The 71,026-nt window shown below is 43.0% G+C and overlaps 3 protein-coding genes and 1 pseudogene across 3 annotated transcripts; all 4 read right to left on the bottom strand.

Annotated features, from left to right (window-relative positions):
- Positions 1–4,074: 4,074 nt before the first annotated feature.
- On the bottom strand, positions 4,075–6,724 carry LOC128107940 (granzyme B(G,H)-like). Its single transcript, XM_052734272.1, has 5 exons — positions 6,664–6,724; positions 5,792–5,939; positions 5,239–5,374; positions 4,833–5,093; positions 4,075–4,218 (listed from the first exon to the last, which is right to left on the bottom strand). Exons 1-5 carry the CDS (start codon positions 6,716–6,718, stop codon positions 4,075–4,077), a joined length of 744 nt encoding a protein of 247 aa, XP_052590232.1. The 5' UTR covers positions 6,719–6,724.
- A 26,938-nt stretch (positions 6,725–33,662) lies between these two features.
- On the bottom strand, positions 33,663–43,672 carry LOC128107939 (granzyme C-like). The gene is made up of 5 exons (XM_052734271.1): positions 43,618–43,672; positions 42,445–42,595; positions 34,819–34,954; positions 34,428–34,688; positions 33,663–33,806 (listed from the first exon to the last, which is right to left on the bottom strand). Exons 1-5 carry the CDS (start codon positions 43,670–43,672, stop codon positions 33,663–33,665), a joined length of 747 nt encoding a protein of 248 aa, XP_052590231.1.
- A 12,760-nt stretch (positions 43,673–56,432) lies between these two features.
- LOC128107938 (granzyme C-like) lies at positions 56,433–59,801 on the bottom strand. The gene is made up of 5 exons (XM_052734270.1): positions 59,747–59,801; positions 58,603–58,753; positions 57,566–57,701; positions 57,184–57,438; positions 56,433–56,576 (listed from the first exon to the last, which is right to left on the bottom strand). Exons 1-5 carry the CDS (start codon positions 59,799–59,801, stop codon positions 56,433–56,435), a joined length of 741 nt encoding a protein of 246 aa, XP_052590230.1.
- A 3,887-nt stretch (positions 59,802–63,688) lies between these two features.
- Positions 63,689–67,748, bottom strand: LOC128106466 (granzyme B-like; annotated as a pseudogene).
- Positions 67,749–71,026: the final 3,278 nt, after the last annotated feature.

Genomic DNA, 71,026 nt, shown 5'->3' with positions numbered 1-71,026 from the left:
TCCACAAAAAGCGGTGCTGGGAGACTTAGAAAGTTGGACAGGACAATGGAGGTATACCGGCATGTGTTGCCCAGAACAAACCAAGAAGACCTTGTGTTCCTGTGTCTGGTCTGTGTCCTTCAGGGGTGTCTTACAGCTCTCCATGGTTTTCTGGACTGCAATGGCCTGGAGAGGCAGAGAAGTTGGGTCTTGATGAGTTGAAACATTTCTTTCCCTATGTACAGAAAATCAGTACAGAGATTTTAGAAGAGGAGTGTAAGCTCTTTTGAAATGGGAACAACTCAGAGATACTTCCATAGAGCAGAGAAATCTAAAGCAGTGTGTTTAAGGCATTTATCTGCCTCTGAATCCACTCCAATGTGTGCTCAATGGAGCAAAGCAAGGTGGCTTTAAACACCTTCACTGTTGCTTGGATCCTAAGGGCTTCCTTTGGGGAGGGGGTAAGAAAGCATGTCGTCAATGATACAGACAGCCAGAGTCATTTGAAGGCAAACAACAAACTTGTTTATTCAATAACAGGGAAGGCCTTACATACCCTCCTCCCAGCACCCAAGCTGTGTCCCAATATGGTGGCATTGTGTGGTCATCTATCATTGGCGGGGCATGATCAGAAACTCTGACAGCTCCTCTTGCGAGGCCCTCAGGCAGACTCCAGGTTGGCTCATATGGAAGTACGTTATGTGCATGCCTTGGCAACTGGTTTGAGGCAATTTCCCCGACCCTATGGGCCTGTCCTACTACACTGCACCATGCAGCTGTGGGAGGAGCCCAGGGGCTTCTCTCCACGGGAGGTCTGAGCATGGGCTCATCTTCTGTGTGGGATGCCAGCAAGTTACTGACCACAAATTAGATGACATTGAGATTACTTGTGCCTTGGTGGCCAGGGAATCCTAGGCTCAGTTCAGGCTCTGTCCTAACATGGTTGATGCTGTTTGGTGTATAAGTTACTACCTTTTTTGTAGAAATTTACTTTATTTCCTCTCTAAAGGATACACCATAATGGTTTTCAAAGTTACTTAAGGCATAGAACCATCTTCTCAAAGTAAATATAACACCTAAGCTGAATACATCTGTGACTGTATGATTTTTGACATGCATTTTTCCCTTGATTCTGCACTCTTCTTTGTTTTTGTTGTCTCCAATAGCTAGGTCCTTTTATGTCTCCAGGGCAGGTTTGTTTTCCAGTTCCCTAACAGAAACTGTGTGTCAACTACATCACTTCCATTATAAAAGCATGTTTTTGAAAGTTACCTGACCCAAAGGGGAATTTTACTTCATCTCCCAGAAGAATGTTATGCTCTGTCTATTTGGAATAGGAAGGCATTAAGCTGTATTTGTCATCTAATAAGAGTCTGACAGGACAGGATCCTGAAGCAATGGTTGCTTGGAGTTTTAAGTTTATTCAAGTTAATTTAAGCATTTTTTTGTAGTTTGTTTGTTTTGAGACAGAGTCTTTCTCTACAGGCTTGGCTGGCCTTGCACTCAGAGATCTGTCACACTCTGCCTCCCAATCATGGATTTAGGTGTGAGAAACCATGGCTAGAAGCTTGGATTTACTTTGCAATGTGAGTCCAACTAGGGAGACTTTTATTTAACAAAATGCCACACATTGTGCCTACAGTCTCAGGTCAAGAACTTCCTAACAATGAGAAGCCCAGGAATTCTTAGGAACTATGGATGCAGTAGTAATCAGGAATGTCTAAATATTAGGGGTATTTCTTCACACCATTTTTTAAATTTTTCCATATTTTCCAGCCTTCTTGATTTATGTTTAATTCTGTTTCTGAATTATGCATCTGAGTATATGCATCTCTTATGACTTAAATCTCCATAATGGCTCTGTATCTGTTATCTTTAAAATAAATACAACAGTCTGTCTTGGTTGCTTAAAAACATGTGTATTATTTACATTTATAAAACACCATGACCAAGGCAACTTCTAGGAGAAAGACTAGGGAATGTGGTTCTAGGCATAGCATCAAGGTATGGCCGCAGGAGCAGAGAGCTGAGGTCTCATATGATTTCCTGTAATTACACACACACACACACACACACACACACCAGGACATAGCAGAGAGAGAGAGAGAGAGAGAGAGAGAGAGAGAGAGAGAGAGAGAGAGAGAGAGAGAGAGAGAGAGAATTGGGAATGGTGTGAGTCTTTGAATCCTCAAAGCCTGCCCCAGGAATGGACTTCCTCCACCAAGACCATATTTCCTCACATCCCCAACAGCATCACCTACTTGGAAACAGATGTTCAAATACAGGAGCCTAGGAAACATCCTCACTAAAAACCACCATGGACAGAATGGTGGCAAAGGACACAAATAGAGAACAGAATCTCTATATTCTCTAAGTCCATGGAAAGTGGTGCTGGGAGACTTAGGAAGCTGGACAGGACAATGGAGGTATACCAGCATGTGTTCCCGACCACAAACCACAGGACATGAGAAGCCCAGGTAATCTTAAGAACTATAGATGCAGCAGTAACCATAAATGTGTAAACATTAGAGGTATTTCTTTTTTTTGGTTTTTCAAGACAGGGTTTCTCTGTGTAGTTTGCGCCTTTCCTGGAACTCACTTGGTAGCCCAGGCTGGCCTCGAACTCACAGAGATCTGCCTGCCTCTGCCTCCCGAGTGCTGGGATTAAAGGCGCACACCACCACCGCCCGGCTAGAGGTATTTCTTAACACCATTTTTTCTATCCTTTTCCATTTTCCTGGATTCCTGTTTAATTCTTTTTGGAATTATGCTTCTGAATATGTACATGTCTTATGATTTAAATCTGCATAATGATTCTGTATCTGTTATCTTATATTTTTGGTTGTGAGCCTAGCCTTTAACGGCTGAGCCATCTCTCCAGCCCATCTGTTATCTTTAAAATAAATACAAGGCTGTCTTGGTTGTGTTATTCGTTACCTACAACCCTCTCCCCTAGGTAAAAATTATGCTTTTATGAAGAGTTTCCCAGTAGAAGCTAACATGCTATTGTCATTTCCAAACCTGATACACTTCAGTGCACACTGATGAAAAAGTAGAGATTTCTAGTTCTTTCGTCCTTGTGGATGTCAAAGACAGACATAGGCCATGTGACCATCATGGCGTCCTATCCTAGAGTCCAGCAGGGACTGAGATGGACATGCTCAGAGGGGCTCCTGTTGCTGAGAGACCCTGCTGCTGTGGATGCTGAGCACATTGGAGGAACTGAGCTGACTGGGAAGAGCTTCCCTAGGCCTGAGCATGTGGGAGTGGAGTACAGGGTTCTAGAAAGAGACGCTGAGAGCCCTGGCTTCCATGGTCCCTGTGTGATGCAATTTCTGGCCTGGACCTTTGAGAGTTACCTCTCTGCCAGGGCCTAAGGTGGGCTGGCACCACAGGGCTGAGGCCCTAATGGGAGGAACCACACATGGCTTGGGTTAGAGGAGGTTGTAAGAGGTAGGAATGTGCTCAAATCTGCATGGTTGTAAAGCACAGAAGGTGTTAGACTCATCTGAGCAGTCATGATGGAGAAGGGCATAGAGCTAGGAGGGTCGAGGAAGGTTGGCCCTGGTTCCAGAAGAGGATAGGGAAACTAATTCCAGATGTGGAACAGCCCTTACTGAAATTGCTGTCACCTTAATGGTGAAGCTGTGGGACAGAGATACTCTGCCCAGGAAGGCCCATCTAAGTGACCTGGGCTCTGTCTCCCATGTCTCCAGGACCAATGGTGCTTTCCCACTCCTTTCTTCCATATGACACAGAGGAGGAAAAAAGTTTACCCTGAGTCCCAGGACAGGAGAGCCCCAAGCTCAGCTTTAGACTTGACAGAAGGGCAAACACTACAGAGTGGGACAAGTAAAAATGAGCTGGCAATGGCCTTGCCTGGGCTTTGGGTTTAGGGTGTATGTTGTTGGCATGAGCAGAGAGCAGAAGTGTGCCATTGGCCTGCCTAGCACAGAGTTGGTCCCTGTGATAGGAAACCAGACTTCTGATTGAGCAAAGAGAACTTTATTGAGTTGTGGCTTCTGTCCCCAAACAATCTTGGATTAAGCTGTAGGGGAGATGCTGAGTCAGAGAGGGGTCTGGTTTGCTCTGGAGTTAGCTGTGTTCCATCATTTTCTTTATCCAGGATAGGAAACTTGACACTCTGGTGAAGGCTCTTGGTGCTGAACCATCCTTATGTCCATAGGAGATGATGCCTGCAACCACTTTGTTACACAAGAGAGGTCCTCCAGAATCCCCCTGTGAATGGAGAGGGGCCACAAGGGTCTGAGCTGTTGTTCATTCTAGTCCCAATATCCCTCTCATTTCAAGGCTCCTCTCAGAGAAGCATGAAGTGTTTGCTCTTCTTGTGGGAGATGAGAGAGCAGGCCTGGGTGTCCCTGGGCTTCCTGCTCTGATTGTGGACAGGGTTACTGCTTCACCTCCCTCCTGAGCCCAGCCTCTGCCCTTTCTCCAGGTCTGTGATCTATTCTCTATTAGGGTGTGTGGCACCCTCATCTCCAGGCCATTGTTTAAGGGGCAGGTGAGTGGGCCTGATGTGAGCATGGAGGACGAGACCCTGGACAAAAGTGGGAGTCTGCTCTGTGGAGACACCTGCTTGTGTTAATGACACAGGCAGGAACACAGCTTTCTAAAGCCTGGGCCTGAATGGGAGGAAAACTGTGCAAACCCTGCTTTATACCAGCTGCCTTCACAGAGGCTCCCTGTGAACTTGAGGGGGCCTAGTTAGATAATGGTTACTGCTGCTCCCAGGAAGGAAGGTCACAGCCAGTGGGCAAAGGAGTCCCTTGATGTTTGATCTCTAAGTCCTAGATAGCTTTTTCCCTCCCATGGAGGATGAAAATCCAACTTACCTTATAGGAAGCTCTCTTGATCTTTGGATCCCCTGCACAAATCTCATTGGTTTTGTTGTAGTAATCTTCTAAGTGGGACTCACACTCCTGATCCTTCTGTATTTCCAGCTCCACCTCTTGTAGTGTGTTTGAGAATTTTCCCCCAGGGGCTATCCTTCCCCAACCAGCCACAGAGCACACATCCCCTGGCTTCACATAGACCTTGCGCCTGGGCAGGTTGAGGGGCCTCACAGCTTTAGTTATCTTGGCCTTCTTCTCCAGCTGTTGGGGAAGAGGCGGGAGAGACCAGCTCAGACAGGAGCCTGCCAGCCTGGGATACCTTGAAAGCCAGGATGGCAGGGAGGAAAGAAATGGGATGAGAACATGAGGGTAATCCCTGGACCATGATAAGAGTAGCAGGTCTTACCTTTAAGAGCATGATGTCATTGAGGTGTTTCTGTTTATTATAGGCAGGATGTGGGATGATTCTTGCCACAGGGATGATCTGCTGGGTCTCCTCCTGTTCTTTGATGTTGTGGGCCCCCAAGGTGACAATTATTTTGCTGTGCAGAGAGCAGAGTGTAGATAAGAGATGGGGAATCAGAGAGGATCCAGCCCAGGAGGTATGAAGGGCAGGGTGTGCTGGCCATGGTGGAACCCTAGCTGAGGAAAACTGAAGGGACAAGAGTGACTGTGCCTTCTGCTTCTTAGCCATAAAAAGGATAGACTTCTGGAGCAGCAGTACCATCACCACACTGCCCAGAGTCCTTGTGCTAGGAAAGCACATGTTATTGTTTGGTTTGTGTTGCAATGCTAACTCTGGTCTAAACGTGCTTGATTCCTTAGCTGTTACTCTGGTGCCAGCCTGGTTCTCACTCATGAGAATTACTGGGCCCTCTCTCATCCCAAGCTCCTTAGGAAGAAGGCAGGGTCTCCATGGAATGTTCCCAGGAGGGTATGGACTGTTTCTTGCTCCTCACCTCCCTTTACAGTGAGCAGCAGTCAGCACAAAATCCTCTCGTATGAGGCAGCCACCACACATCTGAGTAATATCTCCATCCTTGCTCTTAAGATAAGCCATGTAGGGTCGAGAGTGGGGCTTGGCCTCATGTCCCCCGATGATCTCCCCTGCAGAAAAAGACAATCTTTTTGTATGCACCTGCTAGTCTGCTGGAGGGGCTTTGTGTAATGGCTCCAGACTTGCTAGGCATTTGGGAGCCAGGGAGGCCTAGATTTAGGAGCAGACTGAGAGGAGATCCCTCAAGTTCTTTTGGGACAGTGCTGCTTTCTAGGGGCAAGGCTTCAGTTTACACTTTGTGGCATCCTATTTCTTCAGGCCTGGCATATACTAGGTGCTCAGTAAAGGTCACTGGCTTCATGAGTGATGACTCCCCATTCATTCCTAGATGCAGCTGCTGGCATTCTAGAAAGCAGAGAAATTAGGGCTTGCCCAGTGGTTCATCTTTGAACACTGTGGAACCACCGGAAGCCTGGGAAGCAGAGTTGGAGGAAAGGACCTAGTGGCTTGGGATCAGCAAAAGCACTTATTCTAAGGACAACGTTTCCACCTATTCTGGGATCCAGGTTTCTTGGATGAGTACTTGGTGAGGGGGTTGACTGTATCATCATAGATGCAGAAGCCAGGCCCATTCTGCCTGCTCCAGGAGAACATAGTGTTCTCTGCTTTGCAGGTTTCCCTTTACCATGGATTTCTAAGAAAACCTATTTTCAAGATGACAAGTATGGCTCAGGGAGGGGCTGGCACTTGATGGCTCTTCCTGAGAAAGGCCTCTGCCCTCCCACTGCTGGTGACAGAAGGGTTAGGCCACCAAGGGAGGTGTGGCTCACTCACCTGCCTTTGTCCTGGGGGGCAGAGAGAAGGCCAGTAGGAACAGGAGGAGCCTCATCTTCTCTGGAAGGCCGAGTAGGTCCCAGCACCTGGGGCTTTGCCCTTGCTCTCTTGTAACCTCTAGGAGACGAAGGAGGTGGAGTGAGCTCGGCGACCTTGTGCCCCCTCTCTTTTTATATGAAAGCTCCCACCCCCATTGCCTCTGCCTGGTGACGTCTTCTGAGTGCTTGTGTGAGAATCATGAAGTAACCACAGCAGAACCCACAGGTAATGACTCAGAGAGCCACCAGTTCCAGCCCATGGTGGGAACACAAGGGTTCAGGGTGGGATTTGAGGGGTATGGTGGCAAAATCCCAGAAACCCAAGTTCCCAGTGTTGGGAGATCAGTGATCTCAATGCCACAGTGCTCAGTCCAAAAGGAGAGATTGAGGCTCATCTCTTGTACAAGAACCAAGTGTGAGCTGACCACCTAGTTGGGGTAAACCAGGGGCATCCATGACCAGAGTACAGTTTGGGGAGGGCAGTGGTAGAGTGATGGACAAGGCCGTAACAGACAGGCCTAGCAAACACTATTCAACCTATTTAGCAGCAGAGCTTCAAAAGGTCCATGTGACAAAGCCCTTTCTTATGAAACACCTCCATGTGACATTTATTGACATGAAATAAGAGATTGCTCCAGGCTTAGAGCTGAACCCCTCACTGAACGAAGCCTTGGTCATTGCTGCCTCTTCAGAAAATCTGACAGTTGTCCCACGCAAACCTATGAACTAAGGTTAGGAAAGGTCTATTTTCCTAAAGGACAGTCAGGTCACTAAACTACTGATATAGTGCAACGTAAGAAAGCAAACCAGACTGCTAAAACTCAACAATTGTTCTCTCTCTCTCTCTCTCTCTCTCTCTCTCTCTCTCTCTCTCTCTCTCTCTCTCTCTCTCTCTCTCTGTGTGTGTGTGTACATGGATGCAGTGTCCACTGAGGACAGAAAAGGGTATTGGATCCCCTGCAGCTGGAGTTAGGGGCAGTTGTGAGTCACATTATATGGATGCTGGGAAATGAATTCAAGTCCTCTGCAGAGGAGCAAACATTCTTAACTGCTGAGCCACGACTCCAGCATGAACTTCACTGATTTCTCCCTCTTTTGCTGTTGAATCCCTTAAGTGAAGCCTCCGTCTTAGTTATGGTCCTTTTTCAGTGTTAAAACTTTGTCGTGTTTATGAATAGTTTCTACTTTTTCATTTGTTGTTACTGGTTCCCTTTAGTTCCTTCTCAAAGTTTCCCTCAGCTCTGAATACTTATAAGAAACTAAAAACCTTTGTGAACGTCTAAGAGCCCTGAAAATATCTCATGTCAGTCGTCTCCTATGTGATGGGCCATTTGTTACTCTTTCTTTGTCTCATTTGTAATTTTGTGTTGAAAACGGGAGATATGGATATTGCCCACCAGGGCCACTTCCACTCCTAAAAGGGGTCTGTTTTTACAAATTGGAAGGTGGAATCACATCTTAACCTTCTAGAGTGACAAACTGTGCTCCTCATCGCTCTCAGGGTCTCCTGTGTGAACCTTCTGACCACATCTTCTTAGGATGTGGCGAATAGTTGGGTTTGAGGCAGGTCAGACATATGCAGCAGAGTCACTTACCAGAAGCTTGGGTTTATAAATGCAAACCGTGTGGCTTTCTCTTTATCGTTCCAACTCATGCCTAATAATTCTTGTGTCATATCATCTATCATTCAGTCTCATTGTGACTGCTCGGTTGTAAGGAATTCTGGTTATTTAGTTTTTCTGTTTCTGACCGAATAACTCACAAAAGACCCATGAATACACATATAGTAGGGAAACTGGGCCAGGTCTCCTCTATGAGAAACTCCATACTGCAGGGATGGTCTCTGAGAAACGCGTGTGAATAGCACAGTGGAATTGCTTTTCCTTGCCACCAATGACACATGGGAATTTGTGACAACATTGTTCTGACCACATTTATATTTGTGAATCACTTATCAGAACCCCAATATGTCCAGAAACTCTAGACACTTTTAATGTTTTTTTGTTTTAAGTTTCTAAGTCAGGAAGAGTGAGGATCAGTTGATAGGCACTGACTAGTTCCTAAGGGCTCAAAGAAGTCATACACTTACCTCCCTTTGGTATCACATACTAAAGCTTTGACTCTTTAGCTGGGAATATAATAAGCATCTGCACAAGTTACTCAATAACTCTTGAGGACATGGTGGGGCAGGACATAATGGGGTTAGTGTTAGCGCATGTCTTTAGCTTAGCTCTTTCCTATCTACAAATGTCACCTTTGATCCAGTCTTCACAGGAGGAAGGAGGATAGACATTTTAATTTTCCCCATTGATGTTAAACGAGTAAAGAATGGGATAAAAAAAAAAGCCTTCTGCCAAGAAGATGCTCTTCCTGGTATCTGCTGGTGTCTCAGAAAAGGGTCTTGAATGTTATCAATTCCCAGATGACTTGTGTACAGAAAAGATGAGTTGGGGCAGCAGCACATCATAGATATCTGAAACAATTTGTGTGTGCTTGAATGTGTGAGTGTGTGTGTGTGTGTGTGTGTGTGTGTGTGTGTGTGTGTGTGTGCAGGCATATTGCTGCTAAAGTGCACTGTTTGTACCCTTTCATTACTGTCTTTCCAAGCACTATCTTGGTACATGCTTTCTCAGGAGTATTTTCAGTACTAAAACAAAGATAGGAAGTCAGCTGCTCTCCCTCACTATGAAGGTAGGTCTGTTCATTGAGACAGTCTTGTGTAAAGGTCTTTATGGGCAACAAAACATGGGGGTTGCAGGAACCTGAAGGAAGGAATTTCTCCCATGTGAAGATAAGTTTTGTATGGACTGTGTGTGTGTGTGTGTGTGTGTGTGTGTGTGTGTGTGTGTGTGAGAGAGAGAGAGAGAGAGAGTCAGTATTGAGTGTGTGTGTGTGTGTGTGTGTGTGAAAGAGAATGTGTGAGAGTGTGTGAATGTGTGAAAGAGAAGGTGTGTGTGAGACAGTGTGTGTGTGAGAGAGAGAGTGTGTGAATGTGTGAAAGAGAGTGTGTGTGTGAGGGAGAGAGAGAGAGTGTGTGTGTGTGTGAGAGAGAGAGAGAGAGAGTGTGTGAATGTGTGAAAGAGAGTGTGTGTGTGTGTGAGGGAGAGAGAGAGAGTGTGTGTGTGTGTGTGAGAGAGAGAGAGAGAGAGTGTGTGTGTGTGTGTGAGAGAGAGAGAAAGAGAGAGAGTATGTGAGTGTGTGTGTGTGTGTATATGGGGGGGCATTCACTTACAACTAGGACTAAACTTAACTCCAAAGCAGTGACCCAGATTGGCATCAAGTCTTCTGGAGAATGACTGCTGGTCATGTCTTGCTAGAATTTCCAGGATACAGTGGGGCCTGGTAGCAATGAAGTGTCTCACTCCATAGCTTGGGTTCCAAGGGTCTCTCTGGGCTTACAAACTAACCGCTTGGGTTGTTTTCCTTTTTTATCTGGTAATCATGAATCCCCTCAAATCTGGTGTTATTTAAGGAAGATAAGTACATACGGTATTTATTCCATATTATAGTTTGTAGTGACCTGTGTACCCTGTGGGGCATCCTAGAAATGCCTCTGCTGGTTGGATTTGTCCCCCAAGGATAACTGCCTTAGATTTATTGTTCTCCCAGATTTACCCCCTCACCCAGTGGCAAGGTTCTGTCGAGTATAGAATTGGAAACCTTTAGACCAGAAAGTTTCCATGTTATTTCCAACCCCATACACTGCTGTTCTGGGCTCAAACATGATAATACATGAAAACTGTAGGTTATGAGACAAATGCTATTATTCTCAAGCAAGATGGTTTCATCTGCATGGGTTTCCTACTTGGGAACATTCTGATGACAATACTCATGACTGTTTCATAAGGGCATTGACAGCATCCATCATCCTTGCTTTAAATGTCCTGTACCTGGCACTTAATAGATGCTCAGTATCTATTTCTTTGGTTATTAATCACAAAAGTAGTCCTTTCTAGTCCTGCTGTGTCAAGCAGCAGCTAGATCCAGGGAGGAGAGTGAACCACATTGCAATTGGTGATTAAAACTGGTAAAGAGGCTGCTATTGCTGAGTATCCTGTCTAATGACCTTTGATCTCACACGGGACATTGGCTTGACCTGATGGCCTCAGTTGTGTAGATGTGACATGGGGCTGAATGTTTTTGGGGAAGATTTGCCTGGCTACTCTCTATGACTGTCTTCTGGAGCCAGCAGGTGCTGGTCCCTCAGAGCCTGTCAGGCAAGGCATGAGACAGATGGGCATCCTGCTAGTCCATTAAAAAAGTCCTGATAGAAAAACATGGGCTCAGAAGAAACGGGGGCACTGGCTCAGATCAAGGTCAACCAGATGGGCAGGAAGTAGGGCTGGGAGCCAGTGAGGTGTTCCTTTCAGTGTCAAAAAGAACTGAAAAAGAAACTCTGAGCTGGCCTGGGATCAGAAAGGTGCCCAGAGGGTAGGACTGAGCAGCCCCTCTACATCCCAGCTCTCCAACAGCCCTGGCTGTGTTCACCAGGTGAATCATGCCCACCCTGCTTGGGCTTCTACCTTTCCCCAGTGTAGAGAAGATAGAAAAATAAAAAGGATTATATTTACACAAAAGATTTTGTAACTTGATTTTTAATCATGTATGATTCAAGAAATGTTCATCTATGTCAAGTTTTGTTTTATTTTTGATATTTTGAGACATGATCTAATATAAACATGCTAGCTCTGGAACTCAGAATGTAGCCATGGATGGCCTTGGATGCCTGATTTTCTGAGTTCTGGGGGTTGAGATGTGCACTAGCACACCCTGGTTACTTATTGCTGGAAATGAGCTCAACGCTTCATGTATGCTAGGCAAACATTCTACCAGGGTCATCCTGGTGGGATTTGCTGAAGGACGCAGAGGCAGGAGGATCACGAGTTCGCGGCTAGCCTGAGCTACATAATAAATCCCATGCCAGCCAAGTCTCCAAAGTGAGGCCTTGTCTCAATAAACCAAACAAAGCACATCAAAATAGCAACAACGGTGACAGAGCTGTTTTTGTTCCTGAAGTGATAAGGTGTAGCCCCATGAAGAGATGCCTGATACTTCTGAGTCCTCGTATACAGAGAAAAAGGAGACAGAGATGGGAGAGCCTTGTCCTCCTCTGTACATTAGTCTGTCTGGGGAAAGTGTGTTCCCCGTCTTTCAGATGGCAGCTCTCAACAGACAAGTTGGTTTGTGTTTTTTGTTGTTCTTGTTAACGAAATGCCTTCCTTTTAAAAAATATTAATTCTCTGAGAATAACATATAGTGAATTTTGATCATATCATCCCTCTTCCCCAACTCATCCAGATCATCCCCTACCTCTCTAACCACACAACTCAACTTTGCTCTTTCTCTCACTCTCTTGCGCTCTCCCTCAATGAGTCCTGTTTGTGTTGAGCATGAGGCTCGCCCTCGAGTATAATCAATATATCTGGTGCCATACCATTAAGGAAAGCTGATTCTCTTTCTCCCAGCGGCAATCAGATATCAAAAGCTCCTCAGGCAGGGATTAGACGTCATGCCCACCTCCATTCTTCCATGCCAGGGTTTTGTCTGGCTTGAATTTTTGCAGGTCTTCTGCATGTTATCACAATCATTAGGAGTTCCTTGCCTCATTCCTGATTTTAGTGGAATCACTTTGAGTTTCTCTCCATTTAATTTGATGTTGGCTGTTGGCTTGCTGTAAGTTTCCTTTATTATGTTTAAGTATGTTCCCTGTATTCCTGATCACTCCAAGACCTTTATCATGAAGGGGTGTTGGATTTTGTCAAATGCCTTTTCTACATTTAATGAAATGATCATGTGGTTTTCTTCTTTGAGTTTGTTTATATGGTGTATTACATTGACTGACTTTCGTATGTTGAACCACCCTTGCATCCCTGGGATGAAGCCTACTTGATCATGGTGGATAATTGTTTTGATGTGTTCTTGGAGTCTGTTTTCCAGTATTTTATTGAGTATTTTTGCATCAATGTTCATGAGGGAGATCGGTCTGTAGTTCTCTTTCTTTGTTGTATCCTTGTTTGGTTTAGGAATCAGGGTAATTGTAGCCTCATAGAAGGAGTTTGGTAATGTTCCTTCTGTTTCTATTGTGTGGAACAATGTAAAGAGTATTGGTATTAACTCTTCTTTGAAGATCTGCTAGAAAATATCATCTTGAGTGAGGTAACCCAGACTCAGAAGGACAAATATAGTATGTATTCACTCATAAGTGGATACTAAATGGGAGGGAAGGGTTGGCCAGACTGCAACCCACAACTCCAGAGAGGCTAGCTAACAAGAAAAGACCCTAGGAGGGACACATGGATGATCCTGTGAAGGAGAAGTGGATGAGATCTACATGAGTGGACTGGGTTGGGGGGTGGCAGAGGGAGAGGAGTGGGGGATGAGAACATAGGGAAATGGGAGGGTCAAGCTAGAACAGGGGCAGAGTGGGAGGGCAGGGAGGAAGATACCATGATAGATGAGGACATCATGGGAATAGGAAGAGGCAGGGTGCTGGGGAAGCTCTCAGGAATCCACAAGGTTAACCCTACTTTGGTCTGCTGGCAGTGGTCTAGAGGGTGCCTGGACCGGTCTACTCTGGTGACCAGACTAGCAAATAACCTAGCTGTCATCATAGAGCCTTTGTCCAGTGACAGATACAGAGATCCACGGCCAGTCACCAGGCTGAGCTCCAGGAATCCAATTGATGAGAGGGAGGAGAGATACTGTAGGTGAGGGACATCGAGATCATGATGGGAGGATGTGCAGAGATGACTGGCCACACTAGTGGAAGCCCATGAACTGTAGACTGGTGGCTGTGGAACCCCCATGGGACTGGACTAGGCCGTCTGGATATGGAAGACGGTTGTTTGGCTTGAACTGTTTGGGGGGCACCCAGGCAGGGAGATCGGGATCTGTCCCTGGTAAATGGGCAGGCTTCTGGAATCCGGTGCCTGTGGTGTGACACCTTGCATAGCCTTGGTGCAGTGGGAAGGGGCTTGGACCTGCCTAGGCTCAGTGTGCTGGGCTCTGCTGACTCCCCATAGGAGACCTCAGTTTGGGGGATGTGGGGATGCGGGATGGCTTGAGAAAGAGGACTAGGGGGTGGGAGGATGGAGGAGGGGGGTCTGTGGATAGCATGTGGAGTGAGTAGAAAATTTCTTAATAAAGAAAAATGAAAAAAAAAGAAAAAGTACAGAGACAACTAGTCAAACTAGTGGAAACGCATGAACTATGGACCAATAGCTGAGGAGCCCCCATGGTACTGGACTAGGCCCTCTGGATAAGTGAGACAGTTGTTTAGCTTGAACTGTTTGGGGGGCCCCCAGGCGGTGGGACTAGGACCTTTCCCTAGTGCATGAGCCAGGTTTTTGGAACCTAGTACCTATGGTGAGACACTTTGTGCAGCCTTGGTGCAGGGAGGAGGGGCTTGGACCTGCCTCGACTGAGTGTGCCAGACACTGCTGACTCCCATGGGAGAACTTGCCTTGGAGGAGGTGGGAATGGGAGGTAGGTTGGCGGGAGGGCTGGGGGTGGGAGGAGAAAAGACAGGAGAATCTGTGGTTGACAAGTAGAATGAATGGAAAAATCTCTTAATAAAAACATAAATAAATAAAAGAAAAAAGTGGCACTAATAAAGTGTTTATAAAGGATACGTTGAAGTACTGTAGAATATAGTTTAGGGACCATACAGGACTCTCTTTAGAGATTTTTAATGTTATTCATTATTTGATAGAGAAAAATTGTTAATTATGTCCAAGAAAGACAAGGTGTTATGGGTATAGATAACACATGGGTCAATAAAGAATAAATATGAATTTAAAAAAAAGCTAGTTAACAAGGTTGGGCAGCTGACTCAGTGGATAAGAGCACTCATTACTCTTGCAGAGGACCCACGTTCAGTTTTTGGCACCCATACGGTGGCTCACAACCATCCCTAACTCCAGTTGCAGGGATCCAATACCCTCTTATGATCTCCATAGACTATCTGCACCAGGCCTGTGGTGTACAATGCACATAAAATAATAAAATAAATAAACCTCAAAATGTTTTTAGAAGCTAGTTAATAACTTTCAATTTCCTACAGATAGAAGAAAGTAAAACCTAAACTTCTTTAAATGTCAAAAGTGTATGTATGGATGGGTAACTCAGTGGGCTGAGCCCGGGCCTGTCATCAGCTCCCCATTTAGTCTTAGAGCAATACAGGGCTACTTGAGGTCACCAGGAAATGCTACCTTTCTTCTCTCGAAGCTGCAGTAGTGGGCTGTGTGGTCACTCGGTGTGCCTGGAACCCGTTATCTCTTTTTGGTTGAGATTTAATGCAGATTCTCCCACCTCTAGTAGTCCCTCCCTATGAAGGTTTAAGGGACATTTCATGCGTGAATCTTTCTAACTTCTTTTATACAATTTATCAGATATGCTGTCATACTTTGCCAGTAGATGGAGTATCTCCTTTGAACTCCCAGTATTTCAGGGTGGGTTGTGTGCCAGGTAATGTTTTGATCTTGAGAGCCTGCCACAGATGGTAGCGGCTCACTCGGTTTCTGGAGATTCACCTCTGAGGCTAAGACATTCTAAACTTCCAGGAGACAGAAACTCTGGGCCCTCTCATTACAGGCCTCACCCCAACAGAAATAGGGTACCCATATCACGTGTGGTGGCTCTCCTTATCACCTCAGCATTCAGAAGGCTGGGGCTAGGGAATTGCTTTAAGTTTGGGTCCAACTCCAGGCTGAGCTACAAAGTGAAACCTGTCACAATCAAACAAGTAAACTAGGGTGCCCAGGCTGGCATTAAAGGGCATGTTGTTGCCCTGCAAGAGGGCTAGGTCTGTATATACCTTTATATCTATATCAGATCAAGCTGGAAAGTGGACTGAGCAAATGACACAACTTCCAGACTGAGGCATGGACAGACAGAGCTTCTGTCAGTCAGAAACCCAGGGTGCAGGTGCTAACCGACGATTAAACAAGAACAAACAGACTTCATTCCACATTTGACACTTTTTATTTGTTCCCAAATAACACAGATCCAGAAATGAGTGCAAAAAGGATGACGGGCAACTCCATGAGGGAGAACACAGCTGGCATGAACTGCATGGCACCTTTGTTCACAGTAGACACAGTATTCTTTCCTCCAGATGGCTTGACCTCTTCCATCAGAAAACATCCCACAACACTGGCTGAGTTAGGACAAGGTACTTTCCCGAATTCCACTGCCACTTTGTCATAATAAATATTCATATCACCTGGTGCCTAGATTGTGAATGACATCCTGCTCAATTGTCCTGGTGTCTCTTGCTTTTAGCTCTCATGACGGTGATACGTTTTCCGCCAGCTCTGGGAGTCATCAACTCTCAGAAATAGTGGGTCTATGCTTCTATCAAAGCAGCGTGTAGCCCAGAAATCTCTTTTTTTGGTTTGTTTTGTACTAGCAAAGGCTAAATCCACCACACAGCTTAATGTGCCACTTGCAGAGGCCTCATTTCCACCATACTGCAGGTCGAGCAGGCATGCACGCTAGGAACCCGCCAGTAGCTCAAACCGGCAGCTGCCGCTCATTTGAGAGAGACAATTAGGAACTGTTTTTAGCTCCGTTTTAGAATCTTTTCTCAGTTTTTAGGTGGAAACTCTTGCCACCATGTTGGTAGAGCATGAGACTCTTAATCTCAGGGTCGTGGGTTCGTGCCCCACGTTGGGTGCCATTTGAAGCTAAGTTTTCCTTCCTGGCCCACAGTCAGGACAAATCTCTGACACCCGCCAGTCCCACAGCCATTCAAACCTGACCAAGTAAACACAGAGACTTATATTGGTTACAAACTGTATGGCCATGGCAGGCTTCTTACTAACTGTTCTTACAGCTTAAATTAATCCATTTCCATTAATCTATACCTTGCCACATGGCTCATGGCTTACCGGCATCTTTACATGCTGTTTCTCATCATGGCGGCTGGCAGTGTCTCTCTCACCCAGCTTCCTGTTCTCTCCATTCTCCTCTCTCTTAGTCCCGCCTATACTTCCTGCCTGGCCACTGACCAATCAGTGATTTATTCATTGACCAATCAACAACACATTTGACATACAGACCATCCCACAGCAAGCCTCTGCTGAACCAGGTCTCAGGGGTCTTGGAGGAGCCCAGGGAGAATAAAATATTCCTTTCTTCTGAGGACGTCGGTTGTCTCTTCCCCAGTATCTCATGGTATCGCAGGCCTGGCTTCCCTGATGTCCTAGGTCAGAGTCGCGTTAGCATGGTCCCTCGTCCTCTTGGCTGCTCACGGTCATCTGCTTTGGAGTCTGCTCATCTTAGTCCACCAAGGCCTCCAGACCTTCTGATTGGGCAGGCGTTCATGTTTCTTCAGTGTCTGACAGCTGAGGTTCTTTTGAAATCAATCTGGAGAAGGTCTAATGTCCTTGAAGGGAGATATTCCAAACTCACCCCTTCACGTCTCTCTGAGCATAAACCCCCGGTTTTTCTTCCTGGTTTCACCTGAAACCTCTGTCCTCATCCCTCTTGGAGTACATGGGAGAATCCTAAAATGAAGACTTGTGATCTTCAATCTTATGTAATCCCCATCTCTTCTCAAGTGGTTAAAAGCCATGGAGATATCTTGACATCATTTCAGTGATTGTGTTGTGATACAGGGAGAAAGGCCCAATCTACAGGAGCCACTCCAAAGCAGAGTATTCTACAGCTGGCTGCAGAAGAGAGAGCCAGAGAAGGTCAACGTTTGAGAAGAATGTGAGGGTCCACTGCTGGCTGGAAGATTAGGGTCAGCGAGTGGCAAGGACAGAAATGACAGCTGCCCCACACTGATGGCAGTGAGAAAACCTGCTCTTGGCTCTAGCTGCGGGGAGCTGAATCAGTCTGAGTGAGTGTGGGTTTTTTCATTTCATCACAAGTTCTTCTAGATGGGTGCTCATCCAAGCTGTCATTTTAGCTTTGACTTTCTGAAACCAGAGCCAAGGATCCAGCCACACCCTCCCAGACTTTAGATCCACGGAGCTATGAGAGGTAGGGTCCTTGTTTAAGCTGGTGAGTTTGTGTAATTTGTTACACAGCAATAGGAAAGTGAACACAGCATTACTAAGAGGTGATCCACCCTCAGAAATTGATTATCTTCCTGGGTAAATTAAGATAGAGGAAACAGGAGGAGAAAAAGGACCCTAACCACATGGCCTGTGATCTTGAAGAAATAAAAATTAGCATCTTTCCTTATTTGTTAGTCTCTTGTCTTGCTTCATTTAAACCTTTTCTTCCTTTTTCTTTCTTTACATTTATTCTAACTCCAAATTTCCTCTGAATGTAATTTGTGTGTGTGCGTGCGTGCGTGTGTGTGTGTGTGTGTGTGTGTGTGTGTGTGTGTGTGTGTGATTGTGTATGAGAGTGTGAAACAGCCCTGGTTGAACAAGAGGCCACTGGAAGCAAACAAGATCTCCCCCCTGCCTTAAGGTCTGTGCAGAGAACCCTGGAAGGGTCAGCAAGGCGAACCGGTGTGATGTGAGCCGTGTTGTTATGTGCTTCCTGTGGTGGTAACTGGATAATTGTGAACAGATAATACTCACCAGGAACCTCTTCTGTGCCAGGTTTACTCTCAAGGGCTTCATTTAATTCATTTCATCCCAGAGGAGCCCAGGCTGTTGCACTGTTCATGACACTATCTTACAATTGCAGAAACAAGTCCCAGCCAGGGCAACAGCCCTGCCAAGATGAACTGGCAACCAGATCTACCTCTGCAGTCTGCGGATGTAATCTGCTTGCTTTCCAAGTACACATTTGAAATTCCATTCAGGAAATCAACACATCCCATGCATTTTGCTGAATTTCAAGCCCCCTGGGAACTTGTCTGTCTACACCATATTCAGGATAACTGCCACTTGGTTCCCATAAAGTTCTTCTGCTATCCAGGAAGAACTCAGATCTCCTTTACCTCCTGGGGGAGGTAGTGGTGAGAATTCATTGTGATATTCATGCATCTGAAATACCTCTTTGCACCTTCTGATGTTAAGGGGCAAAAGGCTCATAAATAGGTTGAGTAGCTTGTATTGATCCTAGTATTGATCAGGCTAGGTCAGGAGGAGGGAGTGCCAGTTCAAGGAATAAAGGAGGAAGTAGTGTGAAGTCAGGGTCTGAAGTTGTGGAAGCTTGTGTTTGGCCCTGTGTCCCGAGACTCTGGGGAAGAGTGGTCCCCTGAAGTCAGGCTCACACTCAACTGTACCAGAAAAGCACTTGCAGAATATCTCAGTCCCATGATCATCTCAGAACAGACTTCCTGTCACTGGCTGAAAGACAATGAAAGACATGAATGCTTAAACTACCACAGTGAAGCCCAATGAGAGGCTTGTGGCTTTTGCACTAACTCTCCAGCTGTTCCATCAGAGGACTCAGTGGGTAGGGTGAGATGGACTGCTTCCTGTGCACGACCACAGGTCTGGCTGCAGGAGTCCCCTTATTGGTGAGCAGGTAACCGCATCAAAGTGGGTGTTATAGTCCCAAGGTCTACTAGAGTCCTTTTATATTTAGTTGCTAATGTGAAGCACACAGCTTCACTGTCTTTCACAATATAAACCCCAGAGTAGAAATGTATCCAGCTGAATAAGATATGCTCACCCTCCCAGGCTCCCTTGTATGTGGGTTTACACGTTGACATGATTCTAGAGAATCAAAGTACGTAAGTGAGATTCCCAGAAGACAATGTTTCTTTAGTAATGGAGGTGGAGAATGAGGCCTAGCACATGCTATCTAGTCAAGCACTCTACCACAAAGCTATGTCCCCAGCGCTCCGGGAAATATTTTTAATATGGCGTCTTTCTTTGGCCTTTCTCTCCTACTTTCTCATCCAGCTTTGAGATTGACCATGATGCCTGGGGAAAGAGGGATCATCTACATCAGAGAGATGATGACATCAAGGGCTGATCCCTACCTTCAGTTTTCCCTTCCACTAGCTCCCTCTCTCTATCAAAAGGCCATGTTTATGTTCTACATTGCTGCCCATGAAGTAGCTACTGGAGCTCTGAGGAAGTACTCTTGTAGATTCACCTTCTCACCATGCTTTCCAAAAGAGGTCACCTTCTCTACAGAATGTTCAGTATCAGCTCATCCATCTAGAGACCTCAGCTCTGGAAACATCACACACCTGCAACTGAGTGGGTGCCCCTCTCACAATGACGATTGTCCCCTGTGGAATGTGACTAGACCATTCTCTGATTTCTTGGAAAGAAACATTTTTTATTACATAATTTGATTTAATTTTATATATCAGCCATAGATTCTCCTGTCCTCCCTCTGCCCACCCCCCATTCCTGTCTCCTCCAGGGCAAAGACTCCCCTGGGGATTCAGCTCAACCTGGTAGATTCAGTCCAGGCATGTCCAGTCCCCTCCTCCCAGGCTGAGCAAAGTGTCCCTGCATAGGCCCCAGATTCCAAACAGCCAGCTCATGCACTAAGGACAGGTCCCAGTCCCACTGCCTGGGGGCCTCCCAAACAGTTCAAGCTAATCAACTGTTTCACTTATCCAGAGGGCCTGATCAAGTTGGGGGCTCCTCAGCTATTGGAAAGAAACATTTTTACTAAAAGAATTATGAATAAAAGATGATCTTAACTAAAAATATTTAATCTGAAGGAGAAATAGAACAGAGAAAAAAAGGGTATCAAAATAAAAGAGCCAGAATAATTAGAAAGAACCATTGGAGGAGGAAGTCTGTGAAGAGCTGCCAGGATTTGACCTTGAAATACAAAAAGAAGTTCAGGTAGAAAAAAAAGCATCAGTTACTCCTGATTGGGGGTAGAGCTCCATCAACCCCAGGAATAATCCTCCAAGCATAAGTTCACTACATATTAGAGTCATGGATGCTTCTGGTTTTCAGGAGAATTTTGACACATGGCAAGCTAATGGAAGTCTCCACAGAAGTTCTGGGGCCTTTTCCCAATTGCATGGAGAACACCAGAGGCATGTCCATTCCTCAGTGAGAAGACTGCAATATATAGAGCACCACAGAGGCCTACCCACATTCAAGTTTCTGTCCATGGGACAACACATCTGGCAGGCCAGCAAAGCCATGATCTAGTGAGTCTCAACTTTGTCTGCTTAAAGGCTAAAAAGAGTAATCAAATGGTTTAAGTGTAAAAGAGAAAAGGAAATCTTGGAAGAAGTAAGTATGTAAAAATGCTTTTGAGCTAGTTCAATACTTTGTCATAGAGAATATATGACAGTAAGTCTCAGAAACCATGGCTGGCTAAGGTCTTTGTAAATTGGAGTATCAGATATCAACATGGCAGGTGTGAACAATGACCATTGAGAGTTGTTAAATATGAAAGATTAATGTTTTATTTTTCTTTTGCCTTTCTTCTCATCTAGAAAAATGGAAAAGTATTATCAACCTCCTTCCTTTATTATTAAGTTTTTTTTAATTAAGTCTATGTTCTGGTCTTATTAAAGCTTGTTAGAATTTATCTAAAAGAAGGGTCGAGTGTAGGGAGAGGGTTGTCTGGGACAGGAAACTTGCATAGGAGGGGAAGAGGAGAAGTGATGTTGGCAGCAGACCTCCTGGCCTGCCAGTTTGGCAACCATGGTATTAAAACCTTGGAGCCATTACTTGACACTAGAATGAGGCAGGTCTTAGGAATGGTCAACTGAGGTTAAATTCGCTGCCAGTTCAAGAATGCAATATGCAAGAGTCAAGACTGCATCAACATATGGAAAATAAGAGATATCTTATTTGAAATGCTATAGTTTCAGAGCTCAGAAAACCCCACAGAAGAGGAAGCAGAAAGACTGTAAGAGTCAGAAGGAATGGAGGACACAAAGAGAGCAAGTTCCTCTAAATCAACTGAGTAGAGCTCATATGAACTCACAGAGACTGAAACAGCAAGCACAGGGCCAACATGGGTCTGCATCAGGTCCTCTGCATACATATTACAGCTTTCATTTTAGTATTTTTTTTTTTTTTTTGGTTTTTCGAGACAGGGTTTCTCTTTGTAGCTTTGTGCCTTTCCTGGAACTCACTCTGTAGACCAGGCTGGCCTCGAACTCACAGAGATCCACCTGGCTCTGCCTCCCGAGTGCTGGGATTAAAGGCGTGCGCCACCACCGCCCGGCTCAGTTTAGTATTTTTAAGGGATTCCTGAATGTGTGAATGAGTGGGTCTCTGACTCTTGTGCCTGCTCTTGGAACTCTTTTACTCCTTTGGATTGCCGTGTCCAACTTATATGGGACTCCCTTGGCCAACAACTCAACTGAATGCAATCCATTCCTGCCACTGGAAGCCTCACCTGGCTACAAGAGATGGTAATTGAGACTCTGTAACATTCATTACTAGAAGTCCTCAGTAGAATCACCTTCATAGAGTCCAAGAAATTTCCATCACACTAGGTTTCCACATTAAACCCCAAATGCCCCCCAATTCCAGCCATCTCTCCCCACACTCTCTCCATCCACCCTCATCTCTCCCCACCTAATCCCCCTCACCCTGTTCCTGTCCCCACCTGCCTCCACTCTGCCCATAAAATCTATTCTATTTCCCTTCCCAAGGAGATCCATGTGCCCCTCCCCAGTCCCCTCCTCTTCCCCTAACCTCTCTGGGTCTACAGATTGTAGCTTGGTTATCATTTACTTAATGGCTAATATCCACTTATAAGTGAATATGTACCATATTTGTCTTTCTGAGTCTGGGTTATCTCACTCCAGATGATTTTTTTCTAGATCCATCCATTTGCCTGCAAATTTCATGACACCTTTTTTTAACTGCTGAGTAATATTCCATTGAACAAATATACTACATTTTCTTTATGCATTGTTCTGTTGAGGGAAATCTAGGTTGTTTCCAGTTTCTGGATAATATGACTAGAGCAGCAATGAACATGGTTGATGTGTCCATGTGTTGGGATGGAGCATCCTTTGGGTATATACCTTAGAGTAGTATAATTGGATCTTGAGGTAGATCAATTCCCAAATTTCTGAGGAGCCACCATATTGATTAGCATAGTGTCTGTACAAGTTTGCACTCCCATCAGCAGTAGAGGAGTGTTCCCCTTGCTCCACATCCTCCCCAGCATGAGCTGTCACTTGTGTTTTTTATCTTAGCCATTCTGATAGATGTAATATGGAATCTCAAAGTAGTTTTGATTTGCATTTCCCTGATGGCTAAGGTTGTTGAACATTTCTTTAAGTGTTACTTGCCCACTTGAGATTTCTCTGTTGGGAAGTCTCGTTTTGATCTGTACCCCATTGTTTAATTGATTTGTGTGGTTTTTGATATCTAGTTTCTTGAGAACTTTATATATTTTGGATATTAGTCCTCTATCAGATATAGAGTTGGTAAAAATCTTTCCCCATTCTGTAGGCTGCCACTTTGTCCAGTTGATGGTGTATTTATAAGTTCTTACAGAAGTCTTCCAGTTTCATGAGGTCCAATTTATTGATTGTTGCTTTTAGTACCTGCACTATTGGTGCTCTGTTCAGAAAGCTTTCTTCTGTGCCAATGTGTTCAAGGCTATGCCCCACTTTCTCTTCTATCAGGTTCAGTGTGTCTGGTTTTATGTTGAGTTATTTGAGTCCCTTGATCTTGAGTTTTGTGCAATGTGATAAATATGGATCTATTTACCTTCTTCTACAAGCAGACATCAAGTTTGACCAGCATCATTTGATGAAGATGCCGTGGTGTATTTTCCAGTGTGTATTTTGGCTTCTTTATCAAAGTCAGATGTCCATATGTGTGATTTATGTCTGGTTCTTTAGTTCAATTCCATTGATCCATATGTCTGTTTTTATGACAATGCCATGCAGTTTTTTATTTCTGTAACTCTGTAGTACAACTTGAAACAGGGAATGGTGGGACCTCCAAGAGTTCTTTTATTGTTCAGAATTATTTTAACTAACGTGGGTTTTGTTGTTGTTTCGCTTCCTTTCTTTCTTTCTTTCTTTCTTTCTTTCTTTCTTTCTTTCTTCCTTCCTTCCTTCCTTCCTTCCTTCCTTCCTTTCTTTCTTTCTTTTCTTTCTTTCTTTCTTTCTTTCTTTCTTCCTTCCTTCCTTCCTTCCTTCTTTCTTTCTTTCTTTCTTTCTTTCTTTCTCTCTCTCTCTCTTTCTCTCTCTCTCTTTATCTCTCTCTTTCTTTCTTCCTTCCTCTCTTTCTTTTTGATTTTTCTTGAGACATACTTTCTCTGTTGTGTTTTCATTTTCATTGAGTTACAGGAAATTTTTATCTCTTTCTTGGTTTCTTTTTTGAACCATCCACCATTTAGTCATAAGCTGTCTAATCTCCATGAGTTTGTGTATTTACTGGAGGTCTTTATTTGCTGTCAGTTTGAAGTTTTATTGCATTGTAGTCAGGTGAGATAGAAGGAGTGATTTCAATCTTTGTGAACTTGCAAAGATTTGTTTTATTTCCCAGGAAGTGTTCTATTTTAGAAAAGTTTCCATGTGCCACTGAGTAGAATGTGTAGTCTTTTGTGTTTGGATAAATTATTCTGTAAATATTTGTTAAGTTCATTTGATATATGATGTCAATTAATTCTGACATTTCCCTGTTTATTTTTTGTCCAGATGACCTGTCTATTGGAGAAAGTGGGGTATTGATGTACTGATGTTAATATGTGTCTTTAATCCTAGTATCTCTTTTGTTTGTTTGTTTGTTTGTTTTTATAAAATTGGGCACCCCTGAGTTTTGTGTGTTTATGTTTAGGATAGTAATGTCTTCTTTGCTAACTGCTCTCCTGATTAGAATGAAGTGTCTCTTTAACTCTCCTGATTAGTTTTAATTTGAAATCTATTTTCCAGGTATTAGGACAGCAAAGGCTGCTTGCTTCTTGGTGCCATTTGAGTGCAGTACTTTTGTCCATCCATTTACTCTAATATAGTGCTTGTCTTTAAAGCTAAGATGTGTTTCTTTTTTTTTTTAAAGATTTATTTATTTATTATGTATACAGAATGGGGTGCCAGATCTCATTACAGATGGTTGTGAGCCACCATGTGGGTGCTGGGAATTGAACTCAGGACCTCTGGAAGAGCAGTCAGTGCTCTTAACCTCTAAGCCATCTCTCCAGCCCAAGATGTGTTTCTTGTAGGCAGCAGATAGTTGGATTGTGTTTCTTCATTCATTCAGTCAGTCTGTGTCTTTTGACTGGAAAATTTAGACAATTTAGACTTAAAGTTATTGAAATTGTATTAGTTATGGTTGTTGTGTTATTGATTTTTTGATGTTGTTGTTCTGGGGGGTATATTAGGTCTAGAGGTTGGAAATGTCTTGGGTGCAATGAACTCAGGTGGACAGAAGGACTGGGATGTTGTGTTCTCTGGTCCATGCTGGTAGTGTGTGGGTAGATGTGTCTGAATAGAAAGGTAGGATAAGATGTGGAAGAGTCCTGTTGCTTGGCTCACAGGTAAGGAGTATACTGGTCCAAGCCTAGAGCTCTTCTGTAATGAATACAAGGAAGGCCATACCAGGATGATGTACTGGTTTTGGGACCCAGGCTAAACCTTGTAGATTGTGGGAAAGGTGTGCATGAGGAAATCATGTTTATTCACCAGGATAGATTCTGGTGGAGGATGTGACAAGTCTGGGTATAGAGTGGGGTTGTGGAGGTGGAGCAAATGGTCCTGTGTATGGATGCAGATAGGACATGTCCTGGTGGATACCTAGAACTTGGCTGCAGTGCAGGAGGAGGTGGTGGGAGTAGGCCAGGGCATGTATGAGGGACCCTGCTGAAGTTTAGAGGTTTGCTAATGCATGGCAAAGATGGACAGACAAGGCCAGTGTGCTGTGGGACCCACATTAGATCTGGCAGGTTGTGGAAGAATAAGGTTACAATAGGGGTTACTCACCAGGCTATACCCTGGAGGAGGATGTGGGAAACCTGGGTATGGAGTGGGGTGGTTGAGGCAGCTCTGCCTTGACTTATTGGCCCAAAGGATAATTGCTAACTATCTTCTTACTCTACTGAAACATTATTTGTTGTAGAGTGAGGCTTAAACTGTTGTTATAATAGGAAGTTACCACCCAACAGGTCTGTCTTACAGCTACTTCCTAGCTGAACGAGAAACAAAACTGTGCTTAAAAAAAAAGCTTTCATGTTAAAGCTATTGTAAATGCGTCAACATAAACATGGAGAAAATCGTACAATAAATACTCATATATCCTTCCTCTAGACACAAAACAATCAAGGTTTCCCTATTTTCCTTATGATAGCTTAAGCTGGGTGTTGTGATGAATATCTTTAATCTCATCACTTAGGAGGAAGGAGGATCAGGAATTTGAGGCAAGCATGAGCTATATGGAACCCTGTCACAAAAACAGACAAAAATATTAGTTTAGTTATTTTCATGCCTTTCAATGAATTTCAAGTCAGATATTAGGACAGCTTTGGAAGGGGTTAGGGGCATTTCAGTGGCTGAGCACTTGCTGAGCTTATGGATTCAATCATAGAATTGAAAAAAAAGATGACATGGGAAAAGTTTGATCTGGTTTTATTGAGACACATCCCATCTCTTCTTGTGACCCATTCGCCATGAGTCATCTTTCTAATCAAAGGCCCACAAACTCTCACCTCAAGGGCTAGGAAGTTGAGGAAGGATGCCTGTGCACTCTGCATCAGGTGCAGAGAGATGGAGGGTGAAGAGGGTCTGCGGTGTGTGTGCTTTGGTAATTGGAACTAGCAGGTAAAAAGTGTCCTCACCACGCCCCACTTTCATCACATAAGACAAGTGAATGTAAAGCCTACACCATGGAGGAGACTAAATGGGACAGTGATGGGATTTCTCCCTAGAGCTTGTGATACACTTCACTCACTCCAAGGAGAGACCACACCCACAGGTATGCATGTATCCAGCCGGACAATGCTCAGATCCTTTGCTGGTCCACATCTCTCCCCTCACTGCTCTACTGTGGTCTTAATTTTATTCTGGAATCTTCACTTGGATGCCTCATGGGCAACTCAAACTCTGAGGTCCAAAACTTTGATTTAACTTTCCCAGACTACTGCTAAGTGACCTTGGAAGCTTATAGAATTTTTATTCAAGTAAAATTCATGCCATAGAATTTACCATTAACAATTTTATTTACTTTTGTTTTGTGAAATGGGCCAAACCCAGGCTGGCCTGCAACTTGCTATATACCTGAGTATAACTGTAAGCACCTGTCCTCCTGCTTCCAACACCCAAGGTCTTGGATTACAGGCATGTTCCACAATGTCTGGATGCCATTAATCATAATCCTGCTACATCCTCGCATTTTCTTGCACAGCTCCAGGGATTGATCTGATTGGGGTAGCAAGGGAATGAAAAAAAAATGACAAACACACACACACACACACACACACACACACACACACACACACACACACCTACACAGACACACCTGGATTGGGTAGTCTATCTCTGACAGAGAGGCCTTAGTTTCCCAGAAGCTCAGAGTGTTTATTATACACAGTTGGCAGGGAGGCAGCTTATTTCATACAGATAAATAAGAATGCAGTGTAGTTGGAAGTTTTCCTGTGTCCCAGCTGGCTGGCAGTCAGGACAAATCTCTCCCACTTGTATTCCCCAAGTAACCACACAGAGGCTTGTATTAATTATAACTGCACAGCCATTAGCTCAGATTTATTACTGACTAGCTCTTACACTTAAATTAACCCATAATTCTTATTTATGTTTAGCCATGTGGCTTGGTACCTTTTCATAGTTCTGCCTTGTCATCTTCCTTCCTCTGTGTCTGGCTGGCAATTCCTGACTCAGCCTTCCTCTACCCAGAATTCTCCTCACCTGTTTGCCCCGCCTATACTTCTTGTCTGCCTACTGGCCAATCATTGTTTTATTTATCAACCAATCATAGCAATACATATTCACAGCATACAGAACGACATCCCAAAGCACTTCCCTTTTCTGTCTAATCAAAAAGGAAGGTTTTAACTTTAACATAGTAAAATTACATATAGCAAAACAGTTATCAAGCAATTATTACAGTCATAATATTTAGTCTATTTGTACTTGGCAAAATTAAAGAAAATATTCTATCATCTATCTTATATTTGTGAGTCTAAAGTTTCATATCTAATTTGTCTTTTATCATGACTAAGGAAAACTATTAATATAACTATCCAGTCTTCAACTACATCAAAGACCTCAGAAGGATATAATATTACCTAAGTAAAGAGGAAATGCATTGTAAGCAACTTACAAAATTCTGGAAATGACAGAGACAACTGTCTTCCTGGACAGTCATCCAAAGTTCCTCTGAAATGTTGGGGCATCCATCTTCAGCCTCTAGGCCTAGAATCACTCAGTTGGTTTTCCCTGTGTCCTGTCGAATGTCTGGCATTCTCCTCTGTGAGACAGGAACCTAAAGGGCCATCTCGCCTTGGAAAGTTCTGTGTTCACCTTCCTATGGGTCCTGCATGTCTAGTCAATATAACATTTTGTCATGCAGAACAGGCAAGAACAGTTTCTTGTCCAAATGGCTATTTTTGCCAAAAGATGATAAACTCCATGTGGAGTGTCTTCAGTGCCCATCATCTTCCTTGAAGTAATTGGTGCTCCCAGGAGCAGACATGTCTTATTGTCCAGAAAAGTCTAAGTTTTAAAACATTTTAAATACCGTATTCTATAGGTCTTTGAAGTGTTTGAAGATCACCTATCTAACTGAAATATATCTATGTATATCTAGAAAACTTAACTAACATGACTATAAGTTTGACTATCATAGAAGACTAATTATTAATCTGTATTTTTAAATTTTCCATTACAATTTCAAATGAGCTTCATAAACATAATACCTTAAACAAGAGTAGAAATATATATATATATATATATATATATATATTATAACAAAATTAACTTTAAATAGATATTTGAATGTATGTCTTTAATTTTCTTGCAATTATACCTATAACTGGAATCTCTGTGTCATATGGTAATTTTATGTTTAACTTGTTGGGTAAATGCCAAATTGTCTTCCACAAAAATTCCTTCATTTTACAAATTGTCTTCTGTAACAATTCCATCATTTTACACACACACACACACACACACACACACACACACACACACACACACACCATTGTTTTCTTTGACATTGTAATATAGAGGGGTTCTGTTTTGGCTTCTGCAAAAATTTGATATTTCCGTTAATTAGTACATGTTTTCCCAGCTACTCTAGTAGGTATGAAATGGCATTTCACTGTGGTTTCACTTTGCCTTATCCTGGTGACTAATGATGAGTGTTTTTCCAGGCCCAGATAGCCATCTTCATTTATCTGGAGAAGTGTTTATTCACCTGTTTGTCTATCTGCATCCTTTAACTTAGTGTGGGTATGTGGCCTTGGGACTGGGGAGGTGGTTTAAAGAGTTTGCTGCGAAGAGGCTGGAGCCTGGTGTGTGGAGCAGTTGTAGAGATGCACGAGAACTGATGTTTCTCTTCCACAGCCAATTCCTTACCGTCTCTTTTCAAGTGACTAGTGTTAAAGTAAATGAGTTATAGCTCTTGTGAAAGTTTTGACTTGGTTAAGAGCACAGTAATTCACATTGTTATCTGCCAAGGCAAATATATATGTATATATACACAGCCATCCTTGAGTCTTCCAGTTCCATATTGGCCAGGTTAATAGTTACATTTGGACAATGTATCGGGATCATTTCTCCTCATGATTAACTAACTCCCACAGAGGCACTTTTTTCAAGTTTAATATGCACTGCCACTGGAGTAGCCTGTAAAAAAATGTCATCTGCTCCCAGAACTTCTGGTTCAGTCATTGGGATCCCTGTCCAGAAATCTGTATTTTTAATATGCCCCTGGGTGACTCTGATGCAGGCCATCCTTGGAATCTTGGAGAATCACCAATTCAGCTTATTGAAATTTTGCTTTATTCTAGAAAACACATCAACTACTTGGGTGAAATTGTATGAAATTCTGTAGGTAGCTATTCATGATGGCTTGCAGTAAACGACATTCTAAGGACACTGAGAGGAAGCAGGACACATCTGGTTCCAAGGCAAACTTTCTGCCCCTCCTGTAGAGAGAGCAAACTACAATAGGAAGGTCTCCGCTGGGTTGTCACAACACGGTTTCCTGGTGTCATACAGCAGTGAGCCTAGGTTGTGCTGGGGACTCTCCTTGGCACTAAGTTGTTAGGGTTTTTGGCCAAATGGATTGGGGAGTCATTGTGAAGAGAGGGACTTAAAGGAATTCTGGAGAGCATTTCATGGGACTCTGACTTCAAGTGTTTAAGCTGCAAGGGTTCTCTATCTGCTACAGTGACCATAAACTTGACTGTTATGGTGTCTTAGTGGTCTTTCCTTTATCGTGCCACAGAAGTCTATCATGGATTTAATTAGGAGTCGTTAAACTTTGAGAGACAATTCAGTGAACCCTATTTCCCCTGAAATCAAAATTGAGGACCTAGCTACATATTAATCCAGTACTTATGTTGACTCATTTCTCAGGAACTAAAAGTTCTGGGCAGTCCAAACTCAGGTTGCACAGAGAGAAGCTCATTTTCCAGACAGGATCACACTATGTGGCTGAGGCTGAGGGTGAAAAGTCTATCCTTCTACCTCAGCCCACAGAATGCTGGAATTACAGGTGAACATCACCTTACTGGGTTCAGAAACCAGAACCCTTGAGTGCAGTCCTTTCTAGGAGGGGAGTTGTCTGCACATCTCTTTGCTTTGGAAACAATGTAGTGTAGCTGTAGATGAAAATGTCATTTCTGGCTGAGGATAAACTACATCATGTAGGGTAGCAGCCTGACCCTGCAGAGAGTTGATGTTCAGCTGTGGCTGTGTACCTTGCAGGCTCTCCCACAATGCTTCAGGACAACTACTCCTGGCAAATATGGTGAATGAATCCATTCCTGCATTTCTGTCAAGGTAAAATATGTCTGTTGCTTAAAAGTGTGTGTATTAGTTATTTTTCTATTACTGTGATAAAGCACAATGACCAAAGCAACTTCTAGAAGGAAGATCAGGGCATGCGGTTCCAGGTGTGGCATCAAGTGGAAAGCATGGCCACAGGAGCAGGGAGCTGATGGCTCATATCATTTACTGTAATTACACACACACACACACACACACACACACACACACACACACACACACACACCCCAAAACATAGAAGAGTGAGAATTGGGAGTGGTGTGAGTCTTTGAAATCCCAAAACCTGGCCCAACTATGTACTTCCTCCACCAAGAGCATAATTCCCAACATCCCCAAACAGCATAACTTCCTGGGAATCAGGTGTTCAAATACATGAGCCTAGTGGGGACATCCTCACTAAAAACCACAACAGAAAGGTGGCATGGGACACAAATAGAGAACAGAAAATCTATGTTCTCTAAGTCCACATAAGTGGATGCAGAGAGACTTAGGAAGTTGGACAGGACAATGGAGGTATACCAGCATGTTTCCCCACCACAAACCAGAGGACCTTATGTTCTTGTGTCTGGTCTGTGTCCTTCAGGGGTGTCTTACAGCTCTCCCTGGCTTCCTGGACTGCAATGGCCTGGAGGAACAGAGAAGTTGGGTCTTGATGAGTTGAAGCATTTCCTTTCCCAAGTGGAGAAAATCAGTACAGAGGTAGTTAGGGGAGTAGTGTAAACTCTTTTGCAAATGGAGAGATATTTCCTTAGAGCAGAGAAATCTGAAGCAGTGTGTGTTTAAAGCATTTACCTACCTCTGAATCCACTCCAATGTGTGCTCAAGGGAGCAAAGCCAGGTGGCTTTGAACACCTTCACCATGCAGCTGTGGAGGAGCTCAGGGGTTTCCTCTCTACAGGAGGTCTGAGCATGGGCTCATCTTTTGTGCAGGATGGCACCAAATTACTAACTGGAAATTAGATGACATTGAGGTCACTTGTGCCTTGGTGGCCAGGGAATCCTAGGCTCAGTTCAGGCTCTGTCCTAACATGGTTGATGCTGGTTGTCAGGTCAGTTATGACCCTTTGGTAGAAATGTATTTCTATCTTCTCGCTAAAGGATACAAATGGTTTTCAAAGTTATTAAAGCCGTAGAACTATCTCATCAAAGTAAACGTAACGCCTAAACTGAGCACATATGTGACCGTATGATTTCTAAGATACATTATTCCCTTGATTCTGCACTCTTCTTTGTTTATATTGTCTCCAATAACTATGTCCTTAATATCTCCAGGGTGGGTTTGTTTTCCAATTCCCTGTCAGAAACTGTGTGACACCTGCATCTGGTCCTATATAAATCCTGTGTTTGAAAGTTTCCTGACCCAAAGGGAGATTTTACTTCATCTCCCTGAAGAATGTGATCCTCTGTTATTTGGGACAGGGAGGCATTAAGCTGTAGCCACCCATCTTGTTATCTGTTAAGTGTCTGACAGGACAAAACCCTGAAGCCAAGGCTTCTTGGAGTTTTAGGTTTATTTGAGTTAAATGAAACATTTTTCAGTGTTTGTTTTGAGACAAAGAGTCTTTCTGTAGCCATGGCTGGCCTAGGACTCAGAGATCTGCTTGACTTTGTCTCCCAATGTTGGATTAAGGCATGATTAATCCATGCCTTGCATCTTGGATTTTTTTTTTTTTGTAGCAATTTGAGTCCAACATAGGGAGACCTTTATTTAACAAAAATCCACACGTTCTGATTACAGTCTCAGGTAAAGAACTCCATAACAATGAGAAGCTCAGGTAGTGTTAGGAACTGTATGGATGCAGCATAACCACAAATGTGTAAATATTAAAGATATTTCTTCACACCATTTTTTCTCTTTTTTCCACTTTCCTTGATTCCTGTTTAATTCTGTTTCTGAAATATACTTTTGAAAATGTGCATCTCTTATGATTCTATATCTCTTACCTTTAAAATAAATATATCAAGGCTGTATGTATTGGTTGTGTTATTCTCTATCTACTGCCTTCTCCCCCAGGTAAAAATGATGCTTCTCTGAAGAGTTTCTCAGTAGAAGCTAATACGCTATTGTCATTTCCAAACCTGATACACTTCAGTGCACACTGATGAAAAAATGAAGATTTCCAGTTGTTTCGTCCTTATGGATGTCAAAGACAGACAGAGGCCATGTGACCGTCATGGCGTCCTATCCTAGAATCCAGCAGGGACTGTGATGGACATGCTCAGAGGGGCTCGTGCTGCTGAGTGTCCTTGCTGCTGTGGATGCTGAGCACACAGGAGGAACTGAGCTGACTGGGAAGAGCTTCCCTTGGCCTGAGCATGTGGGAGTGGAGTACAGGGTTCTGGAGAGAAACACTGAGGTCCCTGGCTTCCATGGTCCCTGTGTGGTGCAACTTCTGCCCTGGACCTTTGAGAGTTACCTCTCTGCCAGGGCTGAGGCCCTAATGGGAGGAACCACACATGGCTTGGGTTAGAGGAGGTTATAAGAGGTAGGAAAGTGTTCAAAAATGCATGGTTGTAAATCATAGAAGTTGTTAGACTCATCTGAGCAGTCATGATGGAGAAGGGCATAGAGCTAGGAGGGTGGAGGAAGCTTCACCCTGTTTCCAGAGGAGGAGAGGATATTGTTCTAAATGTGGAACAGCCCTTACTGAAATATCTGTCATCTTAATGGTGAAGCTGTGGGACAGAGATACTCTGCACAGGAAGGCCCATCTACAGTGACCTCGGCTGTCTCCCATGTCTCCAGGACCAATGGTGCTTTTCCCTCTTCTTTCTTCCATATGAGACAGAGGAGGAAAAAAATTCACCCTGGGCCCCAGGACAAGAGAACCCCAAGCTCAGCTTTAAGCCTGTCAGAAGAGCAGGCACTGCAGAGTGGGACAAGTAAAAATGAGCTGGCAATGGCCATGCCTGAGCTTGGGAGAGGTGTGTGTATGGTGTTGGGTGAACAGAGAGCAGAAGTGTGCCACTGGATGCCTAGCACAGAGTTGGTCCCTGTGATAGGAAACCAGACTTCTGATTGATCAAAAAGAACTTTATTGATTTGTGGCTTCTGTCCCCGGACAAACTTGGACTCAGCCGTAGAGAGGATGCTGAGTTAGGGAGGGGTCTGGTTTGCTCTGGAGTTAGCTGCGTTTCATCGTTTTCTTTATCCAGGATAGGAAACTTGACACTCTGGTGAAGACTCTTGGTGCTGAACCATCCTCATGTCCATAGGAGACGATGCCTGCAACCACTTTGTTACACAAGAGAGGCCCTCCAGAATCCCCCTGTGAATGGAGAGGAGGCACAGGGAACTGAGCTGTTGTTCACCTTAGTCCCAACCTCCCACTCCTGTCAAGACTGCTCTCAAAGAAGTTTGACTTGTGTGCTCTGCTTGTGGGAGATGAGAGAGCAGGCCTGGGTGTCCCTGGGCTTCCTGCTCTGATTGTGGACAGGGTTACTGCTTCACCTCCCTCCTGAGCCCAGCCTCTGCCCTTTCTCCAGGTCTGTGATCCACTCTCTATTAGGGTGTGTGGGACCCTCATTTCTGGGCCATTATTTAAGAACATGGGGTCAGGTGAGTGGGCCTGAGGTGAGCATGGAAGACAAGACCATGGACAAAAGTGAGTGTCTGCTCTGTGGAGACACCTGCTTGTGTTAATGACACAGGCAGGGACACAGCTTTCTAAAGCCTGGGCCTGGGTGTGAGGAGGACTGTGCAAATCCTGCTTTATACCAGCTGCCTTCACTGAGGCTCCTTGTCAGCTTAGGAGGCCCTAGTTAGTTATTGGTTACTGCTGCTCCCAGGGAGAAAGATCACATAAAGAAGTTCCCTTGATGTTGGTCTCTAGATCCCAGATTGCATTTCCCCTCCCACGGAGCCAGGAGAGGATGAAAATCCAACTTACATAGAAGGAAGCACGCTTGATCTTTGGGTCCCCCACACATAGCTGATTGGCTTTGTTGTAATAACGTGGGTAGTGGGACTCACACAACTGATCCTTCTGTACTGTCAGCTCCACCTCTTGTAGTCTATCTGCATTGGTGCCATTCAGGGCCATCATTCCCCAACCAGCCACAGAGCACACATCCCCTGGCTTCACAGGGACCTTGCGCCAGGGCAACTTGAGGGGCCTCACAGCTTTAGTCATCTTGGCCTTCTTCTCCAGCTGTTGGGGAAGAAAGGAGAGTGTAGCTCATTGACAGCTGAGCTGAAACACCATGAAGCCCAGGACGGAAGGGAGGGAAGGAGAACGTGAGACAGGAGGTATCGCTGAACCAGGATGGGGCAGGTCTCACCTTTAAGAGCATGATATCATTGGACAAGTTCTTATCATTGTAGGCTGGGTGAGCAATGGCTTTTTCCACAGGGATGATCTGCCAGGTCTCCTCCTGTGCCTCGATGTTGTGGACCCCCAGAATTACTGTCATTGAGCTGTAGAGAGCAGAGTAGAGATGAAAGATATGGAGTGAGAGAGGACACAGTCCAGGAGGTGTAAGAAGTATGGTTGGCCGGGTGGGGCTCTAGCTGAGGGGACTTGAGGAGGCAGGAGTATAGATGTAACCAACCGTCTTATTAAATTAGAAACACAGAACCAATGCAAAGAAGAAAGCCAAGAGGTCAGAATTAAGAGCTTAAAACCTTAGCCTTCCTCTCGAGGTGGTCCTACCTCTCTGAAAGAGACCTACTTCCTGTGTGTCTGTCTTTATAAAGACTTTCCATTCTGCCTTCTCATTGGTTTTAAACCCAACTACATGACTGCCTTGTCACTGCCTGTCTGTACAGACCTCCAGGTCCTCTATGGTTGGTAATGAGATTAAAGATGTGTGTCTCCATGCTGGCTGTATCCTTGAACACACAGTGATCTACCTAGCTCTGCCTACCAAGTTTTGGGATTAAAGGCATGCACCACTAATGCCCAGCTTTCACTATGGCTTGCTAATAGCTCTGACCCCCAGGCAACTTTATTTATTAACATACAAATAAAATCCCATTTCAGTACAAATAAAATATCACCATATTTCCCCTTTTCTATTTTAATAAAAAGAAAAAAAGAAAAAGCTTATAACTAACATAAGAAAAACTATATACAAAAGTACAATAACTATATACAATATATACAAGTAATAAATACCTAAACAATGTCTAGTCCATTTGTATTTGACAAATTCAGAGAAAATAATCCCATTATCTACCTATTTTGGTAAGTCCATAATGTATCTAATTCACTTTCTATCCTAATTAATCTTCAACTATAAGTAACTAATCTTCAACTCTAACTAACTAATCTTCAACTCTAACTAAACTTCAACTCCCTCAGAGACCAAAGAAGGAAGTAATATTACCTAATAAAAAATAAAAACAGGATGTGCATGCAAGCAGCCTCCAAAAAAAATTGTGAGTTGACAGAAACAGCCAGCTGCCTGAACAGTCACCTGAGGTTTCTCTGAAGTGTTGGGGCATCATCTTTAGCTTATAGGCTTAGCGTATTTGACAGACTCATTTGTGAAGTAAGATGTACACAAGGTTAATAGTTTGACCTCACATTGGGTGAGAGCAGTCCATGTACCAGAAACACCTGAATTCCACTAGTGTCCTGTCATGATTCAGGATTTTAAATTCTGGGAATTGTTGATGTTTTTTTAATTCAGCTGTCCATTCTTCTTGGCTATGTGTGTATGTGGCTTCATCTCAGCATCCCGTTCTTCTTCACATCCCTCTATCAAATGCCAGTCTACTATTGAGAGGCGTGAGCTTAGTTACTCTTCAAGAATAACTGTTTCAGCTGTCGTTCCTCTGCACATCAGAAGCCATCGGCCCACTGCCTGTTCAGCTGCCTTCGAAGAAAAGGGCACTGTACCTTTTCCGGATTGCGAAGGCCACTTCAGGGATGGTGCCATATTGTTCTGGCCTCAGAAGATGCCTTTTGATAAAGCCCAAACCACACTTGTTTTGGCAAGAATCAGTAGTCCTTTGTTTCGTGTCCTCTCTATTTCTGGGGGTTTTTGTTACCCCTTTCTGTTTATTTAGCATATCCTTTAGAGTTCTGTTTGATCTTTCTATAACTGCTTGACCTGTAGGATTATATGGTATACCTGTAATATGGTTTATATTGTAATAAGCAAAAAACTGTTTCATTTTAACAGAGACATATGATGGAGCATTGTCAGTTTTGATTTGTGTAGGTATGCCCATGATGGCCATAACTTCTAGCAAATGAGTGATTACAGAATCAGCTTTTCAGAACTCAAAGCAATTGCCCATTGAAATCCTGAATAAGTATCGATGGTGTGGTGTACATATTTCAATTTTCCAAATTCTGCAAAGTAAAACACGTCCATCTGTCAGATTTCATTCCTCTGAGTACCCTTTGGGTTACTTCCTGCTGGTAATGGCGTTTGATTGTAGAAGGAACAAGTAGGACATTTCTTTACTATTTCTTTGGCTTGTTGCCAGGTTATGGAAAAATCCTTTTTTAAATCTTTACTATTGACATGATTTTTTTTATGAAATTCTAAGGCCTCCAGCACATTTCCTATCAATAATTTATCAATCTAATCATTGCCTTGGGCTAGAGGGCCTGGCAGAACAATATGGGATCGGATGTGAGTTATATATAAAGGATGACTCCTTTTTCTGATTGTATCTTGTAATTGAATGAATAGTGAAGCTAATTCTGAAGCATCAGGGATAAATTCTGCAGTCTCAATATGTAATACTACTCTTTCAGCATACTGAGAGTCAGTTACTATGTTGAGAGGTTCTGAAAAATCCATTAATACCAACAGAATAGCATACAATTCTGATTTTGAACTGAATTATAAGGACATTGAACCACTTTACTTAAATTTTCTGATTTGTAACCTGCCTTTCCTTGTTTGTTGGCATCTGTATAAAATGTATGAACTCCAGATATGGGTTTTTCCCGTACAATTCGAGGCAAGATCCAATCAGAATTCTTTATAAGATCAATTCTATCACTTGTGGGATATTTGCTGTTAATTTCTCCCAAATAATTACTGCAAGCTTTTTGCCAAGGTTCACTTTCTGTCCATAATTTTTCAATGTCCTCCTTAGTTAAAGGTATGACAATTTCTGCTGGGTCTATTCCTGCTAATTGACAAAGTCTCAATTTTCCTTTCCAAATCAAGTCAGAGATTTTTTCCACATAAGTTTTTAAATTTTTATTTGGTTTATTTGGTAAAAATATCCATTCCAGTATAATATCTTCCCTCTGCATTAATATTCCTGTTGGAGAATGCCTAGAGGGTAAAATAACCAAAATGCAATCCAGCTTTGGATTAATACCATCTACGTGCCCTTCATGTACTTTCTTTTCTACCATGGCCAATTCTTTCTCAGCTTCAGGTGATAATTCTCTTGGACGATTTAAGTCCTTGTCACCTTCTAAGGTTTTAAACAAATTATTCAGTTCATCATTTTTTACCCTAACAATAGTTCTTAGATGAGAAATGTCTCCAAGTAATCTTTGAAAGTCATTAAGAGTCTGTAGTCGATCTCTCCTAATTTGCACCTTTTGAGGTCTAATTTTTTGTAGCTCTAGTTTATATCCTAAATAATTAATAGAATCTCCTCTTTGTATCTTTTCAGGAGCAATTTGTAATCCCCAGCAAGGCAAAATTTTCTTTACTTCTTCAAACATTCTTTCTAAAGTATCTGCATTTGAGTCAGCTAGTAAAATATCATCCATATAATGATAAATTATAGATTTAGGAAATTTTTTATGTACCACTTCCAATGGCTGTTGTACAAAATATTGGTACAGAGTTGAGCTATTCAACATTCCCTGTGGGAGGACCCTCCATTGAAATCTTTTAACCGGTTGAGAATTATTATAAGTAGGCACTGTGAAAGCAAATCTTTCTCTGTCTTTTTCTTGTAAGGGTATTGAAAAGAAACAGTCTTTTAAATCAATAGCTATGAGAGGCCATCCTTTTGGTAACAGAGTAGGCAAAGGAATTCCAGATTGCAAAGAGCCCATTGGCTGAATTACTTTGTTAATTGCTTTAAGGTCTGTTACCATTCTCCATTTACCAGATTTCATTTTAATAACAAATACGGAAGAATTCCAAGGGCTGGTTGATTCTTCAATATGCTGAGCATTTAACTGTTCTTCTACCAGCTCTTCTAAAGCCTGGAGCTTCTCTGTTGTTAAAAGCCATTGCTGAACCCATACAGGCTTGTCTGTTAACCATTTTAAAGGTAGAGCTGTTGATGTTTTTGGAAGATCATCAGTTGTTGTGCTCTGTTTTTGTATAATATGGATGGCTGGTGACCACTCATTAGAATAATATCTTCTAATATTCCTCTCAGAAACATGTGCTAGTTTATGATTTGTTTCTGAGATTGGAGGGATGTTAATCTGAGTATTCCATTGTTGTAACAGATCTCGTCCCTATAAATTCATAGCTATGTTGGCCACATATGGTTTTAATTTTCCTCACTGTCCTTCTGGACCTATACATTCGAGCCATCTTGCACTCTGTTTCACTTGAGATAATGTCCCAATTCCTAACAATTGAACATTTACCTCCTGAAGAGGCCAAGTTGGATCCAAAATTCTGGTGCAATTATGGTAACGTCCGCACCTGTGTCTACCAGACCAGACAACAAAACACCATTTATTTTTATTGTTAATTTTGGTCTTTGTTCATTAATTGAAGTTTGCCAAAAAATTTCTTTATGTTTTTTCTTGAATTTTTTATTCTCTCTGTTTCATCATCCCAACCAGCATGATTTATTCCAATAGGCATTTGGTTAGTTAGTTGCTTTGAGTAGGGGTTTTATCTACAACTGCAGGAAAGGTTTGAACTGGATTTGCTGTGGGGGCCTGCCTGAGGCTCCTCTGGGAGTTTCCCAAAGACCATGGCAAAGGATTACCTTGCCTGGCCCTTGTTGATCTACATATGTTGGTCCAGTGTTTTCCCTTACACACCTTCTGCATACTCCAAAAGGAAGGGGCATTCTGTTGCCACTGCTCTTTGAAGAAACATTGTTTCTAGGAATAACCTGTTTACAGTCCCTTTTCAAATGTCCTTGCTTTCCACATCCAAAACATCTAACATTCCTCAAACTTTTTGAAATTGCTTCTCCTACCCACATAGTATCATGGTCATGAGCCTCAACATTAACCATGTCTCTAATCCAGTCCTCCAAGGATGCAGATCCTGTCTTTAACAGCCTGATTATTCTTTTGCATGCTAATTATTGCATGCTAATATTGCATGCTAAAATTATTCATTCACATTCTCAAAGGCCAAAGATTCGATTATTATCTGACTAGCTTCTGAATTTGGGACCATTCTCTGTACTGCTGAAGTTAATGTTTGTAAGAAATCTGTGAAAAATTCTTTTGGGCCCTGTATAACCTTTGTAAATGACTCAGTTTTCTTTCCTGGTTCCTCAACTCTGTCCCATGCATTCAAGGCTGCCGTTCGACATAAAATTAGGGTTTGGACATCATATAAATATTGTGTTTGTACTGAAGCATATTGGCCTTCTCCAATAAGCTGATCCTGGCAGACTTGTGTTTCTTTATCCCTCCATTGTTTTTCTATGTTTTTAGCCTCCTCCCTGAAGCACATTTGCCACTGGAGTTTTTGTCCAGGTTCTAGAACAGCTTGTGCCAGCTCCCGCTAGTCCTGTGGTAGAATCCTATTATATGTTGACCAGGAGTTTAACATTTGTTTTACATATGGGCAATGCATGCCATAAGATACTATTGCCTCCTTAAATCTTCGTAAGTCTAACATTTCAATTGGAATCCAAGTATTTTGTCCATTCTCTTCACCAGGTAGCTGCTGTACAGCTACCAGATAAATAAAGGGTGATTGTGTGAAAACAGGCTTTTTTTCTGTAACCTTATGATCCAATTTTGAAACAACTTCACTGTTAATTTCTTCTGTCTGAATCTGAATTTCTCTATAATTCATTTTAACAGGTTTTTCTAAGACTGTTATCCTAGCACTTAAATTGACTATCTTTTTAAATAGTAAAATGAGGATAAGAAAAGTAATAACATGCATAATTCGATCAACATTAATCTTCTCATATAGTTGTTCCATTGTCAGACTGCCTAAAATTTCAAACAAAGCCCAATTTTCTGCCAATGTACACATAAAACCCATTTTTTTTAATGTGGAAAAAAATTCTCTTTTAAATACTTTGCTTTAAAATATCTGATATCTTAATTGACTTACCAAGTCTGCAAAGAACAGTAGAAATCTGAGGGAATTTCAAAACAGCCACCTAGTGTCCGAGGTGTGAATCCAGAGAGAGAGAGAGAGAGAGAGAGAGAGAGAGAGAGAGAGCAAGAAAGCGAGGCACAAGTTTTGGCTAAAAGCTTAAATCAGCCACGTGTTCCCGCTTGAGTCAAGTCAAGCCTGGGCTCCGGCTTCCTTAAGCTCCAACCTCGTGCATTGGCTTTACAGGCAGGGGCCCTGTTCAGCAGGGCAGGCCTGAGTTGTTTGTAGCACCAGCTTTAAGCAAGTAGCTCCAGCTGTGTGTAACTGCTTGGGGCTACGGACAGTCTGGCCTGAGACCAAGCCGACCTGGGCCAGAGCTAGGGAGCCGGGCCGCCCAGGCCGGAAACTGGACCTGCCGCCAAGCCAAGCCAAGTGGTTTTTAATGGATTCTTGTCACTTTGGGCACCAAATGTAGATGTAACCAACCATCTTATTAAATTAGAAACACAGAACCAATGCAAAGAAGAAAGCCAAGAAGTCAAAATTAAGAGCTAAAAACTTTACCCTTCCTCTCAAGGTGGTCCTACCTCTCTGAAAGAGACCTACTTCCTGTGTGTCTGTCTTTATAAAGACTTTCCGTTCTGCCTTCTCATTGGTTGTAAACCCAACCACATGACTGCCTTGTCACTGCCTGTCTGTACAGACCTCCAGGTCTTCTATGGTTGTATTGAGATTAAATATGTGTGTCTCCATGCTGGCTGTATCCTTGAATACACAGAGATCTACCTAACTCTGCCTACCAAGTGCTGGGATTAAAGGCATGTACCACAAATGCCCAGCTTTCGCTATGGCTTGTTAATAGCTCTGACCCCCAGGCAACTTTATTTATTAACATACAAATAAAATCACATTTTAGTACAAATAAAATATCACCATACAGGAGGGCCTCAGGGTTTGACCTGCTGCTCTTTGCTTTTCAAGGACATTAGACTTCTAGAGGATCCCTCTTGTTTCTAGGCAATATTCCAAAGTTTGTACTGACTCCTAATGTATACTTTCAACTTCAACTTGTAACACAAATCTTAAAAGGTCTTATTAATGAAAAAAAAATCCAGAGCCAGATATTGGGGCAAAAGCTAAAAGATCAGAGAGGCAGAGAGCAAGCTACTAGTTCTTATCCCTGTGAAATCTCCACAAAAAATGAGCGAGTTCCTGTTTCCTCACGCCTTTTATACCTCTGTGCACTGCCATATTACTTCCTGGGATTAAAGGCTAGTGTCCTTCCCAAGCAATGACGTAAGGTTTCAAATACTGGAAATAGAGGTGAGTGTGCCACCACTGCCTGGCTGTTTCCAGTGTGGCCTTGAACTCACAGGATCTCTGACTCTGAAGTGACAGGATTAAGGGTGTGTGCCAATGCTGTCTGGCCTCTATGTCTAATCTGGCTGGCTCTATCCTCTGATCCCCATATGTTATATATTGGGCTACATGATATATCATCACATCAACCACTGCTTTATTCTAGACAGTGTAGCTGCTTTCTCCTCAAGTGTGCTGCTGGCTCTGACCTCTCACCCTTTGACCTCACAGTGTCCCTGTTTTCAGACTTCCATTTTCACAGTCCTGCCCTCTAGTGTGCTCTCACAGGAGCATCCACAAGTAGAGGATGGAAACACCTGTTGGGGTCTCAGAAAACACAGGCTAGCTGCTTCGCCTCACCTTTCCCAGCAGTGAGCAGCAGTCAGCACGAAGTTGTCTTTCACCAGGAACCCTCCGCAGAGACTGCTATTACCATCAACATCCAGAGATTCAATTAATGTCATGTAGGGGCGGGAGTGGGGCTTAACTTCATGTCCCCCGATGATCTCCTCTGAAAGAAAAGGATAGAATATGGGGTGTCTGGGAGCAGTAGATGAGGTCAGGAGGGAAGATCTAGGGAGAGGTGAGGAGTGAGATGTGCAGTTCCCCAAGACTGTTGTGGACAGAATTCCTTGTACATAGAATAATTTTTTGATTCTAAAGTCACAGAGTCCTTTCCGGAGAAAGGTTTGATGGCACTTGTCCTCCAGCCCCTCCTTTGCAAATACATGGAGGGACCAGCTCTATCTTTATGATGGTAGAGACCCAACAGATATCAGGTGGCTTGCCTTGAGCCTTTCTTTGTTGGTGAGTCTCCCCAACCCCTGTAATCTCTCAGTTGATTTACCTCTAAGCCCTATGGATGATGGTTTTCTAAAATTGCTTTATTCTGATGCCCAATACATCTTGATTCTCAGTAAATGCTTTTAACTGCATCTATGAATGAAATTTACTTAACTGGAGGGCTGCTGGTACAGAGAGGGGGACATTGGAGTAGTGTGCTGGCAAAGATGGGAATAGCCGGGGACCTGCAGAAAGAAGTGGAGAGGCCAACCAAAACAAGACTGCAAATTTAATGGAGTGTGCAATGCTGGCATCTTGTCACCCAGGTCCTCTTTCTGCAGCAGGCTGAGGGTGGAGGTTACAAAATGATGCTAATATTCTTGAGCTGGTGGTCTTACCCAATTGCAGGCTGGTCATTAAAGCTGCTCATTCCATGGGCTCTAGTGAATTTAATGATGTACTTTTTTTTGTAGGTGTAGGTTCTCTGTGATGTCCCTGTGTGAGAATGATCCATTCTTCAGGTGAAAAAAAAGCAGGGAGAAGCTATTGCCCTCAAGTCTTCTGAGGTCACAGCCCTTCCTCAAACCTTGTTGAGAATCTAGCCAGGGACAGATTTCCAGGTCTGGGTTCGTATGGGACCTAGGATCAGAAATCTCTGGTTCAGTGCAGGGCAGTTCCTGATTACAGCTGGGCAGAGAGTCTGCAGAGGTGTTATGGGATGGCACATCTGAGACAGGGGTGTTCACTCACCTCCACCAGCTCCAAGTGGCAGAAGAAAGGTCAGGAGAATCAGGACTGGTGGCATCTTCCCAGGAAGGCTGCTCGGGTTGGAGGAGGGCAGAGTAGACACAGTTCTTGAAGGGATGAAGGAGGTCAGTGCTCAGTGACCTCACAGACATTTTAAACCTGTGCACCTCTGCGCTGATTGGCTTCAGGACATAAGGACATTTTATGGTTTGAGGTAAAAATGACACTGTCACCACATTGACATATTATGAGCTAAGCAGTAATAAAACAAAGAGAGTAATGGTGTGGAGACTGTGGTTGAGGACGGCCTGAGAACCCAGGAAGTGCACAGTGACTGCACTAAACCAAAAGTTTGGCCTTTCTTATCTCTTACATCCTTTTAATTTGTTTTTCTTTCTTTTCTTTTTCTAAATATAATACTGATAACTAATTAACCCTTAAATAATTATAATACTGCAAACAGACTCATACACTATTTAGTGAACATTGATATTGGGCCCTACTTGACTGGGCAGATTTCCATACATGATCTCATTAACCTCTGGGACTTCTGATCACATTGTGGAGCCATCTGTTGGAATAGTATGGTCAACTAATCTTAACTCATTCTGACTCTCCTCAACTGCTAGAGAGTCACAAAGAAATGTCAAAAACAAGTGTTTGCCTGTGACCAGTGATCATGTTTTGCCATCATACATAGTTAAGTATAATAAACAATTCACAATGCCATGTATAGGTTACATGTTCATTATGTAATGGCATTGGTCTCTAAGCAAGAGCTTCAGGATTGATATTAATGCTTAGTAGTATTAGATCAGCACTGACTTCCCTGCTGATGATTCCTCTGGCATTTTCTACAGTGTAGCCTAGGATCTTCCATAGATAAACAAGGAGCTTGGTAAGATCTTGAATGATTATATAGTGGTGTAGATCCAGCAATGAGAGAGACAGGGATCCAGCCCTGGAAAAGGCTGATATTGACTGGAGTGAGCTGAGGATCTGAGCTTAGAGCACAAAATGTTTAGAGCTGTGTGAGACCAGTTCTGGGAGGTGAGACAGGCTGGCCTTGCCCTATGAATAGGTGTATGTGTCACATCCAGATAACCACGGAGCACCCCAGGTTCCTGCTTTACCACCACCACCTTATGTTTGCAGATATTTTTGAATTTCCTCCTTTCATACTTTGTGACCAAGAGAGACTTTCTTGTTCTAGTTGTGAACTGGAGTCCTGATATTAATTGGATCAGAATTAATCATCCTGTCCATGGGTTGTAACCTTTTGGCTTTTCTGGGCCACAGTGAAGTGGCAACTGTTTTGGGGTGACACATTATTCATTCAACTATAAGGAAAGTTGATCTGCACACCCAGATAAGCAACAAAACTCTCACAGAATATAATAATCTCAATTATATTATGACCATTCAGAGGTAATCTACTAAAACCATAGAGCAGGATCCAGTTTTGTGATACCTATTAAAGAAATAGAATACATGTTAGTATAAATTTTATTTTGGTACTCTTATCATAAAAGTAAAGGAGAACAACATGCATCTGGTGGGACACTTGACTTTGCTTTTGAGAAACGATTCTTTCACTCCCTGACTTATTGGACATAGCTTTGATCTCAGTAAATATCTAAGATGTGGATAAGATGTTTTGTTTCTAATTTTACTATTAGTGTGCTTAAAACTTTAAACGAAAACTTAAAGACAATTATATCATCCTGTCCACTATCCTCTAACTCCAGGTCCCTCCATCCCTTTCAGATCATGGCCTCTTATTCTTTACTTATCACTTTGTCTTTCTCACACACAAACAAGGGGATAAAAATAGAATCAAGCCTACTGAGTTGGTTTAGTATTGCTTGAACACATGTTTCTTTTAGGTCTGACCTTGGGATTAGATAACCATTAAGGGGGCTAATCTTGAGGCAGACTCAGTCTCCCCATCTAAGCAGTTTATAATTGCCTGTTGCTCTTCATCTTGAGATGGGCCCCTTGCTCTTCCCCATCACTTTGGAAGGTCAACTGCTATTGTCATCCATTGTTCTGGTCTTGTTTAAGCAGCCACATTGTTGAGATTTCATGGGTGCAGTTTCTTTGTCATTTCTAGAAGACATTCCTCTAAAAGATTTTGAATTTTGATTATGTGTATGTGTCTGTGTTTGTGTTTAAGTTTGAGTTTGTGTGTGTGAGTACAGTTGCTCTTGGAGGCCAGAGGAGCTGAAATTACACGTGGGTATGAGCTATTTAACATGGGTGCTCAGAATTAAACATGGGTCCTCTGCAAGAGCAGTGTGTCCTGTTAAGACCTCTGAGCCATCTCTCCAGTCCTGTGTGTTCAAATCCTGAAAGTGTTTGTTCAGTGTACAGGCTGTGAAAAATGATGGTGTGAATACAGTGTGATTGTGGTGTGACCATCCCTCTCTGAGAAACTGTAAACTATCTTTAAAGGTCACAAAGAGACATGATCAAAAATATTTTTAAGGGTGCTGGAGAGATGACTCAGTGACTAAGAGCACTGTCTATTCTTCCAGATGACCAGGTTCAATTCTCAGTACCCATATGGCAGCTCACAACTTTCTGTAACTCCAGTTCCAGAGGGATTTGACACCCTCACACAGACATACATACAGGCAAAACACCAATTAACATACAATAAAAATATATAAATAATTTATTTAAAATATTCTTGGGATGAATGGAGGATTGTGTTTCTAGGTATTGTACTGTAAAATCAGCACGTAACATATATGTGCTGACTAAAATGGACCTGTGATTATACCATAATAGTGACATTATTTCTGAAAATCTTAAAATCTGTTTTCAACTTCTCATGTCAAATGTAATAGAAGGTGACATTACTGTTTACAAAGCTGTCTTCAACTGTGTTGAAATGCATACAATTATTTGCCTTCATTTGAGCTCCCCATAAACCCACCTTCACCTGGAGCACTTATGGTGTGAAACATGGTGTCGACAAGTTGGTTTTCACCTTAAAGATGAAAGCAGTGGTCAAATGCACTAAAAGGTTCAATCTGTAAGTCAGTTTTCATTGTCAAGTCTGGCACAAATTTTGTTAATGACACTGAAAGTATGTTGGTCATCTTACTTCTGAAATGTAAATTATGTCGCCATATTCCGTATCAACACTCTTTAGGGATTCCTGGCAATGGAGATGATTTAATCCCTTGGCCCTTTCCAAATTCCATCCTGATGATGTTACCCTTGTAAAATGCTTTTGCATTCACTTTCCTGTTAAAGCTTAGTTTTTCTTCTTTGACAACTTCATACATGTATTTAATGTATTTGGTCACTTTTATCCCCAATTGTCCTCTCATCCCCCTTTAGTTTCACTGAGATCTTGCTCTCTGTGCTTACATTTTGTTGATGTTTCCTGCAAACACACGTCTTTTTTTGTTTTGTTTTAAGATTCCTTTGTTTATTATGTACACACTGCTCTGCCTGCATGTATGCCTGCAAACCAGAAGAGGGCACCAGATCTCATTAGAGATGGTAGGGAGTCACCATGTGGTTGTTGGGAATTGAACTCAGGATTCTTAGAAGAGCAGACAGTGCTCTTAACTGCTGAACCATCTTTCCAGCCTGAAAAGACCTATCTTTAAGCATGAGTTTAGATTCACAATTGCATTGTCTTCTGTGAATTTTATGAATTCCCCTATTTTTTCCCTTCCTTTTTTTTTTTCCCCCAGACAGTGTTTCTCTGTGTGGTGCTGGCTGTCTTGGAATTTGCTCTGTAGGCCAGGCTGGCCTTGAACTCATGGAGATCCTCTGGCCTCTGCTCCCCAGTGCTGAGATTAAAGGTGTGTGCCACCACCATCAGCTTCTTCTCTCTTTTTTGAATTCTGTTTTCTTCTATGATGGTATAGAAGCCTTGCTGTGATTAAAAATAATAACAGATAATGAACTACATTTATTTTGTATGAAAATTGACAAGAAAATAGAAAGCAAGTCTTGAGTATTTCAACATCTCAGCTGCTGATGTAACAGCAGTGTGATGTGACAGCTGATATTAAAGCATGGTGGCTTGGTGTGAGTCATGGCTGAGCTGTGTGCTCTTAATGATAAAAAAGGAATGCTTACCTATTTTCCAAATGCCATTAGACACCCATTGTCTGCAATGGAAGGTTAAAACAACTTTGATAATCTCTGCATTTCATTAATAAGTTACCAGGAGTACAGAGAGGTCTGATGGTGCCACATGGATGGTCTGGAGTTGGAACATTAAACACAGGAAGCCTCACACTACTGTCAAACTGAGGTCATGCATGTTTATCAATAGAGTTCACATTTATTCCTTTTGCATGACAATGCAACATGTTGTCATCTACAGACTTCATGCTCAAGAGTCACACGATATAATTACTAAACAATCACACACACCAAAATCTCTTAATGTTTTCACTGAGCTTATGAGTTTATGTTGGGCTGCATGTATAGCAATTTTGGGCCACATGCAGCTCACAGGCCACCAGCTGGTCACCCTGAACTAGTCTATAAAATAGAGTGGCTTCTTTCATTTTCTTCTTATCTGTTTTTGAAAAATTTAATTGAAAATAAAAAGGTTTTCATATAATATATTCTGATCATAGTTTTCTCCCCCAATCTCCTCCCTGATCCACCCACTTCCCCACCCATGAACTTAATCATTATGAAAACCTTGTAAATAAAACCACACACCAAAATTTACTAGACCCAAAGTTGATACTACTTAATGACCTTCTTTACAGTTAGAATTGGCATTCAGAATGGAAGTTGTGAAGCTTCACATTCAATTATTCACTTTTAATAGAAAATACATTTTATGTGCTTAGCTATCCACAACCAAGACAAAAAAATCCAAGACAGAATTAGAACTCAAAAAATTGTTTAATATACTTTCATAACTCACTTTAATCACCTGGGCTCATGCTCCCTCAGTCCCTTAAATTTCACCTCTCTTATTCTCTTTCTTCACAATATACTGTACACATGTGCATTTGTTACCATTTACACTATATTATTGACTATATTCTATACATGAGGGAGAACACAGGGTTTCTTTCTTTCTGAAGTTTCAAGATATTACAAAAGGAAATCACAGAAGATACTAGATGATGGAAAACTAATCCATGTTTCTGAATAGGCAGAACCAAAATCATTAAAAAAATCTCTACTACCAGAATTAACATGCAAGATTAATGCAATACATATCAAAATTCCCATGTCATATTTATCAGGCTTAGAAATGATAACAAAGAAATTCATATGGGACCACGAAAGACCCCAAATACTAAAGCAGTTTTAAGGAATAAAAACACTGCTAGAGCTGTGCCAATACCCAACCTTAAATTATACTATGGAGCCATGGTGATAGAGACAGTCTGGTCCTGGTGCAACAATAGACAGAAAGACCAATGGGTAGAACAGAGGTGCTGGCAGAAAGTGGCAGAGCAATGCTCATAGTTTCTGACAAGGGACAAAAAAAATCTTTGGAAAAAGATTCAAAAGTCGTGCTGGCAAAACTGAATATCCACCTGTAGAGGAATGAACTTAGATTCTCATCCTCCACTTTCTACAAAAAATCATTTTAAAGTGAATCTAAAGCCTTAGTTTAAAACCAGAAACAAAAACTTTTAGAAGAATACACCAATGAAACACTTCAAGATAGTGGGAAAGTCTAGAACTTTTAAAACAGAGCACCAAAGGCAGAGGAACTAGCCCCAAGTATCAATAGGTGAACTCCATGAAAATAAAGTTTCTATACAGCCAAGGAAACAATAATGGCTGTCCCCTGACAGGAAGATCAAGGATGGTGTTGTTCTGCCCACAAGACTGGATGTCTCAGCAATCCCAATCAAGTCCTGGAGTTCCGGAGAATTCCTAGAGAGCTGCTGGCCCTGTCTGTGATGGAATCCTGAAGAAGTAGGTCTTATTACCAAGGAAGGAGACCCTCAGTAACCAGATGGATGGAGTTGCCAGAAAAAGAGATGGCAAGCAGGTAAGAAGCAAAACCTTCCTTCTTGCATGTCCTTTTATGTGGGCTGCCACCAGAAGGTGAGGCCCAGATTTGGGATGGATCTCCCACCTCAAATCATCTAACTAAGAAATCCCTCATAGGTGTGCCCAGCTGTTTGGGTTTTAGTTCCTTCCAAATGTAGTCATTGGCAATCAAGATTGGCCATCACAGGCTATTATCTAAAATATGCAAGGGATTTCAGAAATTAAACACCAAGGAAATTAAACTGCCAATCCATAAATGGGCAAGTGAATGGAATAGACAATTAAGAAAGAAAGAATGAAAGGAAGAAAGAAAGAAAGAGACAAAGAAACAAAGAGCCAATAACTATTTTTCATGTGTCCAATATCTCTAGGCATTAGAGAAGTGCAAATTGATACTATTTGAGACACTACCTCACTCCACTCAGAATGACTGTGGTCAACAAGTGTGACCACAAATGTTAGAGAGGATGTGGACATAGAGGACACTTCTTCACTGTTGGTGGAGTACAGATGAATACAGCCAATGTAGAAGTCGATTTGGAGATTTGCCAAAATATTAAAAATAGGACTACCATAGGACCCAGCTATTTTATTCTTAGGCATACACTCAAACAATGCTAATACCCTACCATAGAGGTATTTGCACCCCCATATTTAATACTTCTTTATTACAGCTGAAGTGGGGACTTACCTAGTCTCCTGAAGAAATGCTGACTATTGTTGCTGCCTAGAGTTGGTAAAATGGACAGCGATTACACTAGTCATAAGTGTGAGCACTTGGCCCAATTGCCTCTCCTGATGAATGCCAGAAGAACTGGAATGGAGACTCAAGTCAGCTGAGAAGTTGAATGCAATTTTCAAGGCTCATTGTTATAATTTCTGCTCCTTTGATTGTAGGGTTAAGAGGTTACAGGTCAGCAGAGAGGTGTGCCTCACAGACCAGCATGTTCAAGGTTGGATAAAGCATAATATTATTAGTCTCAGAAAAACCTCTGAGAAAAGGAAGCACTTCATACCAAAACTATTCCCTAGAAATCGAGGAAGGCCACAGGCACCCCTGTGTTCCTTCTCATATTTGTTGGCATTCCAAATGCCCTTCTTGAGAAATGTCAGCATCAGATGTTCCCATGCTGTGTCAGAAATTCATTATATACTTACAAAATCTTAGTTCAAACTCCAACAATAAGTACAAACTAAATATTTCCAGAAAGCCATATGGGGATATGGAGCAAACCTTTGCACACTGTTGATGAAAATTTAAATGAGTATTGTCATTATGGAAAACTGAATAGAAGGCTCTGACAAAACCAACCTATTGCATGACTGTGGTGGTTGGAAAGAAAATGGCCCCTAAAGCTAGTGGCACTCTTAGGAGGTGTGGCCTTGTTGGAGTAGGTGTGGCCTTGTTGCAGGAAGTGTGTCACTGTGGGGGTGGGCTTTGAGGTCTCATATGCACAAGCTACACCCAATGTCACAGTTTGCTTACTGTTTCTTGAAGATCAAGTTATAGAACTCTCAGCTCCTACTCCAGCTCCGTGACTGCCTGAATGCCACCATGTTTTCCACCATGATGGTAATGAACTAAACCTCTGAAACTGTGAGCCACTCAAATTAAATATCTTTTTAAATAAAAGTTGCTGTGGTTATGGTGTGGCTTCACAGCAATTGAAACCCTACCTAAGGCAATGCTCTAGTAATCCCACTTCTCAGTATAGCCAATGAGTTTGCAATCAACATGTTGTAGAGTTTCTGCACCCTCATATTCACTGTGACAGAGTTCCCAGCAGCTAACCACTTACATCAACCAATTACAATTACAACCAATTAACCAGTGTATCTCAATGAGTAGGAGAATAGAGACAATGTGACACATATATAAGATATAGTACAATCCAGAAACTAAATATTAAAATTTTATTAATTTTATATAGAGATATTTGTATGTTCACTCCTTCTCTCTCTCTCTCTCTCTCTCTCTCTCTCTCTCTCTCTCTCTCTCTCTCTCCCTCTCTCGTGTGTGTGTGTGTGTGTGTTGTGTGTGTGTGTGTTGCCCATCGAGGTTAGAATAGGGCAATGGATGCCCTGAATATGGAGTTAGGATGGTTGTGGGACATCATGTGGATGCTGGGAAAAGAACCTGAGTCTTCCACTAGAGCAACAAGTGCTCCAAGCCACTCAGCCATCTCTCTGGCTCATTATTCAGACATTAAGAAGATGATGAAATTCTATCATTTGTAATGATACAGGTGAAACTGAGACATGACCCTAAGCCAAATAAGCTAGGGACAGTAAAAATATAGTGCTTGATCTCACTCTTTAAAATCTAAAATAACAGAACTTGTACAAGTAGAGACAAGGTTAATGGTTAATGGAGTCTGGACAGACTACAATGGGGAGCTCTTGATCAAAGAATACAGAATTTCAATTAGGGGAATGAATAAATTTTGGAGATCTACTGCACAGTATGTTAATAATACATTGTGCGTTTCAGAACTTTTGTCAAACAAATTTATGTTCTTACTATAAAAATGTAAAGTATTTGAGTTGATGGACACATCAATTGGTTTGATTTAATTAATCTACATTATATACAGACACACCACTTAGAAGCCTGAAAATATATGATTGATGTAAAATTAAAAGCTGTCATTTGAGAAGGAAATTAGCTTTCTGAACATGCAAATTTTTATATTGTGGGGGTGGAGGGTAAGCACAGAGAGACAAAAGGAATTCTATTTCTTCACTTCTTCCCTTCTCTAGGGAACACATCAGCTACTTTGGTGAGATTGTATGAAATTCTGTAGGTAGCTATTCATGATGGCTTGCAGTAAACGACATTCTAAGGACACTGTGGGGAAGCAGGACACATCTGGGTCATTGCAAACTTTCTGCCCCTCCTATAGAGAGAGCAAACTACAATAGGAAGGTCTCACCTGGGTTGTCACAACATGGTTTCCACCTGTTTAATTGCAGTGAGCCCAGGATGTCACTCTCCTTGGCAATAAGTGACAGGGTCTTTGGCCAAATGAGCTGGGGCATCATGTGAGTAGGGGGACTTAAAGGACCTCTGGAAAGCTTTTCATGGGACTCTGACCTCAAGTGTTTAAGCTGCAAGGATTCTCTATCTGCTACATGACTCTAAACTTGATTGTTATGATGTCTTAGTGATCTTTCCTTTATCGTGCTGCAGAGGCCTATCATAGATTTAATTAGGAGTGATTAAACATTGAGAGACAATTCAGTGAATCTTTTTTCTTGTACAAATCAGAATTTATGACCTAGCAACATATATTAGTCTTAATTAATTAATTCTCAGGAATTAAGACTTCTAGGCAATTAAAACTCAAGATTATATGTAGAGAAGCTCATTTTCTGGACAGGATCTTGCTCTGCAGCTGAGGCTGAGTTTGAAAGCTCCATCTTCCTATCCCAGTGCATAGAGTGCTGAAATTATGGGTGAACATTACCATCTCTTGGTCAGAAGTAAGAAGTCTTGACTGTAATCATTTCAAGGGGGTTAAGTTGTTTGCAAACCATCTGATTGAAAACCATGTATTGTAGCTGTAGGAGAAAATGTCATTTCTGCCTTAAAGGATAAGCTACATCATGCAGAATATCATCCAGATTCTGCAAATAGATGTCATTTAGCTGTGGCTGTGTGCTTTACAGGTCTCTTCCACAATGCTTCAGGCCAACTTCTCCTGAGAAATATGGGAAATGAATCCATTACTTCATTTCTGTCAAGGTAAAATATATATGCTGCTTACAAACATGTGTATTAGTTACTTTTCTGTTACTGTGATAAAACATTGTGAAGAAGGCAACTTCTAGAAGGAAGACTAGGGAATGTGGTTCTAGGCATAGCATCAAGTGGAAAGCATGGCCGCAGGAGCAGAGAGCTGAGGGCTCATATCATTTCCTGTAATCACACACACACACACACACACACACACACACACACACACACACACACACACACACCCCAGGACATAGGAGAGAGAGAGAGAGAGAGAGAGAGAGAGAGAGAGAGAGAGAGAGAGAGAGAGAGAGAGAATTGGGAATGGTGTGACTCTTTGAATCCTCAAAGCCTGCCCCAGCAATGGACTTCCTCCACCAAGATCATATTCCCTAACATCTCCAACAGCATCACCTGCTGGGGACCAGGTGTTCAAACACAGGAGCCTAGGGGACATCCTCACTAAAATCACCATTAAAAGAATGGTGGCATGAGACACAATTAGAGGACAGAACCTCTATATTCTCTAAGTCGATGGAAAGTGGTGCTGGGAGACTTAGGCAGTTGAACAGGACATTGGAGGTATACCAGCATGTGTTCCCCACCACAAAGCAGAGGACTTCCTATTCTTGTGTCTGGTCTGTGTCCTTCAGGGGTTTCTTATGGCTCTGCCTTGCTTATTGGACAGCAATGGCTTGGAGGAGCAGAGAAGTTGGGTCTTGATGAGTTGAAGCATTTCCTTTCCCAGGTGCAGAAAATCAGTACAGAGATTTTAGGGGAGCAGAGTAATCTCTTTTGAAATGGGGAGGGCTGAGAGATACTTCCATAGAGCAGAGAAATCAGAAGCAGTGTGTGTTTAAGGCATTTACCTGCCTCTGAATCCACTCAAATATGTGCTCAAGGGAGCAAAGCAAGGTGGCTTTGAACACCTTCACCATGCAGCTGTGGAGGAGCCCAGGGGTTTCTCTTCATGGGAGTCTGATCATGGGCTCATCTTTTGTGTGGGATACCACCTAGTTACTGACTGGAGATTAGATGACATTGAGGTCACTTGTGCCTTGGTGGCCAGGGAATCCTAGGCTTATTTTACACTCTGTCCTAACATGGTTGACGCTGGTTGTCAGGTCAGTTACTACCTTTTGATAGCAATGTATTTCTATCGTCTCTCTAAAAAATCGATAATAATGGTTTTCAACGTTATTTTAAGCCATAGAACCATCTCCTCAAATTAAATGTAACACCTAAACTGAAGACATATGTGACTGTATGATTTTTGACATGCATTTTTCCCTTGATTCTGCACTCTTCTTTGTTTTTGTTGTCTCCAATAGCTAGATCATTATATGTCTCCAGGGCAGGTTTGTTTTCCAGTTCCCTAACAGAAACTGGGTGAGACCTGCATCTCCTCATTTATAAAAGCTTGTCTTTGTAAGTTACCTGATCCAAAGAGGAATTTTACTTCATTTCCCAGAATAATGTGATGTTCTGTCTATTTGGAATAGGAAGGAATTAAGCTGTATTTGTTATCTGTTAAGTGTCTGAAAGTAAAGGATCCTGAAGCCAAGGCTGCTTGGAGTTTTAAGTTTATTTAAGTTAATTTAAGCTTTTTTTAGTTTGTTTGTTTTGAGACAGAGTCTTTCTCTACAGGCTTGGCTGGCCTTGGACTCAGAGATCTGTCCCACTCTGCTTCCAATCCTGAATTTAAGAGTGAGAGTGCATGTCTGGAAGCTTGGATTAATTTTGCAATGTGAGTCCAACGTGGAAGACTTTTATTTAACAAAAAGCCACACATTGTGCCTACAGTCTCAGGTCAAGAACTTTCTAACAATGAGAAGCCCAGGAAATCATAGGAATCATGGATGCAGCAGTAATCAGGAATGTCTAATATTAGGGGCATTTCTTCACACCATTTTAAATTTTTTTCTATTTATTCCAGCCTCTTTGGTAAAAATGATGCTTCTCTGAATACTTTCCCAGTAGAAGCTAATTGACTAGAGTCACTTGCAAACCTCATATACCTCAGTACTGACTGATGAATAAGTAGAGATTTCTAGTTCTTTTGCTCTTGTGGATGATAAAAACTGACATAAACCCAGTGACCAGCAGGGAGTCCTATCCTAGAGTCCAGCAGTGAGTGAGATGGACCTGCTCAGAGGGGCTCCTGCTGCTGAGTGACCCTGCAGCTGTGGATGCTGAGCACACTGGAGGAACTGAGCTGACTGGGAAGAGCTTCCATAGGCATGGACATGTGGGTGGTGGGGTACAGGGTTCTGGAGAGAGATGCTGGGAGCCCTGGCTTCCATGGTCCCAGTGTGATGCCAATTGTGGCCTGGACCTTTGAGAGGTACCACTCTGCCAGGACCTAAGGTGGGCTGGCACCACAGGGCTGAGGCCCTAATGGGAGGAACCACACATGGCTTCAGTTGTAGAGGAACAAGAGGTAGGAGTGTGCTCAGATCAGCAGAGTTGTAACACGGAAGTTGATAGACTAAGCAGAGCAGTAATGAAGGAGAAGGACATAGGGCTAGGAGGCTGGAGGAAGCTTGGCCCTGTATCCAGAGGAAGAAAGGATCTTGTTCTAGATGTGGTACATCCCTTACTGAAATTGCTGTCACCTTAATGGTGAAGCTATGGGACAGAGATACCGTTTCCCGGAAGGCCCATCTACAGTGACCTGGGCTCTGTCTCCCATGTCTTTGGGACCAATGGTGCTTTTCTCTCTCCTTACTTCCATGTGACACAGAGGAGGAAAAAAGGACACCCTAAGCCCCAGGACAGGAGACCCCCAAGCTCAGCTTTAGGCCTGTCAGAAGGGCAGGCACTACAGAGTGGGACAAGTAAAAATGAGCTGGCAATGGTCTTGCCTAAGCTTTGGGAGAGGTGTGTGTATGGTGTTGGGGTGAGCAGAGAGAAGTGTGCCATTGGCCTGCCTAGCACAGAGTTAGTCCCTGTGATAGGAAACCAGACTTCTGATTGATCAAAGAGAACTTTATTGAGTTGTGGCTTCTGTCCTAGGACAATCCTGGACTCAGCTGTAGGGAAGATGCAGAGTCAAAGAGGGGTCTGGTTTGCTCTGGAGTTAGCTGTGTTTCATCGTTTCCTTTATCCAGGATAGGAAACTTGACACTCTGGTGAAGACTCTTGGTGCTGAACCATCCTCATGTCCATAGGAGGCGATGCCTGCAACCACTTTGTTACACAAGAGAGGCCCTCCAGAATCCCCCTGTGAATGGAGAGGAGGCACAGGGGACTGAGTTGTTTTTCACTCTAGTCCCTAACTCCCTCTCAGAGACGTTTGGCTTGTTTGCTCTTCTTGTGGGAGATGAGCGAGCAGGCCTGGGTGTCCCTGGGCTTCCTGCTCTGATTGTGGACAGGGTTACTGCTTCACCTCCCTCCTGAGCCCAGCCTCTGCCCTTTCTCCAGGTCTGTGATCCACTCTCTATAAGGGTGTGTGGCACCCTCATCTCCAGGCCATTGTTTAAGAACATGGCGACAGGTAAGTGGGCCTGATGTGAGCATGGAGGACGAGACCGTGGACAAAAGTGGGTGTCTGCTCTGTGGAGACACCTGCCTGTGGGAATGACACAGGCAGGGAGCACAGCCTTCTAAAGCCTGGGCCTGGATGTCAGGAGAACTGTGCAAACCCTGCTTTTATACCAGCAGCCTTCACTGAGGCTCCTTTTCGGCTCAGCAGGCCCTAGTTAGTTATTGGTTACTGCTGTTTCAAGGGAGAAAGATCATATAAAGGAGTTCCCTTGATGTTTGTTCTCTAGATCCCAGATTGCATTTCCCATCCCATGGAGCCCAGAGAGTTTTAAAATCCAATTTACCTTAAAGGAAGCACTCTTGATCTTTGGGTCCCCCACACATAGCTGATTGGCTTTGTTGTAATAACATGGGTAGTGGGACTCACACAGCTGATCCTTCTGTACTGTCAGCTCCACCTCTTGTAGTGTGTCTGCATAGTTCCCCTCTGGGACCTTTATTCCCCAACCAGCCACAGAGCACACATCTCCTGGCTTCACATGGACCCCGCGCCAGGGCAGCTTGAGGGGTCTCACAGCTTTAGTCATCTTGGCCTTAATCTCCAGCCGTTGTGGAAGAAGGGAGAGTGCAGCTCATTGACAGCTGGGCTGAGACACCATGAAGCCCAGGATGTAAGGGAGGGAAGGAGAGGGCGAGAGCAGGAGGCATCCCTGGACCAGGTCTCACCTTTAAGAGCATGATGTCATTAGACAAATCCATACGATCATAGGCAGGGTGAGGAATGGCTTTTTCCACAGGGATGATCTGCTGGGTCTCCTCCTCTGTCTCGATGTTGTGGGCTCCCAGAATGACCGTCATTGAGCTGTAGAGAGCAGAGTGGAGAAGGAAGATGTGGAGGGAGAGAGGACACAGTCCAGGAGGTGTAAGAGGCTGGGTGGGTGGGGTCGGCAGGGTGTGGCTCTAGCTGAGTGGACTTGAGGAGACAAGAGGGCCTGAGGGATTGACCTGCTGCTCTTGTCTTTTCAAGGATATTAGACTCCTAGAGGCTCCTTCTTGTTTCTAGGCAATATTCCAAAGTTTGCACTGACTCCTAATGTGTACTTTCAACTTCAACTTGTAACACAAATCTTAAAAGGTCTTATTTATAAAAAAAATCCTTAGCCAGATATTGGGGCAAAAGCTGAAAGATCAGAGAGGCAGAGAGCAAGCTACTAGTTCTTATCCCTGTGAAATCTCCACAAAAAACGAGCGAGTTCCTGTTTCCAGCCCGTTATATACCTCTGTGTCCTATCATATTACTTCCTGGGATTAAAGGTTTGTGTCCTTAAAAGAAAAGACATAAGATTTTCAAATAATGGAATTATAGGTTTGTGCCACCACTGCCTGTCTCTGGTTCCAGTATGGTCTTGAACTCACATGATCTCTGTCTCTGAAGTGATAGGAATAAGGGTATATGCCAACACTGTCTGGCGTCTAGGTCTAATCTAGTGGCTGGCTCTGTCCTCTGATCGCCATATGTTATATATTGGGCTACACAATATATCAACACATCAACTACTGCTTTAGTCTGGCCACTGTAGCTGCTTTCACTCGAGTGTCCTGCTGGCTCTGACCACTCACCCTTTGACCTCAGTGTCTCCGTTTTCAGATATCCATTTTCACAGTCCTACTCTCTAGTGTGCTCTCACAGGAGCATCCACAAGTAGAGGATAGAAACACCTGTTGTGGGTCTCAGAAAACATGGGCTAGCTGCTTCTCCTCACCTTCCTAGGCAGTGAGCAACTGTCAGCACGAAGTTGTCTTTCACCAGGAACCCTCCGCAGAGACTACTATTACCATCAGCTTCCAGAGATTCAATTAATGTCATGTAGGGGCGGGAGTGGGGCTTAACCTCATGTCCCCCAATGATCTCCTCTGAAAGAAAAGGATAGAATATGGGGTGTCTGGGAGCAGCAGATGTGGTCAGAAGGGAAGATCTAGGGAGAGGTGAGGTGAGACTGTTGTGGACAGAATTTCTTGCACATTAAGAATAATTTTTTTATTCTAAAGCCACAGAGCCCTTTTCAGAGAAGGCACTTGTCCTCCAGCCCCTGCTTTACAAATATATGGAGGGACCAGCTCGATCTTTATGATGATAGAGACCAAACAGATATTGGGTGGCTTCTCTTGAGCATTCTTTGTTAGGGAGTCTCCTCAACCCCTGCAATCTTTCGGTTGATTTACCTCCAAGCCCTATGGATGATGATTTTCTAATTCTTTTATTCTGATGCCCAATACAACTTGATTCTCAGTAAATACTTTTGACTGCATCTATGAATGACATTTACTTAACTGGAGGGCTGCTGGTACAGAGAGGGGGACATTGGAGTAGTGTGCTGGCAAAGATGGGAACAGCTGGGGACCTGCAGGAAGAAGTGGAGAGGCCAACCAAAACAAGACCGCACAGCTAGTGGAGTGTGCAATGCAGGCATCTTGTCACCCAGGTCCTCTTTCTTCAGCAGGCAGAGGTCATAGGTTACGAAATGATGCTAATATTCTTGAGCAGGTGGTCTTACCCAATTGCAGGCTGGTCATTAAAGCTGCCCTTGCCCTGGGCTCCTAGTAAAGTTAATGATGTACTATTTTTGTAGGTGTAGGTTCTCTGTGATGTCCCTGTGTAAGAATGATCCATTCTCCAGGTGACAAAAAAGCAGGGAGACGCTAGTGCCCTCAAGTCTTCTGAGGTCACAGCCCTTCCTCAAACCTTGTTGAGAATCTAGACAGTGACAGATTTCCAGGTCTGGGTTCGTATGGGACCTGAGGTTCTGATATCTCAGGTTCAGTTCAGGACATTTCCTGACTAGAGCTGGGCAGAGAGTCTGCAGAGGTGTTATGGGATGGCACCTCTGGGACAGGGTGTTCACTCACCTCCACCAGCTCCAAGCGGCAGAAGAAAGGTCAGGAGAATCAGGACTGGTGGCATCTTCTCAGGAAGTCTGCTTGGGTTGGAGGAGTGCAGAGTAGACACAGTCCTTGAGGGGATGAAGGAGGTCAGTGCTCAGAGACCTCACAGGCATTTTAAACCTGTACACCTCTGCGCTGATTGGTTTCAGGACATAAGGACGTTTTCTGGTTTGGGTCAAAATGACAAGTCACCACATTGACATATTATGAGCTAAGCTGGATAATGACCAAGAGAGTAAATGGTGTGGAGACTGTGGTTGAGGATGGCCTGAGGACCCAGGAAGTCCACAGTGACTGCACTAAACCAAAAGTGTGTCCTTTCTTTTCTCTTACATCCTTTTAATTTCTTTGGTTTTTCTTTCTTTTCTTTTTCTAAAAATAATACTGACAACCAATTAACTCTTAAATAATTATAGTACTGCAAATAGACTCATACACTATTTAGGGAACATTGATATTGGGCCCTACTTGACTAGGCAGATTTCCATACATCATCTCATTAACCTCTGGAACTTCTGATCACACTGTGCAACCATCTGTTGGAATAGTATGGTCAACTAATCTTAACTCATTCTGACTCTCCTCAACTGCCAGGGAGTCACAAAGAAATGTCAAAAACAAGTGTTTGCCTGTGGCCAGTGACCATGTTTTACCATCATACATAGTTAAGTATAATAAACAATTCACAATGCCATGTATAGGTTACCGTTCATTATGTAATGGCATTTGTCTCTAAGCAAGAGCTTCAGGATTGAATTAAATGCTTAGTAAGCTCAGATCAGCACCTACTCCCCTGCTGATGACTCCATTGGTACTTTCTTCAATGTTGTTTAGGATTTTCCACAGACAAACAAGGACCTTGGTAAGATCTTGAATGATTATTTAGTGGGGTAGATCCAGCAGTGAGAGAGACAGGGATCCAGCCCTGGAAAAGGCTGATATTGACTGGAGTGAGCTGAGGATCTGAGCTTAGAGCACAAGATGTTTAGAGCTGTGTGAGACCAGTTCTGGGAGGTGAGACAGGCTGGCCTTGCCCTATGAATAGGTGTATGTGTCACATCCAGATAACCACGGAGCAACCCAGGTCCTTCTTTACCACCACCACCTTATGTCTGCAGATATTTTTGAATTTCCTCCTTTCATACTTTGTGACCAAGAGAGACTTTCTTGTTCTAGTTGTGAACTGGAGTCCTGATGTTAATTGGGTCAGAATTAATCATCCTTTCCATCCAAGCCATAACCTTTTGGCTTTTCTCAGCCACAGTGAAGGGGCAACTGTTTTTGGGCTACACGTTATTCATCCAACTATAAGGAAATTTGATCTCCACACCTAGATAAGCAACAAAACTCTCACAGAATATAATAATCTCAATTATATTGTGACCATTCAGAGGTAATCTACTAAAACCATAGAGCAGGATCAAGTTTTGTGATACCTAATAAAGAAATAGAACACATGTTAGTATAAATTTTATTTTGGTATGCTCTTATCATAAAAGTAAAGGATGACAACTTGCATCTGGTGGGATATTTGATATTGCATTTGATAAATGATTCTTTCACTCTCTGGCTTATTGGACATAGCTTTGATCTCAGTAAATATCTAAGATGTGGATGTGATATTTTGTTTCTAACTTTACTGTTAGTGTGCTTAACACTTTAAATTAAAAGAAAATTTAAAGACAATTATATCATCCCATCCATTATTCCTCTAACTCCATGTTCCTCCATCCCTTTCAGATCTCTTATTGTTTACTCATCAGTCTGTCTCTTTCTCACACACAAACAAGGGGATAAAAATAGAATCCAGCCTATTGAGTTGGTTTAGTATTGCTTGCATGCATGTTTCTTTTAGGTCTGACCTTGGGATTAGATATCCATTAAGGGGGCTCATCTTGAGGCAGACTCCTTCTCCCCATCACAGCAGTTTATAATTGTCTGTTGCTCTTCATCTTGGGATGGGCCTCTTGCTCTTCCCCATCACTTTGGAAGGTCAACTGCTGCTGTCGTCATTGTTCTGGTCTTGTTTGAGCAGCCACATTGTTCAGATTTCATGGGTGTAGTTTCTTTGTCATTTCTAGAAGACATTCCTCTAAAAGATTTTTTAACTTTTGATTATGTGTATGTGTCTGTGTTTGTGTTTAAATTTGAGTCTGTGTGTGAGTGCAGTTGCTCTTGGAGGCCAGAGGAGCTGAAATTACATGTGGGTATGAGCTATTTAACATGGGTGCTCAGAATTAAACATGGGTCCTCTGCAAGAGCAGTGTATCCTGTTAAGACCTCTGAGCCATCTCTCCAGTCCTGTGTGTTCAAATCCTGAAAGTGTTTGTTCAGTGTACAGGCTGTGAAAAATGATGGTGTGAATACAGTGTGATTGTGGTGTGACCATCCCTCTCTGAGAAACTGTAAACTATCTTTAAAGGTCACGAAGAGACATGATCAAAAATATTTTTAAGGGTGCTGGAGAGATGACTCAGTGGTTCAGAGCACTTTCTGTTCTTCCAGATGACCAGGTTCAATTCTCAGTACCCATATGGCAGCTCACAACTTTCTGTAACTCCAGTTCCAGAGGGATTTGACACCCTCACACAGACATACATACAGGCAAAACACCAATTAACATACAATAAAAATATATAAATAATTTATTTAAAATGTTCTTGGGTTGAATGGAGGATTGAGTTTCTAGGTATTGTACTGTAAAATCAGCAGGTAACATATATATGCTGACTAAAATGTACCTATGATTTTACCATAATAGTGACATTATTTCTGAAAATCTTGAAATCTGTTTTCAACTTTTCATGTCAAATGTAACAGAAGGTGACATCACTGTTCACAAAGCTGTCTTCAACTGTGTTGAGATGCATACAATTATTTGCCTTCATTTGAGCTCCCCATAAGCCCACCTTCACCTGGAGCACTTATGGTGTGAAACATGGTGTCGACAAGTTGGTTTTCACCTTAAAGATGAAAGCAGTGGTCAAATGCACTAAAAGGTTCGATCTGTAAGTCAGTTTTCATTGTCAAGTCTGGCACAAATGTTGTTTATGACACCGGAAGTATGTTGGTCATCTTACTTCAGGCCTAAGGTGGGCTGGCACTACAGGGCTGAGGCCCTAATGGAAAAAGCAATACATGGCTTGGATTGTAGAGGAAGAAGAGGTAGGAATGTGCTGAGATCTGCAGGGTTGTAACACGGAAGTTGATAGACTCAGCAGAGCAGTCATGAAGGAGAAGGACATAGAGCTAGGAGGCTGGAGGAAGCTTGGCCCTGTATGCAGAGGAAGAGAGGATCTTGTTCTAGATGTGGAACAGCCCTTCCTGAAATTGCTGTCACCTTAATGGTGAAGCTGTGGGACAGAGATACTCTGCCCAGGAAGGCCCATCTACAGTGACCTGGGCTCTGTCTCCCATGTCTCCAGGACCAATGGTGCTTTCCCTCTCCTTTCTTCCATATGACACAGAGGAGGAAAAAAGTTCACCCTGAGCCCCAGGACAGGAGACCCCCAAGCTCAGCTTTAGGCCTGTCGGAAGGTGAGACACTGTAAAGTGGAACTAGTAAAAATGAGCTGGTAATGGCCTAATCTTTGGGAGCGTGTATGGTGTTGGGGGAGGCAGCAAGCAGAAGTGTGCCATTGGCCTTCCTAGCACAGAGTTGGTCTTTATGATATGAAACCAGAATTCCAATTCAGTAAGAGACCTTTATTGAGCTGTGGCTTCTGTCCTAGGAAAATCTTGGACTCAGCTGTAGGGAAGATGCTGAGTCAGAGAGAGGTCTGGTTTGTTCTGGAGTTAGCTGTGTTTCATTGTTTTCTTTATCCAGGATAGGAAACTTGACACTCTGGTGAAGACGCTTGGTGCTCTACCATCCTCATGTCCATAGGAGGCGATGCCCACAACCACTTATTTACACAAGAGAGGTCCTCCAGAATCCCCCTGTGAATGGAGAGGAGGCACAGGGGACTGAGCTATTGTTGACCCTAGTCTCAAACTGCCTCTCAGAGAAGTTTGGCTTGTGTGCTCTGCTTGTGGGAGATGAGAGAGCAGGCCTGGGTGTCCATGGGCTTCCTGCTCTGATTGTGGACAGGGTTACTGCTTCACCTCCCTCCTGAGCCCAGCCTCTGCCCTTTCTCCAGATCTGTGATCCACTCTCTATAAGGGTGTGTGGGACCCTCATCTCCAGGCCATTGTTTAAGAACATGGGGGCAGGTGAGTGGGCCTGATGTGAGCATGGAGGACGAGACCGTGGACAAAAGTGGGTGTGTCTGCTCTGTGGAGACACCTGCTTGTGTTAACGACACAGGCAGGGACACAGCTTTCTAAAGCCTGGGCCTGGGTGTGAGGAGGACTGTGCAAACCCTGCTTTATACCAGCTGCCTTCACTGAGGCTCCTTCTCAGCTCAGGAGGCCCTAGTTAGTTACTGGTTACTGCTGTTCCTAGGGAGAAAGATCACATAAAGGAGTCCCCTTGATGTTGGTCTCTAGATCCCAGATTGCATTTCCCATCCCATGGAGCCTAGAGAGGATGAAAATCCAACTTACATAGAAGGAAGCATGTTTGATCTTTGGTTCCCCCAACACATCTCATTGGCTTTGTTGTAATAACATTGATAGTGGGACTCACACTCCTGATCCATCTGTACTGTTAGCTCCACCACTTGTAGTCTGTCTGTATAGTTCCGCTCTGGGACCATCTTTCTCCAACCAGCCACGGAGCGTATGTCCCCTGATTTCACACATGGACCTGCACCAGGGCAGCTTGAGTGGTCTCACAGCTCTAGTCATGTTTAGTCATGGCCTTAATCTCCAGCTGTTGGGGAAGAAGGGAGAGTAGAGCTCATTGACAGCTGGGCTGAAACACCATGAAGGCCAGGATGGCAGGGAGAGAAGGAGAGGGTGAGGGCAGGAGGCATCCCTGGACCAGGATGGGGCAGGTCTGACCTTTAAGAGCATGATGTCACTGGAATCATTCTTATGAGTATAGGCAGTGTGAGGAATTGCTTTTTCCACAGGGATGATCTGCTGGGTCTCCTCCTTTGTCTCGATGTTGTGGGCTCCCAGAGTGACTCTTATTGAGCTGTAGATGGCAGAGTGGGGATGAGAGATGGTGAGTGAGAGAGGACACAGTCCAGGAGGTGTAAGAGGCAGGGAGGGCTCTAGCTGAGGGGACTTGAGGAGACAGGAGGGCCTCAGGGTTTGACCTGCTGCTCTGCTTCTCAAGAACATAAGACTCCCCAGGATTCCCTCTAGCTTCTAGACAATATCCCAAAGTTTGCACTGACTCTCAATGTGTCCTTTTACCTCAGCCACTGCTTTAGTCTGGACAGTGTAGCTGCTTTCAACGCAAGTGTGCTGCTGGCTCTAACCTCTCACCCTTTGACCTCACAGTGTCCCTGTCTTCAGACTTCCATTTTCACAGTCCTGCCCTCTGGTGTGCTCTCACAGGAGCATCCACAAGTAGAGGATGGAAACACCTGTTGCAGTCTGAAAACATGGGAGAGCTGTTTCTCCTCACCTTCCCAGGCAGTGAGCAGCTGTCAGCACGAATTTTCTCACACCAGGAACCCTCCACAGCGACTCTTATTCCCACCAACATGCAGAGATTCGATAAATATCTTGTAAGGGCAGGAGTGGTGCTTGACCTCATGTCCCTGATGATCTCCTCTGAAAGAAAAGGATAGAATATGGGGTTTCTGGGAGCAATACCTGAGGACAGAAGAGAAGATCTAGGGAGAAGTTGAAGGCCATAGAATCTACAGTTTCCCCAGATTGTTTTGGACAGAATTCCTTACACATAGAATAATCTTTGCTGAATCTAAACCTGAAGAGCCCTGCTCTGAGAAGGGGTGAGTCCTACTTGTCCTCCAGCTCATGCTTTACAAATACATTTAGGGACAAGCTCCCTCTTCCTGATGCTAGAGACTGAGGGGATCCTGGGTGAATTGCCTTGATCCTCTCTTTGTTGGCGAGTGTCTGAAATCCTGCTAATGTCTTGATTGGTGTCATTTTCTCACCTTTACCCCCAGGCCCTACCAGGAGGATTTTCTAAAATTCTCCTCTTCTGATGCACAATACATCTTGGGTTCTCAGTAAATGCTTTAGGCTGCATGGATGAATGACTTCTATGTTAAGGAGGGCTAGTGGTTCGGAGCTCACGGAATTCAGGGCCTAGTGGACATTGGAGTGATGTGCTGGCAAAGATGGGAATAGCTGGGGACCTGAAAAAAGAAGTGGAGAGGCCAACCAAAACAAGACTGCAAAGCTAGTGGAGTGTGCAATGCAGGTGTCTTGTCACCTAGGTCCTCTTTCTTCAACAGGCTGAGGGTGAAGGTTACGAAATGACAATAATATTCTTGAGCTGGTGGCTTTACCCCATTGCAGGCTAGTCCTTAAAGCTACCCTTGCCCTGGGCTTTAGTAAAGTTAATGATATACATTTTTGTAGGTTTACATTCTCTGTGATGTCCCTGTCCCAGAATGATTCATTTTCCAGGTGACACAAAAAGCAGGAAGAAGCTAGTGCACTCTATGTCTTCTGAGGTCACCTCCCTTCCTCAGATCCTGGTGAGAAACTAGCCAGTGACAGATATGCACGTCTGGGTTTGGTATGGGACCTGAGATTCAGAAAGCTCCTGGTTCAGTGCAGGACACTTCCTGACTAGGGCTGAGCAGAGAGTCTGCAGAGGTATTATGGAATGGCACATCTGAGAAAGGGATGTTCACTCATCTGTACCAGCTCCAAAAGGCAGAAGAAAGGTCAGGAGAATCAGGACTGGTGGCATCTTCCAGGAAGGCTGCTTGGGTTGGAGGAGGGCAGAGTAGACACAGTCCTTGAGGGGATGAAGGAGGTCAGTGCTCAGTGACCTCACAGGCATTTTAAACCTGTGCACCTCTGCTTCTGATAGGCAGCGGTGCTTTAGGACGTTTTCTGGTTTGGGGTAAAAAGATCACTGTCACCGCATTTACAAGAGCTAAGCTGGGATGAAGTAAGAAAGCAGAGGGTGTACAGGCTGTGGTTGAAGAGGGCCTGAGACCCCAGGAAGTCCACAGTGACTGCACTGAGCTAAAATTGTGTCCTTTCTTACCTCTTACATCCTTTGCATTCTGGTAAGGTCTCTTTTGGTTTCTTTGGTTTCTTTCTTTCTTTCCGTTTTAAATAATACAGACAATTTACCACGAAACTGTTATTATCACTACAAACACACAGACAAAGTTACACAGTATTTTGTGACCGTTGATACTTCGTCATATTTGGCTAGGCAGAATTTCAGTACATCTTTTCATTAGCCTCTGGGACTTCTGATCATCCTGTGGACCCCTCTGTTGGAATACTCTGTTGAATTAATTAACTTACTCTGACTCCCCTAAACTGCTAGGATGTCACAGAGAAATCTCAAGAGCAAATGTTTGCCCTTGACCAATGATTATGTCTTACTATCATATATAGTTAAGTACATAACAATTCACAATGACAAATACAGATTACCTGTTTATTATGTATATCAATTTATTTCTACAGGAAGAGCGTCTGGATTAAATTTAATGCTTAGTAAGATCAGATCAGCACTGGCTTCCCTGCTGATTCTCCATAGACAAACAAGGACCTTAGTAAGATCTTGAATGATTATTTAGTGGGGTAGATCCAGCAGTGAGAGAGACAGGGATCCAGCCCTGGAAAAGGCTGATATTGACTGGAGTGAGCTGAGGATCTGAGCTTAGAGCACAAGATGGTTAGAGCTCTGTGAGATCAGCTCTGGGAGGTGACACAGGCTGGCCTTGCCCTAAGAACATGTGTGTGTGTGTGTGTGTGTGTGTGTGTGTGTGTGTGTGTGTGTGTGTGTGTTTGAGCACGTGCATGGGTGTGTGATCCAGATACCCACAGAGAATCCCAGGTCCTGCTTTACCACCACAGCTTCATGGTTTTCAGGTATTTTTGATTCCCTCCTTTCATACCTTGTTACCATTGTGGCTTTCTTATCTTAGTTGTGAACTGAAGTCCTGAAATTAGTTGGCTTCAAATTAATTAATCATCCGGAACATGGGTTGTAGACTTTGGCTTTTCTGGACTGTGCAATAACTGTTTTGGGCTACACACTACTATGCAAGCTATAATAAAAATTGGTAATTCCCCTGAAAAAGTACCCTATATAAACGACACCATATCTGCACACACAGGGACGGAACAAAATCCTTATAGAATATAATAATGTTAATTATGTGGTGCCCATTTAGAGAGAATCTTTCAAAACCATGGGACAGCTCCAATTTAGTGATTTCTAATGGAGAAATTGAACACATCTAAGTAAGAGGATTTATCTTGGTGTGCTTTTGTCCTAAGAGTAAGGAGAGCAGTGGCAGCTCTCAGGAGGCAGAGGTATCTCTGTGAGTTCAAGGCCAGTCTGGTCTACAGAGTTAGTTCCAGGACAGCCAGGTATACACAGAGAAACCCTGATTCAGGAAAAATAAAAAAGGGGGAAAGAACAAACACACAAAACAGTGGATGAGAACAACACAAACTTTGTGGACTATTTGGCATTGCTTCTGAGAAACAAATGGGCTTGTTGGACACCTGGCTTGATCGACATAACTCTGATCTCACTGAATTCCTAAGATGGGGTGAGATATTTTATTTCTAATTTTACTATTAGTGTGCTTAACACTTTGAATTAATAGTAAAATTAAAATATAATCCTACCTTCTGCCACTATCCCTCTAAATCCTCCCAGATTCCTCCATCCCCTTCAGATTCAAGTTTTCTTATTCTTTAGTGATCATTTTCTCTATTCCTCTCTCTCAACATAGGTGGAGATGAAAATAGAAATCAGCTTACAGAGTAGGTTTAGTATTGCTTGAACACATGTTTCTTTTAGGTCTGACCACTTGGGATTAGATAACCATTAAGGGGGCTCATCTTTGGAGAAGACTCACTCTCCCCTCCTCAGTAGTTTGTAATTGCCTGTTGCTCTTGATCTTGGCATGGGGCCCCTTGCAATTCCCCATGCACTTTGGAAGGTCAACTGCTGTTGTCGTTGTTCAGGTCTTGTTTAAGTAGCCATATGGTTGAGATTTCATCCCTTGTCTTATCTAGAAGACATTTATATCAAGGACTTTTAACTTTTGATTATGTGTATGTGCCTGTGTTTGGGTTTGTGTATGTGCTCATGAGTACAGGTGCCCTTGGAGGCTGGAGGAGCTGAATTTCAGGTATTTATGAGCTATTCAAAATGGGTACTTAGAATTGAGCTTGGGTCCTCTGCAAGAGCAGTCTCTACCATTAAGACTTCTGAGCCATCTTCCCAGTCCCGCCGTGTGCTCAATTCTTGAAACTTGTGACCCACAAATGTAGGTGATATGAAAAAGTGATGGTTTGCATACAGTGAGATTGCGAAGTGTGGACACTCACCTCTGAGAAGGACCTATAAAAGGTCCATAAAGGTCGAGAAGGGACATGATCAACAATATTTTTAGGTTGAATGAAGGATTGTGGTTCTAGGCACTCTAGTGTAAAGTTGGCACGTAACATATATGCTGACAAAAACGGACTTGTGATTATACCAAATAGTGACATTATTTCTGAAAATCTTGAACTCTGTTTTCAAATTCTCCTGTCAAATGTAACAGAAGGTGACATCACTGTTCAGAGAGCTGTACTCAGCTGTGTTGAAATACATACAATTATTTGCCTTAATTTGTGCTCACCACAACTCCACCTTCACCTGGAGTACTTATGATATGAAACATGGTGTTGAGTGGTGGGTTTCCCCATTAAAGATGAAATGAACAGTCAAATCCACTAAAAGATCAATCTGTAATTGAGTTCTCATTCTCAAGTTCTGGATTAATATTGTTTATGACACAGGAAGTAACTTGATAATGTCCTCAACATGGCCATCCTACTTCTGAAATGGAAATGATGTTATCCTAGTTAGCATGATCACGTTTTAGGAATTCCTGGCATTGGGGATGATTTAATCCTTTGTCCCTTACGAAATTCAGTCCTGATGATGATTTATATGATGTTACCCATTTTAAAATGATTTTGCATTAAATTTCCTTTTAGAACTTAGTTTTTCTTTTTTGATAATTTTATACATGTATTCAATGTATTTTGGTCATTTTTGCCCAAGATTGTTCCTCTCATACCCCTCTAATTCCCACTGAGATCTTCTTCTCTGTGCATAAATATTCTTGATGTCCTCTGCAAAGACACATCATTAAGCAGGAGATTAGTCTGGTAATTGCACTGTCTTCTCTTAATTATATAAGGTCCTCTATTTTTCTTTTTACTTGTTTTTTATTTGCTATTTATTTATTTATTTATTTATTTATTTATTTATTTATTTTTGAGCCAGGGTTTCTCTTTGTAGCCCCGGCTGACATGGACCCTGCTATATAGACTAGGTTGAGCTTGAACTCAGAGATACAGGTGCCTCTGCTCCCCTGTGCTGGATTAAAGGCTTTGTCCACCACTGACAGTCTAGCTCTGTCCTTGTGACCTCCCATCTCTGGGCATCAGCAGCAGCTGTACTAGCCATGTTGATTATGACAGAGAAAACCACTTTGATGTATTTTTCCACTGCTCCACACAATTGTGTTTATTTAGTGCCTTTAATGGCACTGAACAAACCAATTCATCAGTGACATCAGATCCATCATCACTACCTGTATAAAAATGGCAGGTTGGGCAGTATGTGGGGCTTCCATTCATCCCCAAAGAATAAGATTTCAAATTAGTGGTTCTGTTCTCCAAACTTCTTTGGATAGATTTTTTTTCAGTTTCTTCCAATCACTTGGCTATAAACTGGTGAGACCAAATGAGTTCAGAAATATATATTCCTCCCTCCCTAGAGCCTATCAAGTCTGAAACACTATTTGTACACCTCTCAGTAGACTCACTATCAGCAAATAATTTTCAGGGTTTGTTTTGTCTTGTTCTTATACATATAACCATATAACCACATGACTAGCTTTTTACCACAGAACCTATCTAACTCACTGTGCCGGTTAATTTTTGTCAATGCGACACAAACTAGAGACGCCTGGGAAGAAGAGCCCTCACTTGAGGACTGTGTCCATTAGATTGGCCTGTGGGCATGTTTGCGGGGGGGACTTTCTTGATTGCTAATGGATGGGGTTGGGCCTAACCTAGTGTGGGTAGTGCCATCCCTGAGCAGGTGGTCCTGGGTTGAATAAGGAAGTAAGCTGAACATGAGCCTGGAAGCAAGCCAGTAAGCAGCTTTCC

Source organism: Peromyscus californicus, unplaced genomic scaffold (assembly GCF_007827085.1).
Source record: "Peromyscus californicus insignis strain IS unplaced genomic scaffold, ASM782708v3 Scaffold_12__1_contigs__length_115047231, whole genome shotgun sequence".
NCBI classification, from domain to species: domain Eukaryota; kingdom Metazoa; phylum Chordata; class Mammalia; order Rodentia; family Cricetidae; genus Peromyscus; species Peromyscus californicus.
The sequence above is the reverse complement of the archived record's forward strand: the minus strand, read 5'-3'. Positions and strand labels throughout refer to the sequence as shown.

Excerpts from the sequence above, each read along its gene's own strand:
- LOC128107939 (XM_052734271.1), bottom strand. The coding sequence starts at position 43,672 with ATGCCACCAGTCCTGATTCTCCTGACCTTTCTTCTGCCACTTGGAGCT. Across the intron at positions 42,596-43,617 it reads GCCACTTGGAGCTGGTGGAG|AGGAGATCATCGGGGGACAT; the intron begins GTGAGTGAACAC and ends CTTTTCTTTCAG. Across the intron at positions 34,955-42,444 it reads GCTGCTCACTGCTGGGAAAG|CTCAATGACAGTAATTCTGG; the intron begins GTGAGGCGAAGC and ends TGCTCTCTACAG.
- LOC128107938 (XM_052734270.1), bottom strand. The coding sequence starts at position 59,801 with ATGCCACCAGTCCTGATTCTCCTGACCTTTCTTCTGCCGCTTGGAGCT. Across the intron at positions 58,754-59,746 it reads GCCGCTTGGAGCTGGTGGAG|AGGAGATCATTGGGGGACAT; the intron begins GTGAGTGAACAC and ends CTTTTCTTTCAG. Across the intron at positions 56,577-57,183 it reads TCAAGAGTGCTTCCTTTAAG|GGGGATTCTGGAGGGCCTCT; the intron begins GTAAATTGGATT and ends CTCCATTCACAG.
- LOC128107940 (XM_052734272.1), bottom strand. The coding sequence starts at position 6,718 with ATGAGGCTCCTCCTGTTCCTACTGGCCTTCTCTCTGCCCCCCAGGACA. Across the intron at positions 5,375-5,791 it reads GCTGCTCACTGTAAAGGGAG|CAAAATAATTGTCACCTTGG; the intron begins GTGAGGAGCAAG and ends CTCTCTGCACAG. Across the intron at positions 5,094-5,238 it reads ATGACATCATGCTCTTAAAG|CTGGAGAAGAAGGCCAAGAT; the intron begins GTAAGACCTGCT and ends CTTCCCCAACAG.